At 44.5% G+C, this 70,939-nt stretch overlaps 3 protein-coding genes across 5 annotated transcripts; 2 read left to right on the forward strand and 1 right to left on the reverse strand.

Moving 5' to 3' along the window:
- Positions 1-16,851: 16,851 nt before the first annotated feature.
- SYNC (syncoilin, intermediate filament protein) lies at positions 16,852-34,657 on the forward strand. The gene is made up of 4 exons (XM_070949923.1): positions 16,852-16,946; positions 20,362-21,321; positions 33,714-33,838; positions 34,320-34,657. Exons 2-4 carry the CDS (start codon positions 20,368-20,370, stop codon positions 34,390-34,392), a joined length of 1,152 nt encoding a protein of 383 aa, XP_070806024.1. The 5' UTR covers positions 16,852-16,946; positions 20,362-20,367; the 3' UTR covers positions 34,393-34,657.
- A 1,516-nt stretch (positions 34,658-36,173) lies between these two features.
- On the reverse strand, positions 36,174-47,574 carry RBBP4 (RB binding protein 4, chromatin remodeling factor). Of its 2 annotated transcripts, none has more exons than XM_070950025.1 (12): positions 47,386-47,574; positions 46,146-46,293; positions 44,964-45,109; positions 43,930-44,103; positions 43,473-43,588; positions 43,221-43,381; positions 42,937-43,063; positions 42,656-42,733; positions 42,314-42,390; positions 42,173-42,230; positions 40,598-40,708; positions 36,174-37,080 (listed from the first exon to the last, which is right to left on the reverse strand). In XM_070950025.1, exons 1-12 carry the CDS (start codon positions 47,399-47,401, stop codon positions 37,015-37,017), a joined length of 1,278 nt encoding a protein of 425 aa, XP_070806126.1. In that variant the 5' UTR covers positions 47,402-47,574; the 3' UTR covers positions 36,174-37,014. The 2 variants fall into 2 exon arrangements, with proteins under 2 accessions (XP_070806126.1, XP_070806125.1); XM_070950024.1 differs by lacking the exon at positions 47,386-47,574 and adding an exon at positions 47,100-47,200.
- A 122-nt stretch (positions 47,575-47,696) lies between these two features.
- ZBTB8OS (zinc finger and BTB domain containing 8 opposite strand) lies at positions 47,697-55,876 on the forward strand. 2 transcript variants are annotated; one of them, XM_070950026.1, is made up of 7 exons: positions 47,697-48,108; positions 48,453-48,477; positions 49,354-49,475; positions 51,367-51,449; positions 51,893-51,945; positions 52,458-52,494; positions 55,692-55,876. In XM_070950026.1, the coding sequence occupies exons 1-7, from the start codon at positions 48,021-48,023 to the stop codon at positions 55,776-55,778; spliced, it is 495 nt and encodes a 164-aa protein (XP_070806127.1). In that variant the 5' UTR covers positions 47,697-48,020; the 3' UTR covers positions 55,779-55,876. The 2 variants fall into 2 exon arrangements, with proteins under 2 accessions (XP_070806127.1, XP_070806128.1); XM_070950027.1 differs by lacking the exon at positions 48,453-48,477 and having other exon boundaries at positions 48,040-48,108.
- The last annotated feature ends 15,063 nt before the right edge of the window (positions 55,877-70,939 follow it).

Below are 70,939 nucleotides of genomic sequence, written 5' to 3' on the forward strand. Positions count from 1 at the left end.
CAGAGTTAATTCTTGGGTAGCAAAGCAAAGGCAGCTGCCTAGAGATGTGGTGATCTACTTTACTGATAAAGAAATAAGAAATGATATTGTGCAAAAGTCTTTTAACTCCACTCTTGAAATGCATGGAAGGAAGATTTGGATATTTAAAGAGTTACCGCCCAAGATGTTAAAAGATAGAAAGGATTTTTGATTTTTGATGACTGAGCTAAAAAAACAAAACATCCCATTTAGGTGGGATGTTCCAGTTAGTATAATACTGAGATATCAAGGAGAAAGATATCAACTAAATACTGTTGAAAAAGCGGAAGAATTTTACTATAAGGTTTTTAAAATGGGTTCAACATCTCCATGTATAACACACGAGGGGAATAAAGAAAAGCAAAATCAACAAGAGATTGAAATTCAGGCTAAGCAGATGGTGGTGGAGGTAACGGAAAAACAACAAGCTACAGAGGCCTTTGTGGATGAGCCGCTTCTGGATTCTCCTTCAGAGGTTATAGTTGGATTACCTATAAATACAAGAGAGGCGGCTTTGGATTCTAATGTGATGACTAATCAAGCTACAGACCAGCATGGAAATCAAACAGTTGATATACAACTCATAGAAAGGAAACCAGGATGGAGATCTAAGCCACAAAAAGTTAAGAAAAGAAGAAGCAGGTCCTACAAAAATAAAAATTTTTAGACTAAACAACAGTGTAATGCCAGTTACTTAAGAGACGATTGAATATATGAAAATATAGTTGAGGCAAAGTATTGGTTTATATTATCTTGAGGAGAGTGACAGATCTCTGCAGTGCTGTACTCTTGGGATGTGAGATGGCCTTAAATTGAGTGGATAGGAACTTTCTATTTTGGACTCTTTGACAAATGGATTACGTTTATGCTGAGCTACAAGGCAAGAGAATTATGGGATTGAGGCATGCAGAAGATCTGGTTGTCACCCTAACACGGTGGTTGGAATGAATAATCTAGATGAAAGACATTACAAAAGACACTATATGGAATACAAATATAAAGTCACTCGGGTGGTTTTTTGCTATACGAAAATACTTACTATTGATGGGGGCAGATGGTAATTGAAGATACTGAACATACTGTTGGAACTAGAATTTGATGTTACCCTAACATGGGTGATGAAATTAACAATCCAGTTGAAGGACATCACAGAAGATATTATATGGATTACAAGCTTAAAGTCATTTGAGAATTCTATTTATATATGGAAATATTTTTTAGTGGTATGGGCAGAAGAACAAAGATATCGAAAATATTATGTATGGTAGACCTGTAGGAAAGTGGATGGAGATAGGTTAGCTTACTGATTGTTTAGTTTAGGTAAAGGGATGTTATGTTATATTAATATACGTAAAAGATTTGAATTAAGAGATATATGCATGGGGGAGGAAATGGGTAGATTATAAATTGAGTAAATGTCAAATTAGGATTTATTATATAGTTTTATAGCTGAAGGTTGCTTTGAAATGTATAGTATAGGAGAGATATAATAACAATGTTAGAAAGAAATGGTTAGTATGGGGGAGGAGGAAATGGATAGATTGAGTTGAAATTGCTAAATTAGGATTTATTATATAATTTTACAGCTGAATGTTGCTTTGAAATGTATAGTATAAGGGGGATATAATAATATTGTTAGAAGGGTGGAGATAGGTTAGCTTACTGATTGTTTAGTTTTGGAAAAGGGATGTTATGCTATATTAATATACATAAAAGATCTGAATTAAGAGATATATGCATGGGGGAGGAGGAAATGGATAGATTATGAGCTGAAATTGCCAAATTAGGATTTGTTATATAATTTTATAGCTGAATGTTGCTTTGAAATGTATAGTATAAGGGGGATATGATAATATTGTTAGAAAGAAAGAGTCAGCATATGGAGGGTGGAGCAAAAAGGATGGTAAAGTATTATATAATCTGTTATTAATTTGGGTTTTATTCTGGAGAAGCCACAGGGGGAGGGGAGGGGGGAGGGGGAGGGGGGGTTAGGGAGGAGAGGGGGGAAAAGGGGGAAAAATCTGTATTTGAAAAACTTTTTCAATAAAAAAAATGTTTCTAGGGGAACAACACAGCCAGCGTTGCCCTGGAGGCTATTTAGACACAAGAATTATTGCAACTTTCAGAGGATGTTCAACTTTTGGATTTATTTGAAAAAATGGAAGACCCCAAGGATCAAAGACAAACTCGAGCAGCAACCAGACGTAATGAACAAGAATTAAAGAAGCAACAAAGTCAAATAATAACTCAAGAAATTGCAACTACAAATATGGAAGCTGTGGGAGGAGCTAGATCGAAGAGGAAATTCCAGGAGGACTTCCAGTCAGTGCTCCATAAGCTTTCAGGGGCCAAGGATGGCAAATAAATTTTTGACCTGGAATGTTAATGGCTTAAACTCACCACAAAAGAGGAAGAAAATATTTCACTATTTGAAACAGTTTAAAAATGATGTAATTTGCTTGCAAGAAACACACATTAGAACAAGTGATCAGAAATACCTAATAAATGCTAGACTGGACAAACATTTTGTTGCATCAGCTCCTGAGAAGAAAAATTGTATAGTTATATACCTAAGAACAGATTTAATGACTAAATTAATTGAAGTAGATCCACAAGGAAGATATATAATGATTGAATTATTAATAGAAGGGAAGAAAATACTTTTAGTGGGAGTATATGCACCTAATCAACAAGAGAAATTTTATAAACTTTTGCATAAAAAATTAATACAAATGGATTACAAATCATGTTTAATGATGGGTGATTGGAATGGTGTATTGGACACTAAAAAAGACAAAAAGACCCTTTTGCCAAATATTCAAACACGGGCTAAATTGCCTAAATCTTTTTTTGACATGATGGATGATATGGAGTTGAGAGATATATGGTGTGAACGAAATTTTAAAGAACAGGATTTTACTTTTTTTTCCTGATAGGCACCAATCTTTTTCTAGAATTGATTTTTTTACTAATTACAAATGATTTTCTTTCCAAGGTAAAGAAGACGAAGATATGTCCAAGAATTTTAACAGACCATAATCTGGTGTGGATGGAATTAGAATTTGGGGAGGAGTCTAGGAGATCTTGGAGACTGAATGAAAACTTATTTCGATATGAGGCAAATGTGATAGAATGTAAAAAGTTAATGAAATAATTTTTTGTTTTAAATATGCATAAGGGTACACCTGTGGAAATGGTATGGGATGCAAGTAAAGCATATATGAGAGGAGTTTTAATAAATTTGAATAATTCCTACAGACGTAGATGGGAAAAAACGGAGGGAATTGGAAGAGGAAATAAAAAAGAAGGAACAGGCATTAGTGGATAAACCAGATGACAAGAATATAAAAGAAGCCATTACAATATTGCGAGGACAGTTTAATATGTTGATGTCAGATCAAGTTGCAACAAATCTGCAATATGCTAAACATAATACTTTTTGTAATGCAAATAAACCAGGCAGGTGGTTAGCATATATGTTAAGGAAAAAACAAAAATCTCGTACAATAGAAAAAATAGAGTATAAAGGTAAAGCGGTATAACAACAGAATATGATTAAAAAAGCATTTTTAGATTTTTATATGAGGTTATATGCTGGTGATAATATACAAGGTAATGATATAGGGAGATATTTGCAGAAGGAGAATATTCTTGCAATTACTGATGAACAAAGGGAAAGATTGAATGTATTAATAACCACTGAGGAAATTCTTTTGGCAATTAAACAATTAAAAGTGGAAAGGCTCCTGGCACAGATGGTTTGACAGCAGTGTATTATAAAAATTTTCAATTAGAAATGGTAGAATCTCTTAAGGAGTTATTTGCTAAAATACAATGGGGAGGAGAGGTGCCACCATCCTGGAGAACAGCTTTTATTTCCCTGATTCCGAAAGAAGATCAAGATCATAGTCAACCCAAAAATTACAGACCCATATCATTGCTTAATATAGATTATAAGATCTTTGCAAAAATTTTGGCAAATAGACTAATGTCAGTTATGCAACAAGTGATTCATAAAGATCAAACTGGATTTATATAAGGGAGACAAATGAAAAGTAATGTAAGACGAATTGTTAATATACTGGAGTATTTGGGGAAGAACCACCAAATCCCTGCAGTGCTTATGTTTTTGGATGCAGAGAAAGCGTTTGATCGATTGAATTGGCAGTTTTTAATGAAAGTAGCACAAAAGATGCAGTTGGGAGAGCATTTCATACAATCTATTAAGGCAATATACCAGAAACAAACAGCACAAATAATAGTTAATGGTAGTCTCACAGAAACTTTTAAAATTGAGAAAGGAACAAGACAGGGATGTCCCTTGTCTCCACTATTGTTTATTTTAACTTTGGAAGTATTGCTGAATAAAATACGGGACTCGGATAACATACAGGTATTAAGATCAGGCAACATGATTATAGATTACGAACATTTGCAGATGATTTGGTTGTAACTTTAACCCAACGAGTAAATTCAGTTACAAGTTTGATGGATATAATTAGGCAATATGGTCAAGTGTCAGGGTTTAAAATAAATGTAGGGAAAACAAAGATGATAGCTAAGAATATGAGTACAAATCAAAAAGAAGAATTGGAAAGAGTAACAGGATGTGAGATGGTGAAAAAGGTTAAGTACTTAGGAATCTTTATTACAATGTCAAATGGGAAATTATACAAGTATAATTATGAATTGTTATGGCATAAAATACAGACAGAGATGGATAAATGGAAAAAATTACAACTGTCTTTGTTGGGAAGAATAGCAGCAGTTAAAATGAATGTTCTGCCCAAGTTTCTATTTCTCTTTCAAATGATACCAATACTTAAAAAGGATACAAATTTGGAGGAATGGCAGAAAGGCATTAATAACTTGGTTTGGGTAGGGAAGAGACTGAGAGTTAAATTAAAAATAATGCAGGATATACGTGAAAGAGGAGGTTTGAAATTGCCCAATCTAAAATTGTACTATGAAGCAGCTGTTTTGTCAGCAATTAGTACTGGATTAATTTAACAGATGAAAGAATATTGAATATTGAAGGGTATGATTTGCTATATGGTTGGCATGCCTATTTAGTTTATGAGAAGAAGGTGGATAGGAATTTTAAAAGTCACATATTAAGGAATGCCCTCCTGCGTGTTTGGAAAAAATATCAATATAAATTGAATGGCAAGATACCCATGTGGATAGTACCCAGACATGCGATAGAAAATATAAGTATAGAACAAAGACAGGATGTAATTACTTATAAAGAACTTCTGATTACAGAAAGAAATGTATTACAGTTAAAGTCTCTGAATGTATTAAGAGAGGAAAGGGCAATTCAAATCTGGTTTCAGTATGTACAACTGCAGAATAGATGGAAAAATGTTCAGAAAATTGGTATTACACAAAGTGAAGAAAATTTGATAAAACAAATTAGGGACCAGAGTAAAATGCACATAAAAAGGTTGTATAATATATTGATAGAAATAGACTCGGAGAGAGAGTTAGTTAAAGATTGTATGATAAAATGGGCACAAAATTTTGAGGAACCAATAATGATGGAAACATGGGAAAGGATCTGGGTAAGAAATGTAAAATTTACAGAAGCTCAAAATTTGAGAGAAAATTTTTATAAAATGTTTTATAGATGGCATTTGGATCCTAAAAAGTTAGCTTGTATGTACCCAAACCTACAACCCAAATGTTGGAGATGTGATTGTGTTGATGCTACCTATTTTCATGTTTGGTGGACTTGTAAAAAAGTTAAAGCATTTTGGATAAAAATATGGTGGATTATTCAAAATATTTTTTTAAAAAGGATAAAGTTTACTCCACAGTTGTTTTTGTTAGGTATAATTACAGATTGTATGGCTATAGAGACTAATTTGATTCTGAACTTAATAACTGCAGCAAGACTCTTGGTGGCGCAGTACTGGAAGAAGGAAGATTTACCTACTATTCAAGAATGGACATTAAAAGTAGTAAATTTAGCAGAAATGGCTAAAATTTCAGCATATCTAAAGGACCATTCAAATGAGAAACATATGTTAGAATGGAGAAGATGGATTGATTATATTCAAGGCAAATATCGGACTAAAAAATTTCAAATAGCTTATGAATGATCAAAGAGATTTTATAAAGTACTTAAATTTAGTTTAGTAAAAGGGGAGTTAAAAGTTCAAGAGGGGGACAGGAGGCTATAGATAATTAGCTTATGTTAGCTTATGATTGTCAAATGTTATACCCTGTATTTTGCTCTGGGAAGTGGGGGGAGGAGGGGGGAAGGGGAGGGTTGGAAGGGGAGGAGGGAGGGGGAAGGGGAAATGTCTGTAAAACTTTTTAAAACTTTTTAATAAAAAAAAAAAAAGAAAAACCAGGCGATACAATTGAGGTTTATAAAATTATTCTTGGTAAGTCTACAATATAATGCTGGGAAAGATGGAAGGAAAAAGAAGATGAAGACAATCAGCATCACAGTGGATGGCTGCAATTGCAGTGGTGACGGCTGTGCCCCTGGAGGACTCAAAGGACCATCCTGGAGAAAATCTATTTATTGGTTGCTAAGAGCCTATAATCCAGGGCTGTCAAACTCCCACAGGCCAGATGCATCACACACTGGCCACGCCCACAGTTTATTTTTTATTTTTTTAAAAAGTTTTTTATTGAAAATTATTAAAATTTACAGAGAAAAAAAAAGCATAGCAATATGGATAGAATTGCAGAGAGTAATATAATACATATAGAGTTTTAAAGTATCAATTTTCGCCTAGAGATAGTACAAAGCTCCATTAAACCCACTCATCAGAAGAAAGAAAAGTTTATCCAGAAGAAAAAATTCTCAACTGCCATGCAACGCTCCTATATTTACCCACATTCACAATAAGGTTAATATTTCCATTCTTCTTAAGATTTCTTTTTTTGCAGCCAAGCATACCACCTGTCTCAGCTCCTATATAACCCCGATTCTTGTCTATCTCGCAAAAGTCCAGTGGGCTTGTCTGCTTCTGCACAGTCAAAGATCTTTGCGGTTAACGTAGCCTCCGATGGCGTATTTTTGGATTTCCATTCTTGCGCAAACGAGATCCTGACTGCAATGATGATGTGGAGAGCCAGATACCAATTAGATTTGTTTAAGTTCTCTGGTTTCATGCCTAATAAAAACGTTTCCGGGTTCAATTCTATCCTACATCCTATGATTTCTAAAATTCATTTTTGAATTCTAGCCCAATATTCTTTTGCTCGGGGACAGGTCCACCAACTATGAAAATAAGTTCCCATAGCGGCGTTGCATTTCCAACAAACCGGAGAGGTTCCTGGGAACATCTTCAATAATCTAGCCGGAGGCAGGTGCCATCTATATAGCATTTTGTATATATTTTCCTTATAGGAAACCGACATTGTTAATTTTAAGGTTTTCCCCCACCGGGAGCCAGTGCAGCTCACGCAGGAGCGGTGTTACATGGGAGCGCCATGCTGCTCCCGTCACTACCCGTGCTGCTGCATTCTGGACCAGCTGGAGCCTCCGGGTGCTCCTCAAGGGGAGCCCCACGTAGAGAGCGTTGCAGTAGTCAAGGCGAGAGGTGACGAGGGCTTGGAGCTTAAACTCTTCCTCTCTGATTCTTAGCCCTCTAATTCCTTGGTTCTTTCTGACCTCATTCAATAATAAATCTAGGGTTAAGATAAATAAAAGTGGAGATAATGGGCACCCCTGTCTAGTACCTTTACTTATATAAATCTTTTCAGACTCTTCCCCATTAATAATTTTAATAATAATAATAATAATAATAATAATAATAATAATAATAATAATAATAATAAGTATTTTCACTGTCTGTTTTGTGTATACTGTCCGGATCGCCCTGGTAAATCTTTTCCCGAATTCCATTTCACTCAACTGTGCAAAGAGAAAGTTCCAGCTCACTCTGTCAAAAGCTTGTGCATCCACGGAGACCAGGGCCACCTGTTTATCAGAATTACACTCATAATATTCTAGTATATTCAATATAGTTCTCACATTATCTTTCAATTGTCTGTGAGGTAGGAAGCCATTCTGGTCTCCGTGGATGTACTAATTCAAAAAAAAATTTATAGTCTCTTCGTTAAAATCACGGAGAATAATTTATAATCAGAATTAAGCAGGGAGATCGGCCTGTAATTTTTGATCAGAAGCGGATCAGTGCCTTCCTTTGGAATTAATGTAATATACACTTCAGACCAGGAGGGTGGCATTTGACCAAAGACCAGAACCTCATTAAACACTTCAGTCAAAAATTCCCCCAAAGTCTCAAGGAGGGCCTTATAGATTTCTACTGGAAGACCATCTGTACCTGGAGTCTTTCCCCACTTTTGTTCCCTTAATACTAACTCTACTTCCTTCAAGGTAATCTCTGCATTCAATATTTCTTTCATTGGTAGTGGGACCTTCCGGGAATCCGCTCTAGCCAATTACTCTCTAATCTCCTGGTCTTGTTCATCTCCAGCTGTATACAAGGCAGCAAAATATTCTTGTATTATTTTACCTTTCCCTTCCTTATCCGAGACACATCTTCCCATTTGGTCCTTCAGACATACTATCCTATTTCTCTCCTGTTGCTTCTTCAGTCTATAGGTAAGCCATTTTCCCACTTTATTTGCATGTTCAAAGTGCCTTTGTTTTGCCCATCTAATTTTAGTAGCCAATTCTTCCTGATCTAACAAATTTAACTGGTGTCGGGTTATTTTCTTCTCCTCAACTAGTTTTAAGTCCCCTGGGCCTGCCTGCAACCTCGCTTCCACTTTCTCCAATTCACCCATCAATTTACTCCGTTTCAGTCTCTGGGTCTTCCCCTTTCCAATTATATGGGATGATACTACTCCCCTGATCACCGCCTTTGCCGTATCCCAGATAATCTGGGGACTAGTATCTTCCTTCCTATTGACCCTAAAGAAAAAAGCCATCTCCTCCTTTAGTTTTTGAAGTAGATCTTTGTCTTTTAATACTCCTACATCCATCTTCCATCTCTTTATTCTGCGGGCTCCTCTCCATAATATTTTCAACGGGCTATGGTCTGCCCAGTCATTAACCTCAATTGCCACATCTAACACCTGGTCACATAATCCTACAGTCATCCAGGCCATATCTAATCTGGATCAGGAATGATGTCTGGGGGAGAAATAAGTACCCTGTTTCTTTCCCGGGTTTCTGTCCCTCCATATATCTCTCAGCCCTGTTACCTCTCTAATCTGTTTACAAATTTTTGGCAAAAGCTTCCTCCTCTTTTTCCCGGCTTTACCTCTCTCTGGTATATAATCCAAATTTGGGTCTACTACCGCATTAAAGTCCCTGAGCAGACAAATATTGGCGTAGTTTACCTCTAATAGCTTCTGATATAATTTCCCGTAAAAGTTTACTTGGCATCCATTTGGGGCATAGATTCCAACCAACAAACATTTCTTTTGGTCCATTGTTACCTCTACCATCAGGACTCTACCTTTCCCCCCAACATAAATTAATTTAGATTCTAAATGTCCTTTTACATATATCACTACTCCCTTCTTTTTCTGATCTGCCAGGGAGGCATACAAATTTCCCAGACTTTTATTCTCCAATATCGCTTTCTGGTTTCCTTTTACATGAACCTCCTGCAAGCATATCATATCATAATTAGCTTTTGCCAACCGGTTAAACACTCTCTTTCTCTTACATGGATTATTTAAACCATTAATATTAGCTGAAAATAAGGATACTCCCACCTCTCCCTTTACCATCCTCCTTACTACTTACTTATTACTTGCTCTGTTTTCTTTCTGGTCTGTCGGGTTTTCCTCGGGGAAAGGGGTTCTTTCCTTCCTCCAGCTCCTTCCCTCTCTATCTTTTTCCCCTTCCCATCTGTTCATTCCTTAAGGTTTTCATCCTCCTGTAGGTCTTCTAAGCTTTCATTTTCCGCTTCCCCCTCAGTCTCCAACTCATTCACCTTAAAATTTAGCTCGTAAAAATCTCGTGCATCTCTCAAGTTCTCAATTTTAATCCTCTTGTCTCGCCAAGTTATCAATAAACCTTCCGGTATCAACCATCTATACAGGATTGCATTTTTCCTTAATTGCATCGTCAGAAATTGGTATCTTCGCCGCTGTTCTCTAACTTTCCTAGGGATTTGCTTTAAAATCATAATTTGTTGTCCTTTATATGATATCACCTGGTCCCTTGCTTTCCTATAAACTTCCTCCCGTATGTCCTTCTCACAAAATCGGATATGAATTTCTTGAGGCAAATTATGTCGTTTCGCATATCCCATAAATACCCTATAGGCCTCATCAATGTCTTTCATTATTAACTCCTTCTCTTTTTCCAACTACTTCTCTCACACATTCTTCTTTATCTTGAACCACATTCTGCATTCTTAGGAAAAAGGAGGAGCGTTCCATCTGTAAGAAGATTATTGCTTCTTCCATAGTCCTCGTAGTTGTGGCCTGCTCACGTTCCAATCCTGCCAAGCGTTCTTCATATCTATTGGTACGGACTTCCACTTTGTGAAGTCTTCCCTCTTATTTAACCATTGCCTCTCGCACTTCTGTCAATTGTTCATTTAATATTGTAATGTCTCTCCGCACCGCTCCCATTTCACTTCTCAAATTCATTGTTAAGTCCTCAAAATTCTTCATCATTTCCTCTTGCATCGTCTGCATCATTCCCTGTAGATTCTGTAACAAGGGGGACTTTCCCAATGTATTTGCATCTTCTATAGATTTAGATGACATTTGGAGTGATAATACCGGCGATGACACCGAGGGGGGCAGCAAAGCTTTCTTGCTCCCTTTAGTAACCATTTTAGCCGCTGCAATGGACATCTTTCCTTGGGGTCCTCCTTGATTTTTATTTGGAGACCAAAATTTCTTCCAACCCAGCATACAAACTAAGCTCTCTCCACTTTCCAGCTTACTTAGCCCACACTCAGTTTAGTGAAGGGGAAAAAAAGTCCCGATATGTCACGTGACAATGCAAGTTTAACACCCCTGCTATAATCAATTGATCAACAGCTGAACAGGGAGTTTTCCTGTAATCCTAGAACTAGAGACCATTCAACAAAACTGATCCTAGATTTTGCAGCTACTAAGAAGGAAATCTTTCTCCATGCACTCAATTTGTATATCCCATAATGGTTACTTGGCTGCTCATGTGGATGGCTTCTAAAGGGGAATAACAATAGCAATAGCACTTAGACTTATATACCACTTCACAGTGCTTTTACAGCCCTAAGTGGAGGGCAACCAAGTCAGCATGCTGCCCCCAACAATCTAGGTCCTCATTTTACTCACCTCGGAAGAATGGAAGGCTGAGTCAACCTCGAGCCGGTGAGAATCGAACTGCCAAACTGCTGCCTGCCAGCAGCCAGCAGAAGTAGCCTGCAGTGCTGCGATCTAACCACTGTGCCACTATGGCTCTTAATAGACAAATTTAGCTTTGGTGCCCAAGGGCTGCTTGGGGAACAGGTGCTCTCTGCCTCTACATGTGAGGCACATGGGAGCAGCTACTACGGGAGAGGAATGCTGCCTTTTCATATATTAATAAACAAAATCATATTTATAAACATTTGTTTATGCCTTGATCCATGGGCTTCCTGCAAGCATCCAATAAGTCATTGTATGAGGCAGAAATGGACCAAGGTGTATCTATTCCCATTCAAGACACAAAAATCAAATCAACAAAATTCTCACACATAAGTGTGGGCACAGTCCTGCTGGATCAGGCCAAGGCCCATTAGGTCAGCTCTTTGTTTCTCATAGTGGTCAATCAGATGCCTCCAGAGAGCTTGGGAACTGGAGACGGAAATGTGCCCCTCCCCACATAATGTTCCCTGGCAACAAGGCACATTACACCAACCTGGAATATTCAGGATAATGATCCTCAACAGACCTGTCGTCCAAAAACTTTTCAAGTGTATCCCCCTTTAAAGCCACCCAAGTTAGTGGCCATCACCACATCCACATCCCAAACTCTTGAAGAGCTCAGGAGGAAGTACTGTCTTAAAGGCAAAATACACAACTATCCTAAAATATCTTATGGAGACAGACTTAGTCATGCTGGTAGATGATTTGTGGTTGGAGCCAAGATGAAAGTGGGACATCTGTCCTTGATCTTTCAGAAGTTTGTTATATCCTCAGCCAAGCCATCCTTCTGGGCCAGCTAGACAGGGGGAGGGGTGGTGATAGCACCTGCAGTGATTCTCCTCCTCACCTCAGTTGCTGTTGGCTTGGAGGGAGAGGGCACTCTTAGCCCTCTCCTTTGTGGGCCTGATCTGTGGATCTGTCTTGGCAAGCCCATGTGACACTCCTGCTTCATGATTGCTCTGGTTGCCAGTCTGCTTCTGGGAGGGATTCAGTGTGCTGGTTATCACCCAGAAAGCCCTACATGGCTAATCTGCTCAACCAATATGGCAGGTTGCTCCAGGTCCCTCAATCAACAGTGGCATTGTCTGGGACCCAAGAATCAGGTTCCCTGTCTGGTGTCTGCGATGAAATTGTCACCGAGATCTAGATGATGCCACCCTGGGAAGCCTTAAAGATCTGGCAATGCCCCAGGTCTTGGGTAGGGTGGGTGGATACCCCACTTGTTAGATATGATTGATATTTTTTGTTTTGTGTTGATGTTGTTATCCAGACTGTTATATAACATATATAATAGCATGCTATTTATTATTGCATTTTTAATGAATTGATTTTGTATTCTGTTTTATATTTGAGCCACTTAGATTTGCTGTGGAGTCAAGACAATGCTAAAATAAATAAATAAAAAAGATAAGAGATAAGGATGCAAGATTTCCCCCCCTCCCCCACATACCGGTACTTTTTTCTATAACTGTCAAACTGGGGCAAATCAATTTAGGATTTGTACATGGAGCAGCTGATTGGGGGGACTCCATTGCACTCAGGTTCTGCCCCAGAACAACCCTTATGCAGAGCTACTTAGTAAAGACCTGGTCCACTGTAGTATTTCTCCACCTCATCAACTTTATGATCTATGGACTTCAACTTCCAGAATTTCCTAGCCATGCTCCCATCCCCATGCTGGCTGGGAAATTCTGGGAGTTGAAGTCCACATATCTTAAACTTGCTGAGGGTGAGAACCACCTACCTAGTGTGTGCTAGGGAGGAGACATAGATGTGATGCCCAGAGACCACACTAAAAAAACTCTCCATTTCCTGCTTCAAAGAAGCTTTTGATACTACCTGACCCAAAATACAGAGAAAATTATTTGGATTTGATGAGCAGGTCACAATTTCTTTTTTCTTCAATAAAGCAGGCTTAAAACAAACCTTGCATTAAGAACTACAAAAGTATGCCAATATGAGTGCAAAATTTGAGAGGCCTGATTAAAGGTATCCTAGCAAAATAAGTAAACAAGTGAAGCAGAAAGCAAACCAAAGGGAAAATTAAAATAAAAATCAGGACATTCATAGAGAAAGTTTACCTGGAGATCATCCAGATGGTTACCATAGAATTGATTTCTCTGTTTCTTAGCATAATCTCTGCTGCTACCCCAAAATAGACCATCTTGCTTGACTAAGCAGGACTTTATGTGCTTTGAACACGCCTGTGCGCACACACCAACTCAGAGGCACACACATACAAACCATTCAGGATTTGCTGCAACAGGCAATGTTGTTCTTAGAACCCGTAGCTGCCTTGGGTATTATCAAGTAATCAGCCCCTTCCTCTTGCATGACACACAGCCAACGGTTGCCTGGCTATGTCCACAAACAGAGAAGGTTTTCAGTCCCCCTGGGCATCAGGAGCTATGCATAAAGGCTCTCCCTTCCTGGCTGCCCCCCCCAATCCCCCTTCCCTCTCAGGGCCCCTCTTGGCACAGGTGCGTGGGCAGCTCAAGGTGCCCACCTTTGGACTGTTTTTATGCCCGGCTGACCCTTTGCTGTAACTTTACTGGGCGTTCCTACACTTAGATTTAGTTGGGTATTTATATACACAAGCAACCTCACCCAACTTAGCAGCATTCCTATACTATTGAGTCAAACACCTCTCTGCGATTGGAGGGGGAGAGCGTGTGGGTTGAGCTGCATTCTTGAAAAAGGACAAAAGTACATTTAGGTTTTTAAAAAAGAGCTCTGGGTTTCATTCCTTTTAAAGCCAATTTCTTTTGTCTTTACCCAAGTTTTTGCTGTGCAGCTGCACCCCAAAGTGAGCAAACCAAGGAAATCTTAGGCTTGGCGGCAGAGGAAGGGGCAGTGGGGAGCGGCTTCGTGCCTCTGATTGGTTCAGGGAAGCTTTGGGACTTCAGCCAACAAAGGGAAGGAAGCCAGCAAGGGCTGCAGGCAGCTTCCATGGGCCGACTCCCTTCCCTGGTCAGGCCCCCTTTCCATAGTAAGGCCTCTTGGCCATCAGCTGCCTAGTTAGAGAAACGTTTAAACGCTCAGGTGCCTCAGGTGCATCTGGGAAGAGCTGTTTCTAGGGCTTGTTTCGAACGGTTGGGCTCCCTGGGAGGTTTCATGGAGTTCTGTTAGAAGAAACACTCAGTTCCATTTGTGGAACACCAACCACGAAAGACAACTTCTTGCATGGCCTGCAACCTGGACTCTGCAGGAAGGTTGCTTACTTACAGTAGATTCTTATTTAAAAAGTAAAAGATATTGGGACACCCAGGAGAAACTGTCTCACTTTTTGCCAGGAACAAACCTGCATGTCACTAGTAAGACTGAACTCTTTATTTCAAAGGCCATTTATATCAGTTTGAGTTTAATTGTAGGGGTGACAACTTATTATGAACATGTCCTATTGTTTTCTTTATATTTCTTTGTATGTTTGTATTAGTTTTATATTTTTAATTTGGTCAAATGACTACAGTTTATCAGTAATTATCCCATTTTATCCTTTCTATTCCATTCCGTCTCATCCCATGCCATCCCATTCTCTCATTATTCCAGTATTTGAAACCTTACACTACAGTCCTTCATACCTTAATTTCCCTAATAGAAACTGCACCGTATCCCACAGTGGGACCTGCAGCCGAGTGAACAAGCGCAGGAACATTTTCACCCTAAAGCCTTTACCGTCCTTACATCTCTCCCTCCCACCTTGCACTACAAGAATCACCTCCCTCTGCCTGGCAGTTGTTGGAGTCACCTGGGCTTTCTGCAATGGGCCCCTCAGGTAGAATCTCCTTAAGAAAGCAGCATACAGGCAAGGATGTGAGATATTGTGGCTGTTATTTTAGAAAACAGCACAAATCAACCTTTTGGCTTTGGACATTAAATGCTTTCAGTATTCTTTGATGACTCACAAACAGCTTGGCAGAGGGCATTTAAGGCAAATCAATCTCTTACCCTTCCAAAAAACCACTGTTAAGATTTAGGTTACATTTTGACAACACAGAGAATTCTGCGGGACTTAACTTTTGTTTGTATAATCAAGCGAGTTTCACATTTTGTCCTACTGCGTTCCAAGAATGAGGATTTGGTCTCTGAGCTTTTGAGGCAGAGATAAACCAACCTGTTCTTGTCTTGCTTGCGGGCTGGGTGACCTTCAACCAGTCATTCTCTCCCCACCCAAACCATCTCACAGGGATGTTGTTATTGGAAAATAGGAGGAAGGAGCTGAATATGTTCACAGCCTTGAGTTAGTTGTAAAAATTATAAAGGCAGGATATAAATAAATAATTCTTTTGGTTAGGATGGTAAAATATAAGTTTTTCTTTACCTTTTTTTTAGCCCTAATGTAGCAGCACTACGGTATTATAAATGCCAGGACACTATTCAGGGTCCAAGACACTCCACTTATCTATTTATTCATTACATTTACCAGTATTTAATATGTAGAAAAAATGAAATATAGAAAAATATAAAGGGGGAAATCATCAAATTTGCAGATGACACCAAGCAAGATAGATTCAAGGTTCAGAATGATCTTGACAGACTTGAACCCCAAGCCCTATCCAACAGCAGGCAATTCAATGGTGACAAAAGTGAAGTTTTAAAAAAAACAAATGCACGTGTATGGAAGGAGGTACCTGGCTCAACAGCAGTAACTATGAGAGGGATCTTGGAGTCCCAATGGACAATCAACTATGAGCCAGCAGTGTGCAGCAACTGCCAAAAAAGCTAATGCAGTCCTAGACTGCATCAACAGAGGGATAATACCAAGTTCACATGAAGTATTGATACCACTTGATAATGCCTTGGGAAGACCACACTTAGGATACTGTGTTGAGTTCTGCTCACAATACAAAAAAGATGCGGAGACTCTGGAAAGAGTGCAGAGCAACAAAGATGACAAGTGGCCTAGAGGCTAAAGCACACGATGAATGGCTGAATGTAGTCTAACAAAGTGAGCACTAGGGGTGACATGACAGCAGTCTTCCAGTATTTGAGGGGCTGCCCCAAAGAAGACGGGGTCAACCTATTCTCCAAAGCACCTGAAGGCAGGAGAAGAAGCAACAGGTGGAAACTAATCAAGGAGACAGAACAAACCTAGAACTAAGGAGAGATTTCCTGACAGAACAATAAACTTGTGGAATGGCTTGCCTCCAAAAGTTGTGGGTGCACCATCACTGGGGGCTTTAAAGAAGAGACACTGGACAGCCATTTGTCTGGAACGGTATAGGGTCGCCTCCTTCAGCAGGGGGTTGGACTAGAGGGCCTCCAAGGTCCCTTCCACCTCTCTTATTCTACGTGCCGCCCCCATCTCGCCTCCTTTGAAGCCCTCTTTGCGTTTCATGCCAGAGGCCGCTCACGCGGCTGTCCTCGGGCCTCTCAGCCTCCCCGCCTAGGAGCCCCCAAGAGGGGGAAGCACCGCAGTCGCCCCTCCCCCCGCGTCCCCCGGCCCCTCCTCCCACCCCAGGCTCCTCCCTCCGGGCGGGGGGCGGCGGGCTTCGGGTTTCCGTTCCTGCTTATTAATAACGGCGCCTCTCCTCATCTCGGGGCAGCCGCGGCTCGAGGTGCCCGTGCCGGAGCGGCAGGTGAGCAGCGCCTGGCGCCGAGGGGGCCCCGGGGCGGCGGGGGGGGGCACTCCCTCCGGCTGCAGGGCTGGCCAGGCGTCAACTGCCCGGGGCAGGGGGGGAGGGGCAGCCGAGGCTCATCGGAAAACTTGCAGCAAGAGAAGACGCTGCCCGACTCCCGCCGCCCCTCCCGAGCGAGCGAGCGGGAGCTGCCAGGGCGCTTCTAGGCCAGCTGTGCAGCCGCCGGGGACTTGGGGAGGCAGGTGTGGCTCCCGCGAGGGGCCCCTTCGCCTGCAAGCCCGGGCTGGAGCCCTGAGGGCGGGCTGGCCGAGGAGCCCGCGGAGGGGGAAGCGGCCTTCTTTGGGAAAAGGGGCCGATTCTCCTGCGGCGGAGGCTCGCGGGGCTCGGCTCGGCCGCCCCCTCGCTCTGCCGGGCGCAGTGGAAGGCGAGGCCGCCCTTGTGCGGCCACCTGTTGCCGGAGCCCCGCCGCTCCTGCTCGCTTTTTTCATCCCCGGGCCGTCCGCCTGGAGCAGCCGGAGCTCGGACTCCGTCCCAAGCGCCTGGGGAATGTCCAGCCCGGAGAGACCTTCGCTTCGCCACCGCCGCCGGGCGGAGCAGCCTTGCTGATTCACGCGGGCGCAGCCTCCTCACCCGAGGCCGGGAAAGCAGCTGAGCTTCAGGAGTTAGTGAGATCCCAGCAACAGCGGCGGCGGCGGCGGCTGGTCTGAAGCCGACGAAGCTGCTCAGACTTGTCGGTGCAATATAATCCGTTCTTGAATTTAATCGCCGGTTTCATTGCTAAATGTTTGATTTGCGCCATTCATACCTCCGTACTTGTTCCTCTTTGGAATGGCATCCCATAGCACAGCTCCTGGCTTTCCTGCTCACAGGTTCGTCCTCCCGGCTCACTTTCCAACTCCTTTTCCCTCCTTAGTGCAATTTTCTGGTTTGCCAGTAATACCCGGCCTCTCTCTCTGAACCAGAGACTAAAATGGACGAGGTGGATTTGGAGCTGGCAAAAAAGTGTTTGGCTTCATGATGTCCACTGAGAACTGAGCTAATGAGTTTCTGTTGTGCATGAATTACACTCAAGTTGAGGTGTGACAGAAGATGGAAGAGGAAGAAAATGAAGGCGAAATGGGAAAAAGAAAAACAATACTGTAGTTCTCTCTATTTTGGTTTAATCCTACGGTGGGCTTAGAAGAATATGGAAAGAAATGCAAACAGTTTGGGAGGTGGAAGTTGCATACATTCATCAGAAAAACCCACACATAAATTGGAGGATGCTTAAATATTTGGAATTGCATAACACTGACTCAGCTTTCCCAAATCTGGCGCTGTCCAGATACACTGAGATTAAAATTTGCTGGATTCCTAGCCAGCAATGCTAAATAAATCACATAACTTCTTAAACCCACTAATGGGTTGGATCAATATTTAGTTTTAAAAATGTTGCCAAGGTAAGGAGAACATATACATTTATGTCTCGGGCACCAAAATACTTTCACTTGTGCTAATTTATCTCGCTTCTCTGCTTAAACCACAGTCCTTCTATGCAAGATGGGTTGGGTGACCACACAAACATTTGAAACAACTGGCAATATTTTTCCACACAAAGACTCCAACCTCAAAACAGCTGCCAATGTTTATTGGCAGAAGAGAAACTGCCGACATCTCAAACCAAAGATCTCTCCTGTCATAACAGGGTTAGGAATCCCAGCAGAGTGGATGCCATTCTGAGTGGATGCTGCTAATCAAAACTCAACACTCGCAAAAAGTAAAAGATGCTTATCTGAATAAAAACTTAGGAAAATGGCGACATCATTGCATGAGGCTTAATTTGCCACCTGTGGGCATTGGCAGTCATTGAGCTGAGCAAAGCAACAGACAGGCATGAGCAGAAGCAGAATTAAAACTCTCAAAAACTGTAATGTAAGGTCTGTATATGACCTCCCCACTCACTCACCCAGTTCACTTCTCTAGTTTTGGATCTCCTGGGATTTGGGGGCATGAGGCTGGTCTCCTAGATCTGTTTCTAAAGTCCTTGTTTCCTTGATGACCTTCAACCAAGAATTCCTTAGCCCAAAGAAATCTCTTACTTCCTCTCTTCCCGAAGTCCACTTTTCTGCCTCTAAAGTCCTGGAAGAAGACTTTAGAAGGGTAGAATGTTTACAATCTCTGCTAACCTGCAGATTCATAGACCACATGCTACATTAATACACAACTGCTATATTCTAGGGAAAAAACAATACACAGTTAATCTTGATTTACAAACCCCAGTTGGGACCAGACATTCTGTTGCTAAGCAAGGTGGTTGTTAAGTGAGTCATGTCCGATTTTATGACTTTTTTGCCATTGGTGTTAAGCAAATCACCTCTGTTAAGTGAACCGTGGTCATTAAGCAAATCTGGCTCCCCTCATTGACTTTGCTTGTGGGAAGAGATCACATGACCCCCAGGAGACTGCAACCATCATAAATACATTGCTGGTTGCAGAGCGCTGGAGTTTTGATCATGTGATGGGTGATGCTGCAATGGTTGTACGTGTGAGGATCAGTTATATGTTACTTTTTTCAGCACTGTTGTAACTTCATGTGATTGCTAAATGAATGGTTATAAATTGAAAATTACCTGTGTATATTGTTCTGCCCTTTCCATATTAGTCTCCAGTGAGACTGACTTGTAAGAACCCACCATCACCTGCTGGTGAAGAATGCAACAGAGAGTTTAGAAAAGAAAATTCTTCAGTTTGTTTTCTAATCCCATGTGCTACCTAAAAAAAGGCAAATGAGTGGCATATAAATTGACAAAATATGGGCAAATAAAGGTCACACACTTGTGTTTGTGTGGTAGGTACTCCACACAAGGGTTGGGGTGTTCTTATACTTTCCCCAAACTAACTTGTCAGAAAGTATTTAAGAAATCCTGTGTGCCCCTGTCTCTCCTCTGCATTACACCCTTCCCAGAAACGGAAAAGTTAATCATTTTGCTGAGAACGTTCCCTGTTCCAGGATGACATCATATGAAGGCTGTACAGATGATGGCTTAGAGCAGACGTGGCCAAATAATATAATGGCTGTTTCGAGTTTTGTGGGGAAGGGATCAGGAAGGGGCCCCGGGATTCAAGACCAGCCTCTTGGCAATTACATTCAGAAAAAGGATTTCAGTTTTAAAGCGCTGTAATTCAAAACAGAACTGCTGGGCAAGAAAGCTTTTTAAATATTTTAACAGCAGAAATGCCGTGCCACTGTGATTCCTTTTAAATATTCTCCTTTCTTAAATAATGCCCTCAAAAGTCTTTCTATGACTTCTTGATTTATTGTCTTTAAATCCCCACTTTCCTACTCTATTTACAATATAAAGCTATGGCATCTGTGTGGTACAAGGATATGCCTGTTTCTCGAGATCTGATTCATAGTTTCCTTTCTCTTTTCAAGAGAGAGATGGCAGATTTTGAACTTCCAGTGGAGCAGGATAGTGAAGAAACCTTGGAGCCAAATATTGCCAGTGTAGGAACACTGCCAGAATTTAACCAAGAAAATGTCCCTGAGTTCTTCTACATGGACCCCATTAGTGCTCAGTTCCAACAAAATCCTGAAATTGCTGGGGCCTCACGGGGGTCTCAGGATTCCATGACTTGCCAAGACTTGTCTGCTGCTGAGAGCCAACATGTGGACATGGAAGATCTTGGGGAACGTTTCCAGCAATGCATTGAAGCAGTAGAACAGCTAGAGGAGGAGAGGGACTCTCTCATTAAGGAACTCACACTCTTACGCCAACCAGCTCTCGAGGAACTCCAGCGGGCCCACGAAGAGATTCTGGAAGCCTACAGGCTCCATGCCAAAGTAGAGCTGGAGAAAGATAACCTGCGGGATGAGATTCGACAGGTGAAGCAGAAGCTATTTAGGGTGACGCGGGAGTGCGTGGCATGCCAGTATCAGCTGGAAACCAGGAGGTACGAAGTCGCTCAGCACGTGGACTACCAAAAAGAACTGGAGAACAGAGTCAGCCAGCTCTCACAAGAGCTGTCCCAGTTGAAAGAGACTTGTGAGGAAGAGAAGGAACATTTTAGGCAGAAGCTGAAGGCTCCACGGCATGAGAGGAGCAGCCGTCACCTCCAAGAGAGCCGGCGGCTTTCCATGGAATTTGAGAGTTTTGTACTGGAGAACCGTCAGTGCTTGGAGGAGCATTATGAACCGAAGCTGATGCGCCTCTTGGAAAGGAGAGAAGCCAGCAGCAAAGCCTTGCAAACGACACAGAGTGAAATCCACAGACTGAAGGAGACCCTGAGGCCGTTGCAGGGAGAAGTCAGCAAGTTGCTACTGCAAAACAGGAACCTGGAGGAACAGATTCTGCTGATCAAGCAGAAGCGCGATGAAGAGGTCCTGCAATACAAGGTAAGCCTTATGGCCTCCACCCACCCTTTCCGGTTAGCTGTTAGGCCATTTGATGCAGCACTTGCCCGGCAAGGTAGCTTGGAAGGGCAAAAGGAGTTTCGAGCTAAACTCGATAATTGAGAACAACATTGGGCTGCTGCAGGTGAGTGAATCTACTGGTTAAGAAGGGGGGGGGATCATTTCAAGAATAACTCTATAAAGCTTTCCTCTGGAACATTAGCTTTGTGTCTTGTCAGGTGCAAACAACCAGACCCACACGGGGGTCAAACTAGCTACTTAATTGTTCTCTGCCTATAATACAGGAATCTCCCAGTCTGGCAGCTTTCCTCTGGGAAAGGCCAGATAAACCTCAAAGGCCTTTGGGGCAAGGCCAGACTGGCTTTCATGTGCTCACCTAGTGAGTCTAGACCAGGGGTCGGCAACCTTAAACACTCAAAGAGCCACTTGGGCTCTTTGAGCCCAAGCTCTGGCTCATGCCTCGGCTGGAGACCTAGTGGCCGCCTGGGATAGGGCGGCCGCTGGAGCTCTGGATCGGGTCGTGCCTTTGTGGCCTCTGACCCGGCGTCAATCTCATCTGGCTCCTTGGTTCACTGAGGAGCTAAGGGAGATGAAGCGCCGGAAAAGACGCCTAGAGAGTAGTTGGAGGGCCAGTCTTTCTGAATCTGACCGGACACTGGTAAGATCTCATATTAAGAATTACCTAATGGCGACAAAAGCAGCAAAGTGTAATTATTTTGCTGCTCTTATTGTGTCATCAGAGAACTGCCCGGCTGCCCTGTTTAGGGTGACCCGCTCCTTGCTCCACCAGGGAGTGCGGGAGGACCCCTTGGAGGGTAGAGCCGAGGACTTTGTACAGTATCTGCATGATAAAATCACTCAGATTCGGGAAGGTCTGGACTCCGACTGGGTAGTTTCAGGGGGGATGACTGAGGCAGGTCTTGAGAATGTTATCTGGGATGAGTTTGATCCTGTGACTCCTGACGACGTGGACAGGATTCTGGGTAGACTGAATGCGACCACATGTTTGTTAGACCCGTGTCCCTCCTGGTTAGTGCTGGCTTCTCGGGAGGTGATGCGAGGCTGGCTCCAGGGGATTATAAATGCTTCATTGAGTGAGGGTGACTTCCCCGCCGCCGGCAGTGTTGTCTAACTATCATCCGGTCTGCAACCTTCGCTTTGTGGCGAAGGTTGTTGAGAGTGTGGTTGCGCGACAGCTCCCCCAGCACCTGGATGAAATGGTGTATCTGGATCCGTTCCAGTCAGGCTTCAGGCCTGGGCACAGCATGGAAACGGCATTGGTCACGTTGGTTGATGATCTCTGGAGGGCTCGGGACAAGGGTTGCTCCTCTGTCCTGGTCCTATCAGATCTCTTAGCGGCTTTTGATACCATCGACCATGGTATCATGCTGCACTGGTTGGAAGAGTTAGGGGTGAGGGGCACTGTGTTGCAGTGGTTCTCCTCCTTTCTCTCCGATCAGTTGCAGTCTGTGTTGGCAGGGGGGCAGAGGTTGACCCCGAGGCGCCTTTTATGTGGGGTGCCACAAGGGTCAGTCCTCTCACCCCTTCTGTTCAACATTTATGTAAAGCCGCTGGGTGAGATCATCCGTGGTTTCGGGGTGAAGTACCATCAGTACACTGACGATACTCAGCTGTACATCTCCACCCCGGACCACCCCAATGATGCCCTTGAAGTGATGTCCCGGTGCCTTGAGGCTGTGTGGATCTGGATGGGGAGAAACAGGCTCAGGCTCAGGCTCAACCCATCCAAGACTGAGTGGCGGTGGTTTCCGACGTCCCGATAGTCAGTTAGTGCCATCACTGACTATTGGGGGCGAATTGCGGAGAGGGCTCACAACTTGGGCGTCCTGGATTCACAGCTGTCTTTAGAAGAGCATTTGACGGCCGTGACCGGGAGGATTTTTCATCAGGTTCACCTGATTCGCCAGTTGCGTCCCTTTCTGGATCAGGACTCTTTACGCACAGTCACTCATGCCCTCATCACTTCCCGCCTGGACTACTGCAACGTTCTCTACATGAGGCTCCCCTTGAGGAGCACCCGGAGGCTCCAACTGGTGCAGAGTGCGGCCGCGCAGGTGGTTATGGGAGCGACATGGCGTTCCCATGTAACACCCTTCCTGCGCGAGCTGCACTGGCTCCCAGTGGTCTTCTGTGTGTGCTTCAAGGTCTTGGTTACCACCTTTAGAGTGCTCCATGGCTTAGGACCTGGTTATCTACGGGACCGCCTGCTGCCACCAGTAGCCTCCCACCGGCCGGTACGCTCTCATAGAGAGGGGCTCCTCAGGGTGCCGTCGGCCAAACAATGTCGACTGGCGGCCCCCAGGGGGAGAGCCTTCTCTGTGGGGGCACCTACTATCTGGAATGAGCTCCCCCCGGAGATAAGGAGGATCCCGGATCTACGCACCTTCCGCCGCACTCTCAAAACCTTTTTATTCCATCAGGCTGGCCTGGCCTAATTTTTTCCCTTTTTTCCTTTTTAAAACGCAAATTTTAACTCGTTTTTAATTTATTGGGGTGTTTTAAATCTGTCTTCGGCCAAATTGTTTAATTCGGTTTTATTTTGTTTTTAAATTTTGTACTTATGTGTTTTTATCTTGTGGTTGTTCACCGCCCTGAGTCCTTTGGGAGTAGGGCAGTATATAAATCAAATAAACATAAAACATAAACATAAAACAACAGCGGAGCCACAAAACCTGGGTGGGCGTGGCCAACTCGATGTCACTCACTCCGACCCAGTCACATGACACCCCCCCAGCCACACCTACCCAGCCACAAAACCATTCTGTCTCCCCCTCTCCCTATCTCCCCCTCACCCCCACCCCGTGTCTTCCTCCCTCTATACTGTATCTCTCCCTCTCCCTCCCCTGCCTATGTATCACTCTATGTGTCTCTGTGTCTGTCTCCCCTCTCTCTGTATATATGTGTGTGTGTGTCTCTCTCCCCCTCCCTTCTGGCGACTGTCCTCTTCCGCCCCACTCCTCTTGTGATGCCCTGGCCGGCGTGGCTGAGCCAGAAGCGGGTGCATGCATGAGGAGAACCTTCCCAAGTGAGCACCAAAGTTTAGGAGGGTCTTAACAGGACGTGGCTTTTCTCCTGCACTAATGCTTCAGCCATCGCTTTGCCGTTTCATCCCCCACCCCCGCAGTTCTTCAGCCAAGTGTGGAGGGTGCAAACTCCAGCCCAAAGCGGCAGGAAGCGAAGGCTGCCTTACGTGCAAATGTGACATGAAGGCAGGTACAGGGAAGCTTCACTCCTGCACTCTCCTCCTCTTCCTCCCACTCTTGTGATGCCCTGGCCGGCTGAGCCAGGAGGATGCGCACGTGCGGGGAGACCTTCCTTAAACGAGCCGCTGCCCGCCCCGGGCGCACCTTTCCTGAGCTTCGGCGCTTGCTTGAGAAGGGTCTCCCTGTGTGTGTGCAGCTCACAGCCAGGGTGTCACAAGACTGGGAGGAGATCCAGCAATGGCCAGATCATTAGTGCAGGAGAGAAGCTGCGTCCTGCTAAGACCCTCCTAAGCGAGTGGCCGCCCACCCCACACGCACCTTTGCTGTGTTTTGGCGTTCGCTTGAGAAGGATCTCCCCACATGTGCGCACACTCCCGGCTTGGGGGAGGAGAGTGCAGGAGCGAAGCTGCCCTGTACCTGCCTTCGTGCCAAATTTGCGCATAAGGCAGCCTTCGCTTCCTGCCGCTTCGGGCTGGAGTCAAAAAAAGAAATAAGAGGGGCGAGGGCTGGGGCCACCCAGTGATGGGACAGGGAGCCACGGCAGAGGGCCCAAAGAGCTGCATGCGGCTCTGGAGTTGCGGATTGCCGACCCCTGGTCTAGACCCATGTCCCATTTGAGCCCCCCAACTCGGATGGTTGCTTTGCAACACATTTACAGGTCATTCTTGACTTGCAACCACAATTGGCACCAGCATTTCCATTGTTGAGCAAGGTGATTATTAAATGAGTTGCATCCCATTTAATAAACTTTTTTGCCACAGTTATTAAGAAAATCTGCAATTTTTATAATGAATCACACCATCATTAAGCCAATCTGGCTTCCCCCAACAACTTTTCTTATTAGAAACCGGCAGGGAAGGTTGCAAATTGTGATCGCATGATGCTGGGACACTGCAGCTGTTATAAATACTTGCCAGTTGCCATGCATCCAAATTTTGATCATGTGACTGTAAGTAATTGTGATGGTCATGTGAGGACCAGTCATACAGTGCTGTTGTAACTTCAAACAGCAAATTGAAGGATTATCTGTATTGCTTTGACACCCAAATCCAAACCAAATAGGACAGTCATAATGGTGTAGCAAGTTATATGAAGCAAGCCAGAGAAAAGCTTGTCACTTTCTATGCCACCTTCTTAGATATAACTCTGATTATCTTGACTAACAAGCCTCAAAAGTTTGTTATCTATATATGAATAAGTAAAGAAATTGTCTTGTGTTTCCTCAAAGGCGCTGTAAGCTTACATTCAGTTTACAAAGGAACTATAATTATGTTGGTTCATGAGAAAATAGTCTGCAATTCATGACTGAGCTGCATCTTTATTAGGCTTTATCTGCTGTGGAAGTTATTTTAAACAGGGGCGTAGAAGCGTAACTCCCTGCCGTCCGTCAAGCTCAGCTGGGCTGGGGCTTTTTGCAGTTCAGTAGCAGAGGCAGGGAGCCCGTTTTGTGTTTTCATCTTGATTTAACAAGTCCTTTCAAGAGCTGGGCTTTATTGCCACCGATCCTTTCTCATACGCAGGGTGTTTGGTGGGAGATCACTACGCCATGTAGGGGACAGATGTTGTGGAACGATGGAACTTCTGAATAGATTCGCTTTTGACGTCTTTTTCTGTTTAGAGCAGCTTTTCGAATCTGCAGCACAACTTGCAGATCATAAGGATTGTAACTCCAGCAGAGTCGGAATTCCAACAGTGGTCTCCTTTTCTAAGGAAACTTTATTGCTCTTCGTCAATTATTCAAATTCTCTTTGTTCAAAAACGAAAAACTAGCAGGATTAGGGAAAGCTATTTACTTGTTCAGTGAGATTTTAAAACCGTGATCTGACCCCTCTCTGGAGAGTATATAAATAACGGCCTCTTTTTGTGGCCACAGAAGCACGTTTTGCTTTCTATGAATAGGACTGATCTGTAACATATTCAGCCAGTGAGGACTTTGAAGGAACCCTGGATCTCGGGGGACATCAGAATAATAAGAGTTTTGAAATGCACCGAGAACAGACTCAACGTTTCTTTTCAGGAACAGACTACAACTAACAAGCCACAAATGCCTCTGAAATGGCACCAAGGGCTATCATGCAACACCCTCAATACAGGTAGTCCTTACCATCATTCATTTAACAGCTGAAATTATGACACTGAAAAAAGTGATGACTTTTGCACTAACAACCATTGCAGCCTTACCACAATCATCTGATCAAAATTCAGGCCCTTGGCAACCTGTGTGTATTTATGAAGGTTGTGGTGCATCCTATGCAATCCACCTTTTGCTACTTCCCAGCGAGCAAAGGCTGACAAGCAAAGTCATTGGAAGCTGAGCAGCAACAAAGTTTGTAAAATCAGGTGCAACTCTTAACAACGGAAAGCCTGTCTCCAATTGTTGTCATGTCAAGAATTATTTGTATCAAGAAACATCAGCATAAGATGATTATAGTGTTACATTAGTAACATATCTTTAAGATAGTTTAATATCTTTCATGTGCAAAGATAATTGGAATGAACAAAATCATTTAATCTCATGATTAGCAAATAGTGAATTATATCACTTCTACAGGCCAGCAAACTTGTAACTAAGGTCATACCGCAAAATTATTTCACCAATCAGGTAATTATTCGTACTTTTAAAAACTTTTAAAGTGTTCATGTTATTGTATAAACTTTGATTTGGCCTTTAAAGGGCTTATATAATTTCCCCCCCTCCCAGCTACATTTGTTTTCATGCATTTTCAAAACAAAAAATACAGTATAGAACATATGAAAGCTAGCACTGTAAATGCATTTTGGGGTTAGGGTTTTTACAGTAGTGGCCAAAATTGTGGAAGCTTTTTGGGAAAAGTGTATTTTTGAGGTTTGATTGCTAATAACACCACTTTTTTTTTTTTTTGGAGTTTCAAGATAATCATATTCCAGTGCTGGAATGGCCTGGGAATAGCCCAGACCCAATTGAAAATCTATGGAGCCATTGATATATAATTTTATGGTACTACTCAGTGGCGGGATTCAGTCGGTTCACATCACTTCGGGAAAACCGGTTAACTTTCGGAGCAGTTTGGCAAACTGGTTGTTGGAAGAAATCATTACGGCAGAGAACTGGTTGTTAAATTACTTGAATCCCACCACTGGTACTACAAAAAAAAAAAGTGGTGTTATTAGCTAGTTTTAGAAAATACACTTTTCCCAAAAGGCTTCCACAATTTTGGCCACTACTGTATGTTACATATGAACTAGGCCCAGAATGCTGGTGTACTATGGAGTCTGTTTGGCAGCCATTTTGTTTTCAGGTTACTGTGGTCATTTCATGCAATCAGTTACCCAGACTGATTGATCAATTTAAAACCAAATGTCAATTTAAATGAAACAAACAGGCAATTCTCATTTAGCAAACTGCCTTGTTTAATGAACACATGCAGTTATGACTGTTAAAAAGCTTACCGTTACAACCAGTCCTCATATTTATGCCTTTCAAGGGTCTGTAAAGCAAAGATTGTGAGGAGTCACGGTTACATTTATTGACCATTTTGTTTAATGACCAAGTTGCCAGCCCCAGTTGTGGTCACTCAACAAGGAATACCTTTAATTTATTCAAATTATTATAAGGTTAGAGATTCCATGAAAGATGCAGCATGTGATTTGGCTGAATTAAAAGGTGTTAAGATTTTCAAGTGCAGCACAGAATCTGATAAATCCAATGAAACTCTGAACACGAGGCAACTGATAATCAGTTTTATTGTTTTGATCAAAACGCAAAACTGGGCGACCTTTTTTTTATTATTTATTTATTTGATTTATATGCCGCCCTTCTCCGGAGACTCAGGGCGGCTTACAATGCATTAAGCAATAGCCTTCATACTTTTGTATATTTATACAAAGTCACCTTATTGTCCCCACAAACTGGGTCTTCAATGTACCCACCTTAGAAAGGATGGAAGGCTGAGTCGACCTTGAGCCTGATGAGAATTGAACTCGCAGTAATTGCAGGCAGCTGGATGTTAAATGCTGCCTTAGGAGGCATTAGCCTCCTACGCCACTCAGGCTCCTATCTTAAACAGAGCAGGCAGAGAGAAAAAGAAAAAGCCGAAGCCACCACGTGCAAAAACTTTCTCGAACTTCTTATAGTTTACACAGCTTGCACAGATCGTCAGTGTTAAACACATAATTTCATATCCATTAGTTCATGCAAACCTCATGATTTTCTCAGCGCTCTGCAAACAAGGGACTTTAGAAGGGGAAAAGCCTATAGCCCAGAGCCTTGTTAGGGGGTGCTATCTCACATTAGGTTGCTGTGAATACACATTTTAAGTTACAAGCGAGGTTATTTGGCAATTAGCCTAAAGACTTTATCTTTGCAGTTGGCACATTAGGTTACAATGGAGCTCAGCTCAGCAGGGAATCAAAAGTTGAGTTAGGTACACTTTGTGTATGCTCTAATCCTTTCAATGGCAGATATCATAAATCTCCTCTGTATTTGGGAGAGAGCTTTCGGGGTTTTTTTGTGATAAGTCCAGACCTCTATTGGCACTTTGCTCCCTTCTAAGAAATGCCTCTAGGAGAGAAGAGCCCAGCAGACTGCATAAGCCCCCTTCTCCCATATTGCCCACCATCTCTCGGTGTTGGTGAATTTTTTAGACACATACACGCAGGGCAAAAGTCAACCTTGGGGATCTTCTTGCAGAAGCACTGCTGCCACAGCTACATCGCTGGCGTTGCCTTGAACAATGAACTGTCGCTCGGGCTCGGGGTGCTGGAGGATCGGCTCCTCAGTGAAGAGTCTTTTTAATTTCTCAAATGCTTTTTGGCACTCTAGTGACTAGGCCAGCGGTTGTGCTGGACGCGGCTTTGAAGTGGGGAGGCTGTTTTCAGTAGCTCCATTAGGGGTAGGGCTACTTCTGCAAATGCTGGAATGAATTGCCTATAGAAGTTTGCGAACCTTAGGAAGCTTTGGAGCTGTTTGCAGTTGCATGGGGGTTGCCAGTCCAGCACCACTTTCACTTTCCCTGGATCCATCTCAATCCCCTCACTTGACATTCGGTAGCCCAAGTAGTCTAGGGAAGTCTTATGGAATTCACATTTAGAGAGCTTTGCATAGAGCTTTGCAGCGAGTTTTTTTCCCAGCACTTGCCATATTAATTTAACATGTTCTTCCAGCGTTTCACTAAATATAAGAATGTCATCCAGGTAAACTAGGAACCCCTTGTAGAGATGCTCATGCAGCACCTCATTGATTAGCTGCATGAATATGGCGGGGGCTCCCTGGAGCCCAAACGGCATGACCTTAAATTGGAAGCTGCCCAGTGGGCAGTTGAATGTGGTCTTCCACTCGTCCCCCTCCCTAATCTGTATCCGGTAATAGGCTTCTCTTAGGTCCAGCTTGGTGAGCACCTTGCCCTTCACCAAGCTTAGCATGTCATTAAGGGGAGGGGGTAGGTGTTCTTCACGCACACGGCATTAATTTCACGAAAATCAATGCAAAGCCTCATCGTCCTGTCTTTTTTGTTTTTGAACAGCACAGGAGCCGCCACTTTGGATTTGGCAGGTTGAATGAAGCCCCTTGAAAGAATGAAGTTGGCCTTGATGTATTTTTTCAATTCAGTCATTTCTTTTGGGATCATGGAGTACATTTTTGGCTTTGGCAACTTGGCTTCCGGTATGAACTCAAATCGCGCAGTCTGTAGGGTGGTGGGGAGGAAGTTGCAGTCCTACTCGCTAAAGGTGGCTGTCAAAACTCAATATTCCTTGGGCACCTGAGGACAGCCAGGGAGCCCATCTGTGGCGGCTGCAGCGTTTTCCAGCCAGCTGCAGCTGCTGGGGTTCAGTGCCTGTTTATTCGGCGAAATTGGCAGCAGTGGGCCAATGCCTATTCTTAGCTTTCGGTAGCCATTTTCCCATGTGATGGTCAGGCCCCACTTGTCAAAGCCAAGCAAGACCTAGTATGATTGATTCAGTGATTTGGGGGGCTAATACGAAACATATAAGCTCCTGGTGGCGTCTCATTTCCAGTCTAACAAGCTCCATTACTAAAGTGGCTGGGGCTCCGCCTATTAGTGTCCCATCAACCTGCTCAAAGCGTATGGGGTGTACCAGGGGTTTCATGCTTATTCCTAGCTGTTGGACAATTGGGAGGCTGATCAGACACACCTGGTGCAGCCGGTGTCTATGATGGCCTCTATGTCCCCCTAGCACTACTATCCGGGACTTAATGAAGAAGGGGCTGATGGCTTCACTTACCATCGGATCCTCTTCCCCACTGCTCCCACTGGTGGAGCCTGGAGGGGTCTCTGAAGCTGGAGTTTCCGACAGAGAGGGGAGGAACCTCAGCAGCTTGTTGGGCGATCCTTCCCTTGTCTGGTGACTTCTTTGGGATTTTCCTTCCCCGAGATGCCGATGGAGTTTGGAGTTGAGGGACTGGGGCTGGAGCCAGGCATACAGACACTTGTGGCCTTGCTGGCCACATTGGAAGCACTTCATCATTCCCGGCAGTGCCGGTTGTGGCGCTTCAGCCAGTTTTGCAGGGGCTTGGCGAGTCCCTGCAAAAGGCGTTCAAGCCAGTCTCTCAATTTCTCAGCCAGCCTTCGGAATTCCCAGACGAGTTCTTTTGGGGGTCAGCCCACTTGCTTCAGGGCTTTGATTTGAATTTCAGCTTCCTCTCTGTGGGCTGTTTCCTCAAATTGAGCCCTGAGCAGTTGCATGAATTCGTCAGTGTCTTCTAGCTCTGGGGCCCCTTCATCATGTAATTGGGCTATCCACTCCGCTGCTTCTCCCTCCATCATGATGTCAGCAATTACCAACACTATATCCTGATCAGTTTGGTACTGGTCCCCATAATGGTCAATGTGGGACCAAATCCAGTTCAGGAAATAGACCAGCCTCCCCGGGGTTCCATCAAATGTTTTGAATCCCGAGGGAGGGGTGGCTGGTGGTGCAGGAGGCTGAAGAGCGATCTACTTTGTGCCGAGTGAAATTAAACCCATGCTTCACTCTGGACGGTCATGGCTCTGAAGCCCAGAAAAGTGAATGTGGGTTGAGCCAGGACTCATGGGGGCTGGCTGTTTGGGGTAGGCTGTGCGATGCTGCCCATGCGGAGTTGGTCAAATCACTCCTGAAGCCCCACTAGTGACTGGCTCCGCAACGGTGGCAGGAGACTCCATTTCCTGGAATCACTGGGCTCAGGAAGCCTCGTCGCTCTCCATTCGAAGGCCTAGGCGTGCACCGCTCTGCTCATTGCAATCCGAGGTTCCTGCAGTGTTGCCCCAATTGCCAACTCCTGAAGCAGCTCAGCTCCTGTGGCTTCCCCATGGGGAAGGATCCAGCTGAGCGATCTGCCAGGGCACCGGCTCTTTGGGCCGGGCACCTCGTCAACCCTCAGCCTTCACAGTCTCTGCTGCTGGTACCACACTCTCCGAAGGGGAGTAGGTGGTCTCGAGAACAACCTCCAAGCTAGTTCCTGTAGCTCCTTCTGTAGTTGCCGTCTTCTCCATCTTCCCTGAGTCTTTGCGCCGCCCAGCAAGTGGGTCAGCGCTTTGGGCTCAGGACCCTGGAGTGGGGAGCTGGATTGAGTTTTTAAAGTAGATTCGGGTTAATGTCAGGGTTCCAAGTAACACCCCCAACCAAGTAAGACTCCGAGGCAGGCATTTCCTCAAAGTTCCATTTTATTAGAGATGTCATATTGACACATCTGGCAAAACCCGAATCTGAAGTCTCCCGGGTTTTCCCCACCCAAAGGAAAGTCAAAGTCCCTTTCCTGGCACCCACATGTCCATCACGCGCTCTAATCAGATCACCATCATAACTGGAGTTGCTTCCCAGTCATGCCTCTCCAGGTGTAGGCTGAACGTCCTTGACTCCCAGTGAATGTTATTTATTTATTTATTTATTTGTTTAAATTTCTATACCGCCCTTCTCCAAATAGGACTCAGGGCGGTGCACAGCCTAAGTAAAAACAAAGCATACAAAATTAAAAAAACAGTATTAAAATAATTAAATATTCTGGCCGTAAATTAAAACAACCCAATTTAAAATCAATTTAAAATTTAGCTCAAGCCAGCCCAGCTAGTTGAAATAAATAGGTTTTCAGGGCCCGGCGAAAAATCCAGAGGTCTGTTATTATACGTAACTCTGGGGGAAGGTTATTCCAGAGGGTGGGCGCCGTCACAGAGAAGGCTCTCCCCCTGGGGGTCGCCAGCCGACATTGTCTGGCGGACGGCACCCTGAGGAGGCCCACTCTGTGCGAGCGTACTGGCCGGTGGGAGGCTATTGGTGGCAGTAGGCGGTCTCGTAAGTACCCCGGCCCTAAGCCATGGAGCGCTTTAAAGGTGGTCACCAACACCTTGAAGCGCACCCGGAAGACCACCGGGAGCCAGTGCAGCTCGCGCAGGAGAGGTGTCACATGGGAGCGCCTCGTCGCCCCCATAATCCCCCACGCGGCCGCATTCTGGACCAGCTGGAGCCTCCGGGTGCACCCCAGGGGGAGCCCCATGTAGAGAGCGTTGCAGTAGTCCAGGCGGGAAGTGACTAGTGCCTGAGTGACTGTGCGTAGAGAGTCACTTATGGCTATACATTTCACCCCCCTCCCAGCATGTCCATCCACCAAGTGTGGCAGCCCTGAAGATCCAAAGAAAAAGATGGCCTCCAGGGCTGACACTCTGTTTGCAAGTGTCCATTTTAATTCAGTTGTCCATTGCCCAAGTTCACACTGAAGGGGCTGTTCCTTAATATTGCAAAGCCACGTCCGTCTTGACTGCAACATAAGGCCACCATGAAGAATTTAAAGCTTTCTTTTTTAGAAGATCATTTACATACCAGTAGATAGATCTCAGTTTGCCATTTGTTTAGTGATCCTTCAAAATCAAAGGCACGGAAAAAAGTTCTCACCAGCCCTCACACAACCTATGCAGTATCCCGTCATGTGATCAGAATTTGGGGGCTTGGCAACTGTATTTATGATGGTTGCAGTGTGCAGTGATCAGCACTTATGATTTTCCCAGCTGAATTCTGACAGTTAATGGCGGAAGCTTGATTTGGTTAACAGCATGATTCATTTAATAACTCTGGCAAAATATGTCATAAAATCGGGTATAATTCAATAACTGCCTTGCTTAGCAACACAATCCGAACTCTGGTTGTAAATTGAGGATTACCTGTCTTTTTTGCCCACAGGAGCAAGTGGAGGAGATGGAAAACAGAATAAGGGAACTGAAGACTGGAGTTCAACTTCAGCAACGAAAGAACCAAGAATTGGAAGAACTGAAAGTCAGTTTACATCAAGAACTGTCCATTTACAAGTAGGTTTCATTTCTTTGATCCATATCCATGTAAAAGCAAAATAAGGAAGAAAACACCATTACTAGAGAAGGGTTTGAAAATAATTGAAGAAACACTTTGGGGCCAGGATTTTTACTACCTTTGTAGCTTACTTCCTTAGCCTTTGGACTAGGAGTGTAGCTTAGTAGCCACTCTTACTATACTAACAGTGTAGCATCTCACTCTGTACGGAATATTTAGAAAAACCATGGTGGCATAATTAGCATATAATCTAAATATTTTGTGTAGACAGGATGTTTGTACAATATTCAAATTATAACAAATAGATATCTTGCTTTGATATAAAAATGGTTATATAACTTTTTCTACTGTCAAGTTTTCTCCTAAGTAGGATCTATAAGAGTTGAGAGTTCAAAGCACGAGCGCAAATGTTATTTTGCAATATATTGTCTTTTGTAACAGAACTGATGCAGTTGCGTAACCAATTCTCAATTCTCACAGAGGCTGCTTAGAAATGTACGGGCAACTCTGCGAATCGGAAGTGAAGGAAGATGAAGATAAAGACGAAGACTGAATCCCACGCACAGCCATCTTTCCCTCTGCTTACCAATATGGACTCCATCCGACTAATACTGGTAGCAACCAATAAGCAAGATTTCTAGGATGAGAGTTTGCATTTTTACTGTCAAAAAGGATTATGATTTTTGAGATGTGACCATTATGACAGACCTGATATTAACAGAACACCAGATAAGCATTATCAGCAATTGTTAAAATGTACTCGGATGACATGTCAAAACCTTTGTCAATATTTAATTTTCTGTATAAAACTTGCTTATGAATAGTGAAGCGAGCTTTTTGTAGACTATCAATGTATGTTACTAAGAAACAAAACTTCAATCAAAAACTTTTCATACAAGAACTGCTTTCCTATAGGGGTTTTTCAATCTATGACATTCAATCAGCAACCATTCCAAGTTATGACACCAAAAGAATGGTAGTTATGACCAGTCATTAGACTTCTGACTGTCCTAGCAGCCCCACAATCACATGATTGCAACTTGGCAATCTATTTGCACTTACAACCAACTGCCAAGCACACTGTGATCACCATTTGCAGCCTTGTGTACTTCTCCAGAAAAGTCAACAAGGAAGCTAGCAGGGAAAGTTTATTTATATAAGACAATTTATATGGCCGCCCACTCACTCAGTAATTGTGAGCAGCATACAAAAATAAAAGCCAAAATTGCAAGTTTTAAGTCTCTCCAACTCACATTGTGCCCCTTCCTCCCCATCCCACAGGGCAGTGAGTTACCTGCCTGCAAGCCTAGACTGGCAACTTCCTCCCAGGTCCCCCAGAGATTTTGATTGTGGGAAGCTGCCAGGAAATTGTCTCACCTAACCACCCAGATAACAGCAACCAGGACTGCAGGAATTGATGCTGCTAAGTGGTGTGATACAGAACTATTGCAAAACAGTTGCATAACCACAACCAAACAGAGCTTTCAATATTAGGGCCATCTTGATTAATAACACAATTACTTGATTTTATTCCCAATGGCTAGGAACAATTTACTTCAGCTCATCTACTTATACAAGAAGCCCTTGGTCACTTAGCAACCATTCAGTTACATTATTCCCCCAATAAGCTACTTACCTTTTTCTTTCCCTCAACCCACATCCCGCATCCCAACCACACTCATTTTGGGTGCCTGGCAACCAGGCTCACCTTTATAATTTGTAGCATCCCACAGTCACATGACAATAATTTGTGACATTTTTTATTTCTGGCAGAATATTTATTAGTTCGATTTATATGCCGCCCTTCTCCGGAGACTCAGAGTGGCTTACAATGCATTAAGCAATAGCCTTCATACTTTTGTATATACCTGCTTAATAGAACTTTTTGCCCCCCCCCTTTCTATTTTATACAAAGTCAGCTTATTGCCCCCACAAACCGGGTCCTCATTTTACCTACCTCAGAAGGATGGAAGGCTGAGTCAATCTTGAGCCTGGTGAGAATTGAACTCGCAGTAATTGCAGGCAGCTGGGAGCTAAGTGCTACTTTAACAGCAGTTTAAAATAATAAAATAATCATTGGGGAAAATAGATTCATTTAATGTCCATGGCATTCATTTAAATAACCACCACAAAAATGTCAAAAAAATCCGGTCTGATCACATGATGCCTCAATTTGTGACAATGATGTATGATTGTAGTTCCAGGCTCAATTATGATCGTAACTCAAGGAGTATCTCTAGCTCCTAAGAAACCTAAAAGACAAACTTTTCAATAATATATAATTTGGTAAAAAAATGTATACATGTTCAAGTGAAGAAAAAAAGACAAGCCACATTCTACATAAAAAAATGAATTTATTTCACTTGAAGTTTTTTACAGGGTTCATGAAGTTACACTGGCTGCTGGTGAAACAGTTAAATCTACACAGCAAATATTCGGAGGCAAACTGAACTAGTTTCATCATTCTGTATTAGGTATACCTGCTACCAGTGTTCAATTCTAGGAAGCTGGGCATGAGGTCTGCGATCTATTACTCAGCTGAAACACCTTTTACAACTTGGTCTCCCAAGTTAAAACACAAAAACAATGAACAAGAAATGAAAGATAAAACACATTTCAAGAAAGATACAGAGACAGCCAAGCAATGTGCAGATATATAGGCTATCACCATATTATATTCATATCATAACATCCGAAGATGCCTTATTGGAAAATGATAGAGGGAACAAGATGCTACAGAGAAACCTAGAAAGTAAGTCTCACTGACAGCAGCTAGAGACAAGAATGAGAACTGATGAACCTGCATTGGATTTATCTACGCCAAGAACTTGATTAGAGAACAAAAGTAACTCCAACACTTTTATTGGAGGGTACCAAAAGTATTTATAAGAGAATCCCCTCTGCAACTTGTACTGCAACAGTCTGAGCATACCTTGTATTGTTGTTGTGGTGGCAACAGATATTCACACTAGCATAACTCAAAATTCTTTAGAAGAGAAATGGTCAAAAAAGGCCAATCTGTCAACATTCAACAGCAACCTTTTACATTCTCAGATGAACAGCATTCGTAGATGAGCTGTTGAATGCACAGGGTGATTTCTTTCTTTCAAATATTAGGATAGTTAGAAAAGGCAGGAAGAGGACAGGAAGAGAAATAAGAAAAGGGGCCACATGTCTAGGATCCTTGTCCTTCTGGATCCACACTTCCTTCAGGATCTTCATCATTATATATGTTCTCAGCCTACAATAGGAGATGAAATAGAGAAAGAGAAGTATTGATTTGGTGGGCAAAACATAATTCTGAAGGAAATTGTTAATCCAATTGAAGAGAATATAAGTTCAAAGTTGAACTGCGGTGTCCTTGGTGCTCTGAGCTTGGTGGCTTGTCTGCAGACTTTCATTACAATTCACCCTGATGTTACCTTGTTTACATCAAGGTAACATCAATGTGAATTGTAAGGAAACGTCTGCAAGCAAGCCACCAAACTCAGGTTTAACGTGCAACATTAAACTGAGCGATTTATGACAAAATCGCTCAGATCCAGGGGGATTTGGACTCTGACTGGGTAGATTCGGGCAGGGTGACAAGGAACAGTCCTGAGAATGTTATCTGGGAAGAGTTTGACTCTGTGACTCCTGATGACGTGGACAGGATTTTGGGGAGACTTAGTACGGCCACATGTTTACTGGACCCGTGTCCCTCCTGGTTAGTACTGGCTTCCTGGGAGGTTACACGAGGCTGGCTCCAGGGTGTTATCAACGCTTCACTGAGTGAGGGTTACTTCCCCACTGCCTTGAAAGAGGCGGTGGTGAGGCCTCTCCTAAGGAGCCTTCCCTGGACCCGTCAGTATTAGCCAACTACCGTCCTGTCTCCAACCTTCGCTTTATGGCGAAGGTTGTTGAGAGTGTGGTCGCACGACAGTTTCCGCAATTCCTGGAGGAAACATCTTATCTAGATCCGTTCCAGTCGGGTTTCAGGCCAGGGTACAGCACGGAAACAGCATTGGTCGCATTGGTTGATGATCTCTGGAGGGTTCGGGACAGGGGTTGCTCCTCTGTTCTGGCCCTGTTAAACCTCTCAGCGGCTTTTGATACCATCGACCATGGAATCATGCTGCACCGGCTGGAAGAGTTGGGGGTGGGAGGCACCGTGTTACGGTGGCTCTCCTTTCTCAGACCGGTCGCAGTTCGTGTTGGCAGGGGGGCAGAGGTCGACCTCGAGGCCTCTCATTTGTGGAGTGCCTCAGGGGTCGGTCCTCTCGCCCCTTCTGTTCAACATTTATGTGAAGCCGCTGGGTGAGATCATCCGTGGCTTTGGGGTGAAGTCCCATCAGTACGCTGACGACACCCAGCTGTACATCTCCACCCCGGGCCACCCCAATGATGCCCTTGAAGTGATGTCCCAGTGCCTGGAGGCTGTGCAGATCTGGATGGGGAGGAACAGGCTCAGGCTCAACCCATCCAAGACTGAGTGGCTGTGGCTCCCGGCATCCATCACTGACTATCGGGGGCGAGTCTTTGGCTCCCGCGGAGAGGGCGCACAATCTGGGTGTCCTCCTGGATACTCAGCTGTCTTTAGAGGAATATCTGACGGTGGTAGCCAGGGGGCCCTTCTGTAAGGTTCGCCTGATTCGCCAGTTGCGGCCCTTTCTTGATCGGGATTCCCTGTGCACAGTCACTCATGCCCTCGTCACCTTGCGCCTGGACTACTGCAACGCTCTCTACATGGGGCTCCCCTTGAGGAGCCCTCGGAAGCTCCAACTGGTCCAGAATGCGGTCGCATAGGACCTAGTTATCTTCGAGACCGCCTGCTGCTACCGATGACCTCCCACCGATCTGTGCGCTCCCACAGAGAGGGCCTCTTCGGGGTGCCATCAGCCAAACAATGTAGGCTGGTGACCCCCCAGGGGGAGGGCCTTCTCTGTGGGGGCACCTACCCTCTGGAATCAGCTGCCCCCAGAGATAAGGAGAATCCAAGACCTCGCTGCCTTCTGCCGTGCCCTTAAAACTTTCTTTTTCCAGCAAGCCGGGCTGGCTTAACATAACATTTTTTAAAAACATTTTTAACTGGTTTGTCATTTTAAATTGGGGCTAAATTAATATATATCCTTTTAATTGTTTTTAATGTTTGTATTGTATGTTTTTAGCTGGCTGTACACTGCCCTGAGTCCCTTGGGAGAAAGGTGCGGTATATAAATTCAAAATAAAATAAAAATAAATAAAAATAAAACATTGTTTATGTCTATCATAAAGATTCTATTATTGTTTCCTCAAATACTGGTGATAAATGCCTTTGATTAGCATAAGGCAGGGGTGTCAAACTCATGTCGTCACGGGACATATCGGGACTTTCCCCCCTTTACTATACCAAACGTGGGTGTAGCCAGTGTGTGATGCATCCGGCCCATGGGCCATGAGTTTGATAGCCCTGGCATAAGGCAATTTTCAAGGATAAGGATAAAGATAATTTTATTTCTATACCGCCTCTCTCCCGAAGGACTCGGGGTGGTGTACAGCCAGGTAAAAACACAATATAAATCTCACAATTTAAATTTAAAAAATTATTAAAAGTATTACACTTAAGGCCAAAATTAACTAAAAAACCCAAAAATTTAAGAACTCAGAATTATGAAGCTAGCCCTGCCTGTCAGAAGAGCAGGGTCTTAAAGAGTACAGCGGAGAACTCGGAGGTCAGAGATCTTGCGTATGTCCGGGGGCAGTTCATTCCAAAGGGCAGGGGCTCCCACAGAGAAGGCTCTCCTCCTGGGTGTCGCTAGCCAACATAATTTGGCCGACGGCACCCTGAGGAGTCCCTCTCTGTGGGAGCGGACTGGTCGGTGGGAGGCTATCGGTGGCAGAAGGCGGTCTCGGGCATTCAACAAGCATGCACTAGAACTGTGATGGCGAACCTATGGCACGCGTGCCACAGGTGGCACGCGGAGCCATATTAGTGGACCCGCCAGCTCAGCTCTGGGGCGCATGCGTGTGCCCGCCAGCTGATTTTCCGGCCTTCTGGGCCCACCAGAAGTAGGGAAACAGGCTATTTCCTGCCTCTGGAGGGCCTGGGGGCGGGGTGGGGAAGGCCCGTTTTTCTTTCTTACCTGGCTCCAGATCCTCTCTGTGTATCTGGGAAGGGCGAAAACAGCCTTTCCCACTCCCTTGGAGGCCCTACGGAGGCTGAAACGGCCCATTTCCCGATGGGACAGGAAGTAACATTTTTTCCTGTCCCCAGCCTCCAGAGACTCCTAGAGAGGCTCCTAGAGACTCCTAGAGAGGTTCTGGAGGCTGGGGACAGCAAAAAATGTCACTTCCTGTCCCACCGAGAGTTGGGAAATGGGCCCTTTCAGCCTCCGTAGGGCCTCCAAGGGAGTGGGAAAGGCTGTTTTCGCCCTTCCCAGATACACAGAGAGGATCTGGAACCAGATAAGAAAGAAAAACGGGCCTACCAGGCCATCATGTGCCAGGAGCGGGGTGGGTGGGGTTGCGCACGCATGCGCGTGGGCACGTGCGCGCACGACCCTCCCCCGCCCCCCCTTCCTGGCACACGGTGGCAAAAAGGTTAGCCATCACTGCCCTAGAATGTCACATTCTGTATATAGAGACATTGCCGTAATATTCTCAATATTGCCATAAAATTCTATGGTCACCATTGTTCATGCAAGGAATGATTAAAAGATTGCAAACTAACAAAAGTAATGCAACAGTCATTTAAAATTCGCAATTTGGCTTAGCCTTGAAATAATCAGTCAAATACGTACCATCTGCCACACTTGCATTATATTGTCTTCTGATACAGAACAAATTACCCAGGGTTCATTGGGATTCCAGGAGAAGTCAGATATCTTTGCAGTGTGACCCCCATGAATGAACTAGTATCAGAATCAAGAGAAAGTGACATAAATACACAACAGCAATGGTGCATAGTATCAGAAATAAACTTCATAAAATCCGAGAGACTTGCCCATATAAATGTATTAATACTTACTTCTAAATTAATATAGAAGCTTTTAAAAGCAGATTCTAGATTACAGTAAAATACTAGCAGTAAAGTTGCTGGAGTTTTCTATTTCAAATTATATGGACATAGAAAGTCAACATGTCCAAAATTTATAGCAGGAACTGAACTTTTAGGCTTCAGAATAATTCCATTTCTTCTTCAAATCACTCTATTGGTGTGGCCCAATGATTTTTCAGAACCTATTCCTCAAAACCAAAATAGTTTATGGTATTCAGAGGAAATCAGAGGACAAACTAAGGCGGACCAGACTGATACAACCTGGAAAAATGTTACCCAATGCGATCACACTTTTGCACACTCAAAAGTAACTATAGGTGCATGAACAAGCATCATTCAACCATACACTTTACCTTATTTTACTACCTTTTTTACTGTACTATAGATTTGGAAAGCACATCTCAGGACAAAACAGATCTTAACAGAAGGTAGCAAAAACAAAAAGTTGTTCTGTCAGACCGACTCTGGAATTTTTGGGTAAAAGATGGAGGGGGGAATCATTTCAAACAGGAAGATGTAACAGAGATAGCATTGTAGCAAGATTAAAGTGGAAGGATTCTTGGTGCTCTCTGAGCTTGGTTGTTTTCTTGCAGATGTTTCATTACCCTACTAGGTAACATCATCAATGCTAGTAAGAAGTGGGGTTTGCTTTCAGTTTATATTGTACTGGCTTACCCTTCAAGTGTTGATTGAGGTGATCTTAGAGGGTCTTTGGTTGGGCTATTTACTGTTGGCTTGTTTGGCAGTTCCATGACTGGGCTTATTATAAATCTGATGTTAATCCTGGAGTAAATCTATGCTGATCTGGGTGCTGATTGTTGGTGGGGAGATGTTTTGATCTTTTTGTTCCCTTTTTGGCTTGTTGTCTCTTTTGCACAGTATGTAGATATTGTTTATGTCTATGTGTCGGATTTGGCTTGGTGTAGGTCAGTTTCCCAATTGCAAGTATGGTTAATTGTGAAATTAAAGAGTTTTCACCATGTCTTCTGACTGCTGGTTGGTGTTCATGGATGCATTCTGTCAGCCTTGTTTGTCCTACTAGTGGCTGTTCTAGTCATTACACTGTGTGTTGTAGATGGCTACTTTTTTTTCTTCTCCGGCCGCTGGATCTTTTGGTTTACTTAGGATGTTTTGAAAGGCTTTAGTTGGCTTGTGTGCTACACTGATTCCATCTGGTTGTAGTAGTCTGTTCTCTGTAGAGTTGTAGTTGTAGTAGTCTGAGATGTTCTTGATATATGTTAGCGTTATTCTTTTTAGAGCTTGTGTTGGTTGTGCTGTATTGGGTTGAATGGTTGAGTTGATTAAAGTACCCACTTACCAGCAATTCAGGTGGACCATCTTCTGCATCCTCGGGAGATTGTTCTTCTCCAATTTTACTAGAAAAGAAGAAGCTACATTATATAAAAACCATTCCTGATAAAAATGTATATACATGTCATTAGACTAATTTGATGCTCACCTCAAATCCCAGACATTCAGTCGGCGATCAGTACCACTGGAGGCCAAAATAGTTTCATTATGTGGTGACCACTGAACCTGTAGAATAAGATGATGCAAAACACATTGTTGTAATACAGGCAGTCCTCCCTTAATGACAACTTGGAACAGCTACCAGTAGATATTTGGCCAAAAAAAGCTTAATGGCGACTGAACTATTGTGCACTCCCCTTGAGCAAAAAAAAAAAAAATGCATTAACCAAATGTTTGCTTTAATTGTAGAACTTTTGAAAGATCTTCTTAAAAACAGCCAACTTGTCAAATGATTAAGAGCAAAGCATTCCATACCCATTATGTGAATTACCTGAAATATTTCATCTTTATGTGACTCAAAGGAATGCAGCTTTAGTTTCAAGTTTCTCAGATCCCACAATGCAACAGTCTGTCCAGGAAGATCAAAACACAGTTTGACAAATTAAAACATTTACCCTTTATTTCATATATAGTGCAAATCATACGTCCAATATCTCTTCAATACCAAAAAAACACCCTATTTAATATGCTGATTTAAATAGGAAGACCCCTAAACTGAAACCATGAATTTAAAGGCAAAACACTACACATATGGTAATTCTAATTAGGCACCTTATCGGCTGATCCTGTAGCCAGGATGAATTCGCTATAAGGATTGAAAGACAGGCAGTTAACTTCAGCAGTGTGAGCATCCACAGAATGGCTTGGTTTGGAAGTGTTGTTTGAACGAGTGTCCCAGCTTAAAAAAAAAAAAAGAAAATTCAGCTTGAGAAACTGTTCTCTTAGGCTAGTTAATCACACATCATTATAAGTGTGATTAACAAAACCCTCTTCTCTTTATAAAAAATAAATAAATCCGAAATTCAATTTGAGATAAACGATACTGCTTTGCTTACATCATGAGTTTCTGATCATCAGCAACAGATCCAAAAAGAGATTCATGGAGCAAATGCCAGGAAACATCCTCCACCACAGCTGTATGACCAGTGAAGATAGTTTTAGCATCCACCACTTTCCCTTCCTTTGGAACAGCACTTATGTCCCACAAGCAAATAGTCTTAAACAAGGAGAGAAAGTATGTTTTGTTAGGATAATTTACTTGGCAATTATTACACATAATGGGATGTGCTAAGCACATAACTACTCACATGATCGTCAGACGCACTAAGCAAATGTCCACTAAGATTTGGATTCCAAGACAGACCATAACCTTCTTTTTGATGCCCCCGAAGACGTAGATCTGGATTGCACTCCCCAGAAGGATCTACAAGGAAAGCAGTGGCTGAGCAAAAGCACAAATGTAATAAAATAATAATCATTGCTTCTTATTTTTTAAAAACATTTAACACTAGGGAAATGCAAACAGCAAGCATTTAACTATCGTGAAGTGTTAATTTTGCTTCAAGCTGGAATTAAAGCTAAGAAAGCTTGACTAGTTGAACCACATAATTAAACTGAAAGTCAAAATCCTTCCCTATCATATGCTTTTCCTACTTGCCTAAATGCATAAATGTTATTTTCAAATAGTGATTATTTTGCATATTATAACATTCTTAAGATTATATTTCCAAACAGGAGATGAAAGACATGGAAATCGGCAAAAACCTGGTTTAGATGGATGTTTGGTATAATCAAATACAAGAACATCACTCGATGGAGTTTTTGTGGCAATAATGCAAGGATTCTGAGGCATGTAACGGGCTCTATTCACTTCTCCTTCATGGTTGATCTTTATTTCAATTTCAATTTTTCCACTAACAGATCCAAAGCCACCAAATTCTGGAAATAAAGATAAGGTTTATAAACTCCTCTTTGTTGCTCATCAGAGGATATGAATTGAGAACAGAAATATAAAATATAAAAGCTAATGCAATAATGCAATACAGCAGCCTAAAATACTACTGCTGATTACTAAACTGTGCTCAAGCAAATGTGACATTAAAAGCTTTCCTTTGATTTATCTAAAAATCAAAATGCTGACATTTCATATTTATGGTGTTACAATAGTAGTATTTTCTATCAGCTCATTTATCAATGTTCATTATGCACCTAATCCAGTGATGGCTAACCTTTTTGCCAAAAACGTGTGCCAAAAACGTGGGAAGCGTGGGGGGGATCATGTGTGTGCATGCCCATACCCATAATTCAGTGCTCCCTTCTCCCCCGCACGAGCACACGACCCCCCCCCCGGGCTCCCCCCGCTTTTTCACACAATGGCATGGTGGGACCGGAAGGCCCGTTTTTTGTCCTCCCCAGGCTCCAGAGGCTTTCTAGGAGCCTGGGGAGGGTGAAAAGAGCCTTCCCCACCCACCCACCCCTGGAGGCCCTCCGGAGGCCGGAAACAGCCTGTTTCCTGACTTCCTGTGGGCCCAGAAGAAAATCAGTTGGCTGGCACACACATGCGCGCTGGAGCTGAGCTAGGGCAACGCTTGCGTGCCCGCCGATATGGCTCCGTGTGCCATAGGTTTGCCATCACAGACCTAATGCATACATAACTGAATGATTTTAAACCCATTAGTCAATAAAACCAATACAAGAAATCAGGTACTGCCAAAAAGTACACAAAAGATGCAATTACACAATCCATGTTTTAAACAATAGGTCTAAACCCACAACTAAAAGCTTAATTTTTCTCTTACCTCCCTTTTCACTATCATAATGTGAGGCATCAAACTGGGCATCATCATTGGGGAGCTGAACGCTGGCTATTACAAGGTGATTTTGCTCATCAGATGTATGGGTCCCAAGAACTAGCCGGTGAATACTGAAATCTTTGCCTTCGGGTCTGTAATGCCATTAAAAATGAGATTGGGTTGAACTTAAAGACAAAAAAGGCTAGACTAATTAAATAGGGTCAGTGAACACTACAAAGAAAAAGCATCCTCTAGCGTTTAATGCACCCATAGGTAATAAGAATATTTTGCTAAGAAAAGCAAGAGACAAAAGCCAGATTTCTTCTGCTACAGGTCAATCCGCTATGGTTCCACTGGGTAGAAAAAACAAAAAGGAATCTGCTAGCAAAAAAATCTGTTTGCAAAATTCTTTTGGGCCCAAGTATCATTCCACACAGGAAAGAGCTGTGTAATAGAATACCATCCGACTCAGAGAAGGCCAAGGCATTACAGAAAAGGTATGTGAGAAATAAATTCAAGCAACCTTGATTCACCTTAGCATTAAGGTGAATTAGAGAGAGGCTTTGATAGCTTCCTGTTACAACATTCTAGTTATATAAAAGCCTGTCCCAAGACTCCACATGATTCCTGTTTCTTGGCTATGCCTACCTTGAAGATTTGACCATTATTTCCCCAGGACCGAGTTATTTTTTCTGCAAAAGCTACATTTTAGATTTTGTTTTTGCCAAATGCAACTCATCCATAATGGTTTAGCAAAACTTGTGGAACAAGATTTAGTCTGATTTAAAATAAGTTTTACTTTTTGTGCTCACCTCTATTTGTTATGTTAATAAACAGTTGCAAAAGAAAATTAAAAATATGGCAAGGACTATTGTGTGCATTTAAGTCTTTACCCTTAATGGAACTCAATTCCATTCTATAGAACTTAATGTACTGTGCATGAGTATCTGGTAAGGAGGACTAGAAAACTAAATACATTTATAATTTTATGCTAAGGGAGGGAGCAAGCAAGCAGACTGCAAGAAATGCACGCAGGCAAAGATTATTGGCACTTAGAGTTAATAACAGCAAGGTCTTTAAGTTAAATTTATGCTATATGACACTTATAGCTACTCTTCCAGCATGTTTACTCAGAAGTTTCACTGTGTTCAATATTTATACATGCTTAAACTGTAATTAGAAAATTACCTGGTTACATCAGGAAGCCACTGAGCAGTCAAGCTGGGCCATTCTAAGGCATGTGTCATTACAAGGTCGTAAAGAAAGGGAGTATTCTTTTTCCATATTTTATATTCTTCATTGATCACTCGTTCCTCCACTGCATCATCAAAGGCAGCTAAAATATAACATCAATGCAATACAATTAATTTTATAGTAGCATGAAAACAAATTATTAGTAAAGCAATATTCAGAATACGAGATAGAAGGGAAAAGGTACTTTTTATATATACGTCACAAAAGTATTTATGTACACTCACAACCTTATCAGGAAATGCAAAAAATCTAGTAATTAAACATGCAATACCAATACGCATAGGAGCACTTATTATCCACAATATCAATATTAAAGTTCCAAGTCTTTTTCACAAGACAGAACACAACAGGAGGGGGATCGAAGTGTCGTTTTTCTTTAAGGCTCCAAAGGAAAAGCCGATTCTGGCGTGCAGTACAACAAAGAGCTCCCTCCAGGCTAAGGCCGCCTTCTCCTCGGCTATCAAGCGGCAATGCTTCCCAGTCCGCTTCGTCTCAAGGAAAGCAACCAAACCGTGCGGAAGAGCGAGGCCTGTTCACGGGGCTTCTCGCTGCCAGAGCATCCGAGGGGAGCCGAGCGGGCAGCGCTGGGCCAACAATGGCAAGGACTCCCCCCAGGGGCAACGGGGCTGCGCCGCCCAGAAAGGCCGAGGCGGAGGGAGGCCCAGCGCCCGGCCTCGTCCCTTCCGCCCCACGGTCGGCGCCGAGGCAGCCGCGGCACCAGCGTGGCTGTCCCGGAGAGCGGCGACGCGACTGCTGCGACGGCTCAGGCCGGCCTGGGGTTCAACTGCCGGGGAAATGGGGGGAGGGGGGGAGACGACGACGACAGCGCCAACCACCCTGCCAGGAAACTCCCGCCCCGGGATTCCCCTCGGCCCCGCCGGCCCCTACCTGAGCCATCGGGCAGCCCGGCCCGCCTCATCCCGGCACACTCGCCGCCGCCGCCGCCCCGCCGAGGGATCCAGAAGCGCGGACTTGCCGCCGCGGGGGAAGAGTCGGAGCGGGCGGGCCCAGCGCGCGTGGCGCACCCTATTGGGCGGCGTCGGGGATAGAGGGCGGGGCCAGACTGACGGGCGCCGGGATTGGATGAGGGGCTCTCCGCCAGGGCGGGAAGGGAGTGCAGGAGCGGGGCCTGTTCCGGCGGAGCCTTCCCCTCGGGAGAGCACGGCTCGCCTACCTTCTTTATCCGCCATGATGGCGACTTGTCGAAGCTGCGCGTGTGACGTCGCGGCTCCCGGTTTCCGACGGCTGGCTGGCTGGGCACGCCTCCACCGTTTGGCGAGGCCGCCGCCGGTTCCTTTGCCCCCCCCCGTTCGCCCGTCGCCTCAGAACCGCAGCCGCGCGAGACGCGTTCGCGCCAACGGCAGCCAATCGCAGACCCTCACCGCCGCGGCCTCCTCCGCGAATCACGAGCGCGGGAATGGCGGGAGGGGGCGGGGCGGGGAAGTCCACACGCGCGCGCGAGCTCCCTGCCGCTCCCTCCTCCTCCCCCCTCCCTCCGCGTCAGCCGCCATTTTCGACCGAGGTCGGGTGTGTGGGGGGGGGGGCTTGTCCGGGCTGGGCTGCTCCGGGAAAGGATCCCCCTCCCTTTGGTCGCCAGTCATTCTCTCCTTTGCTGAGAGGAGGGGGGTTCCCCTTTCGGGATAGCCGGTCAGGCAGAAATCCGGCCGGTAAAGCTGCTTTGGCGGAGGGTGAGGGTTTCGGGCGAGGCCGGATCTGCTGGGACCCCCGCGCCCCACCGGCCGCCTAGCCCCCTCGGTGCCTTTCGGCCTCCCGCCTTGCTCTCCCGGGGGCAGCAGAGCAGCCCGGCCCATGGCGGACGACGGGCGGGACTACGGCTTGACCGAAGCGCAGCAAGTGGTCAAAGCCAAATACCCGGCCATCCAGAAGAAATACGAATGTGAGTTTTTCCGGGCGGGAGGAGGGGCGTCCTGGCATCCGCCTTGGGGGACCCAGCGGGGGACGGACTCTTCCTGCGTTTATGGCAAATGAGATCCAGACAGTACAACGATCTTTGCCTCCTTTTAATTCCATTAGTCTTCGCTCAACTCTAGTTTTTAGCGTTGCTAAAACAATAGGTTTCTATCTCCCAATCTGGGGAAATATTGCTGAAATTTTGAATTTGAGATGATTACTTTTTCATTAGCAAATCAAAATCCTTGAGTTTGAGGCCTTATTGTGGTTTCTGTGGATTTCACTTTGACTCTTAATTGATTTTATATATTCTTTTTAAACCACATTTAGATCTGGATCATACGGCGGATGTGCAGTGAGTATTTTCACCTAAGCCTATACTCTAATAAATGGAAGGGGGAAGGCTAAGTTACGCAATGCCCATCCTTTCTCTACTCCTCAGGAAAGAGTTTTTCATGTCATAATTCCACATTAGTAACTCTAACCTTATTGGACTCTGAATATGTTAGACCAGCATTTTAAATCTGTCTACAAAGTATTGTACCATCTTAGGCTACTCATTCATCTTGCTGCATACATTGTCCAAGTTCCCATGTTATATTAAACCATAAAATTTTATCTTGGTATGGTGTGCTTAATTAGATTTAATTAATTTAAGGGACTCTTAATTTGATTCCATTAAATTGATTCTATTATACCTTAGCAAATTTGTGAGTGGGTTGTTAGGAGTTAGGAAATAATGGCTTACAGAAATTATGCCTGGGGAAGGCAACTCAACTGAATAATAGTTCTCTGGAAGCTTCTCCAGTCCCCAATTCTATGTGTAAAGGGGAGGAACCAAATATGGACTTCTTATCTGCAAAACAGGACTTATGTCCCTAAAATACACATCTTCCCCAAAAGCTTCTAGCTTAAATCCAATGTATGGGTTTGTACCTGTTGGAAGATTACATTTGCAGACTGGGAAGAAGAGTGGGTGGGGACAAAGTTTTTTTTTAAAGAGCATGTTATTGTAGATGTCATTGTTGAGCACATTGAATACAAGCCACAGAATTAAAAAGGCTATTGAATTTCTATTGGAGATCTCAAAATATAAAACATGTACTCTTTATCCTGTGAGTCGACTGAATTGTCGTTTCTGATACTCTGGTCTTCAGATTTCTCATCTGTATATTTTATTCTGATGCTAGGACCACCCTACCAAGCAGAATTAATTCTGATCAACTTGTAGGTTGCATGCCTGGGGTGATACCTTGGAAGAGGCGTTTGAACAATGTGCTATGGCCATGTTTGGGTATATGACAGACACGGAGACCGTTGAACCTCTTGACACAGTAGAAGTGGAAGCGGAAGGTAAGAAAGCATTTTTGGAGCCTGGCTGTTCTAACTAGGCATTCCCCAGAAGTTTTTCCCCAGCCATGGGCAGGAACAACTTTTAAGAAGACTGCCTTCAATTATATGAGTGTTTTTAAAGGGTAAAGTATTAGATGAAGATCTGTCAGTCAACCAGCCCAAAAGAGAAAAAAAAGACTCCAGCACCTCTCCACCAGTAATCAGCAACCAGTTCAACATAGATTAAATATTTAAGGAAGTAAAAGCGAGGTTTTGGCTTTCTTAAGAGTATAGCTGTGTATGCACAATTATTGGGCAGCTATTAATGTGCAGAATTATCATGCAATGAAATGAAAATTTGCCCATCTCGTTTATTTGCATCTGTTAAAGTGAGAAAAATAACTCAAAATGTACAAATAAACATTTCTGACATTTCAAAAAAAAATATCAGCCACCCTTCTTTACAATAACAGTCATAAGCCTTCCATTAATGGAGTCTGTCAGTTTCTTGAGCTGTTGACAGTCAACTTTTTGTGCAGCAGGAACCATAGCCTCCCAGACACTGTTCAGAGAGATGTTCTGTTTTCCTTCACCGTAAATCTCCCATAGAAGAAGGGCCCACAAATTCTCAATAGGGTTTAGGTCAGGTGAGAAAGGGGGCCGTGTCATTATTCTTTCATCTTTAAGGCCTTTTACTGGCTAGCCATGCATTGGAGTACTTCTATGCATGCTGTGGAGCATTGTCCTGCATAAAAATGGTTGTCTTGAAAGATGCAGACTTTTTCCTGTACCGCTGCTTGAAGAAAGTGTCTTCTAAAAACTGACAGTAGGTTTGGAGGTTGATTTTGAGTCCATCTTCAACCCAAAAGGATTCAAGTACCCCACCTCCACCTTGCTGGCATCTTGAGTCAAAGTGGAGCTCTGTGTCAGTTACTGATTCAGCCACGGGCCCACCCATCTGGTCCATCAAGAGTCACTCTCATCTCATCAATCCATAAAACCTTTGAAAAATCTGTCTTCAGATATTTCTTGGCCCAGGCTTGCCGTCTTGTTCAGTGGTGGTCAGGTTTCAACCTCCCCTTACCTTGGCCATGTCTCTGGGCACTGAACACCTTGTACATCTGGGCACTCCAGGTAGGTTGCAGTTCTGGAATATGACAGCACTGGAGGATAATGGGTTCCTGGTAGCTTCACGTTTGATTCTTCTCAAATTTTTGGCAATTAAGGTGTGTCTTTTTTTTCTCGACACGTTTCTTGTGACCCCGTTGACTATTTGCAACAAAACATTTGATGGTTCTGTGATCACGCCCCAATATCTTAGCAATTTCAAGAATGCTGCATCCCTCTGAAAGACTTTTTACAATTTTTGACTTTTCAGTCAGTTAAATCTCTTTTTTGGCCCATTTTGTCTGAGGAAAAGAAGCTGCCTAATAATTATGCACACCTTGATATAGGGTGTTGATTTCCTTAGGCCACACCCTCCCTGATTACACAAATACGCATCACCTGATATGCTTATAGCCAATAAACATTCAAGTTTATATAGCTTGGAAGTGGAAAATATATATAAAAATATGGTCAAAATACACACTTGCTAATAATAGTGCACATGGTGTAAAATAGTTCTTCAAAGTTTTTAAAGACTTCTAAGCATAATTGATGATTCCTGCAGGTAGGCAGAAAATTTAACTTTCTTTGCATTCAGTCCAGGACAGTAAGCAGAAGAAAGGATGTTTTAGCATAGTTAAGAACGTGCAAGAAAATAATGAGCCCTCCCAGCATGGTTCACACAAAGATCTCCTTTCATATCCTTTGCCCAACCTGTTTAGGGCGAGAATTAGATATGTTTGGGCAGGAAGGAGGAATTCTGCTTTGAAAATCCACCTGAGGTTTCTAATATATTTTTCCATAGGACATGACATGCTCTCTCTTCTCTTTCATTTCCTTGATGAGTGGCTCTATAAATTTAGTGCTGAGGAGTTTTTCATACCAAGAGTGAGTATTTACTATTTTTCTTCTTAAGAAATAGGGATATTTTATATACTGGCTCTTTGCAATGATCTTGTTGACCTATTGAATTCATCTTTCTTATGACATTGAGGTAGAATCATAAGACTGCAACTAGCCAATGAGAAAATCTAAAGAGGAGCAAGAATGTATTTTGTTAAGGTCCCATTAGTTGCATTCTTCTTGTGAATTGGATTTTTATAACATCTATTTAGATTATATGAGCCATTCAAAATGCTGGAGCAGACTAGAATATCAATTTGTAGGCTCTAAGAAGTTACTGCTTCAGGTGCACCTTGATGTATGTAGAAAGTGGGGAATCATTCTGCTTGGATTAAGAATCCTGGTATTTGGAGATGCTACTGGAACTGTGTGAAGCCTGTGAAGGTGTATAGATTTCGTACTAAGGTTAAATTCCTCCCTGTTTATAGGAAGTGAAAGTGCTTCATATTGACCAAATACATTTCAGGATACGATCTATTGGGTAAGTGAAATTATCCAGTTTAAAATAGAAGAGTTGAAGTTCTAAAATCTAAAGACTTTGTGACTTTCATGGAAGATTCTGCAAAGAGTTCACATGGCTACTAAGCGTCATTTTTCTGCCAGGTTTCTTGTTCACCGTGATTTCTCATGAACTTTTGGGAAAGAAAATGCACACCATTGGGATCAAATTTGTCTGCCTTTTCATCTGCGTTCCCCCACTTTTCTGGGTTGGTGGCTGGGGGGAGGGGGAGAAGAGGGGATGGTTTTGTGTGAGGGGCAGACACACATGCTTGCACAGATTGTCGCACAAGTGGGATTGCGATTGTGTGTGCCGGCCCGCCACTCACATGGACCGGTTGCAAATAGGCCTCAGCCCAGTAGTGGGTTGCGGCCCACAGGTTGGGGATCCCTGCTTTAAATGATCCAGGAGGCTTCCCCCTCCTTTGGTGATGGCTTTTTAAAGAATGCTTTACTTTGGTAATCTTCTACTGATTGCTTTCTTTTATTTTCAAGGTGGGGAGAAGAGTTCTCTTTGCAGAAGCATCCGCAGGTATGCTCTAACAAGCTTTAACATAGTTATTGTGGACTAGTGAATCAGAGTCACATCTGGCTTGGTTGAGCATCCTTCTGCATTGCAGGAAAACAATCCTTGCATTCCTTGGCCAAAGGCTCATAACTTATATCCTCCTGAAAGCTAACCTTTCAGCTAAAAGGAAATTGACTCAAATAATTGCAAATAGATTCCACTGAAAACAGCAACTTGGGAAAAAAGCAAGCTCTGAGTGGTTGGGTTCACACATTACCCTAAGTCAGGGGTCTGCAACATTAAACACTCAAAAGAGCCATTTGGACCCGTTTCCCCACAGAAAAAAAACCACTGGGAGCCACAAAACCTGGGTGGGCATGGCCAACTCCACTTCACTCACTCCTACCCAGTCTCATGACCCCCCCCTAGCCACAATTACCCAGCCAGTCATTAGGGCAGATAATCCACCGGGAACCACAAAACCCTTCTTCCTTTCCTCCCCCCCCCGCCCCCAATTTTCCCCTGTATCTTCCGCTCTCTCTCCCCCCTCTCTGTATATCTCTCTCTATCTCTGTGTATCTTTCTATGTCTCTCCCTCTTATCTCTCCCCCAGGGGTGAAATGTAAAATTTGTTACTACCAGTTCTGTGGTTCTGTGGCTTGCCAACCAGGCAACTCAGCTGGGATCATCAGAGAGGCATTTTAAAAAATACCCCTCTGCCGATCAGGCAACTCAGCTGGGAGTTGTCAGATACTTTTCAAACCATTTTTTTAACCACCTCTTCGGCCAAGAGGTTGCAGAAAAAAATGCTTTGAAAAGCCTCTGATGATCCCAGCTGAGCCGCGCTTTTTTTTTTTTTTTTAACTTCTAAAAGCATTTTTTCTTCGGAAGAGTTGTAGAAAAAATGCTTTTAAAAGTAAAAAAAAAAAAAGCCTCTGATGATTGTGCGGCTCAGCTGGGCATGGTGGAGGGGAGGCGCAGGGATTTTTGCTACCGGTTCTCTGAACCACCCGCCGCCATCGCTACTGGATCGGGCGATCCAGTCTGAACCGGGAGCATTTCACTCCTGCTCTCCCCTCTCTGTATCTCTCTCCCCCTCCCCCTCTCTATCTTCCCCTCTCTCTCTCTCTGTGTCTCTATGTCTCTCTCTCCCCTTCTCTCCCCTCTCCCCCTCTCTGTATCTCTCTCCCTCTATCTTCCCCTCTCTCTTCCCCTCTCTCTATCTCTGTGTGTCTCTATGTTCCTCTCTCCCCCCTCTCTCTGTATCTCTCTGTGTCACTTCTCACAGTCTCGGAAAGCCCAGTGAGCTCTCCTTGGGGTTCTTCATTACTCCTTTTCTTTCTTCTTGGCAACTTTTTGGAAATCCGGGCTGGCTGAGGAACGAGTGCAAGCTGCAACAGAGGCTTCCCTTTGGGCAACCCTCCCCCTTCTCCTTTTCTTGCAACCCCCTGGCCAGCTGTGGTGAGGCTGGGAGGGTGCACACGAGCAGGGAGCCCTCAAGCGAGCGGCCATCCGTCCCATGTGCGCCTTTGCTGCGCTTTGGACAAACCCAGCCGCTCGCTTGAGGAGGGTCTCCCTGCTCATGCACACCCTCCTGGCCCCACCATAGTGGGCCAGGGGGTCGTAAGAGGAGAAGAAGGGGTGGGGGGAGAGAGATACACACAGACATAATGAGAGTGTATGTCTCATACACAGAGAGATACAGAGAGGGGGGGAGGCCAGCTGATGGGTGAGCGTCTTTGGTGAGGTCACTCCGGTTTTTTCTGAGCCTGACATCAGGTGGGCGTGCAAGGTTCGGCAGGGCCACCCTCCTTTTATTTTATTTTATTTTATTTATTTATGTAATTTATATGCTGCCCTTCTCCCGTAAGACTCAGGGCGGCTTACAAAAACGACAGAGAATTACATAAACAGTTAAAATCAATTTAAAATTAGTTAAAATCAAATTAAAATTATGAAATATTTAGACTCCCCCTACGGATTCAGCCCATATGGCGAAAAAGCCACATCTTCAATTCGCAGCGGAAGGAGAGGAGGTCCGGGGCTATCCTGAGGCCGGTGGGCAGCTCATTCCAGAGGGTCGGCGCTCCAACAAAGAAAGCCCTCCCCCTGGGGGCTGCCAGCCGACACTGTCTGGCTGACGGCACCCTGAGGAGGCCCACTCTGTGCGAGCGCACCGGACGGTGGGAGGAAGGCAGGAGATGATCCTGCAGATATCCCGGGCCTAAGCCAGGTAGGGCTTTATAGGTTAGCACCAGCACCTTGAAACGAACCCAGAGAGCCACAGGCAGCCAGTGCAGCTCACGCAGGAGAGGTGTCACACAGGAGTATTGAGAAGCCCCCATAACAACCCGCGCGGCCGCATTCTTTACTAACTAGTCTCAGGGTGCATCTCAAGGGCAGCCCCATGTATAGGACTTTGTAGTAGTCTAGCAGAGATGTGACAAGGGCATGAGTGACCGTTTACCACTGCCCTGAGCTTAAAGCCACAACTAGGCGCTACAGGCCTGTCCCCCTTTCCGTCATCCCCTCCCGGATCCCAATCCCACCCTGCCAGCCCTCGTGTTAGCGAGGCTGGCGTTAGTTATGGCTGGGTTGGGCCAGTGTCTCAGAGCAGAGAGCAGGTTGCATGTCTCTCCAAGCAACCGAGGCACGGCCAGCACCAACAAGGGCTGGAAGAAGCTCCAGCAATAGTGAGGTGCTGGAGAATCAGCCCCGGCCGCTCGCCTTTACCTTCTCAGGCCAGGTGAGGAGTGACTGGGAGGGGAGGAGCCAGCCAGTGATGGGACAGGCAGCCATAGCAGAGGGCCCAAAGCCACATGCAGCTCTGTAGTTGCGGGTTGCTAACACCCACCCTAAGTCATAGCTCATTTAACCATGATTTACTGAATAAGCCACACTTGTTTAGGTCCATATAACCCCAGTTAAATGACCCATGTCTTACAAGCCACAACAATTAACAGTATGACTTGGCATGATTTATACACTCAGAAACTGCATTTATTTTCATCTTGACTAGAAGGAGCCAAGTGAATGTACACTCACTGCCTCCAGTTTGGCTAAGCAATGCAAAGGGATGCTGTTGCTCAAATATTCACATCTGATTTCTGAACTCTGCTCTTGACAAGGAAGTTTGAATTCTGCCCAAATAAACCATGGTTAAACATGGTTTGTTGAATTAACAAGTTATTTACTGTTTTCCCCTTGCTTGTTTATCTCAGGGAACAGAAGTCAAAGCAATCACGTATTCAGCCATGCAGGTCCTAGAAGAAGGAAAACCAGAAGTTTTTGTCATAATCGATATTTAAAGAAAGGTCCTTCTGCTGGATGGCTCGTCTGCATCCAGCCTTTGGAGCAACAGGAATTGTTTTCAGGAGAAGCACAGAAGCCAGTCAGTCCAGAAACCCAAAAGCCAGGAGGAAGAAGCTCTAGGTGCAGCAGCCATTGAGAAGATAATTGGCAGTGAAAGCCAGAGATGAAATTGTTAGCTGTTTCATGACAAGCTCCTTGATGGAAATGAACTAGGATTAATTACTTTCTTGTTTTAATTTTGCTATTTCCTCCACTTCCCCCATGGGGAATATGTTGTTGAATATCCATTTGCTTTTGGCACTGATTGCAGCAATTCAATTACACTGAGTTTCTCCACCTCCATGTAGCCATAAGAAACATTGGAAGATGTGGTCCTCATGCAGCCATCCTCCAGTCATGCTCTCCGTGATCAGGTGGCTGTGAAAGGACAGCTTTCATCTTCTGCTCTCCTTGATAAATTCTTTCCTAGCCTCCATGACTGCTTCCAGCTGTGTGGTGAGAGAGCATCCGCACTGGTGCAATTATGGTTTGCATGGATGAGAAGTTATAAAGAGGATCTGCTATTCACACTGTTGCAGATCTTATGGCATGGTTAAAACAAGTAGTCCACAGATATTGAAGAGAACACACAAGTTGCGTCATACAGATAGTTCTTGATTTATGACAGTTCATTTAACGACAGTTCAAAGTTATGGGCTCAGAAAAAGTGTCTTTGCAGTTACGACCATTAATCCATGGTCATGTGATTGCATGATTTAGATTTCTCATCTTCCCAGCCAGTTTCTGGCAAGCAGTGTCAGTTTTGGAAGCTGGATCTCTTATCAACTGCAGTGGTCGTTAAGTTGGGTCCAATTACTTGATGACTTGCTTTACAACCACATTAACCTATGACAGAAATTCCAACCCCAGTTGGGATTGTCAATCAAGGTCTACCACTCAAATGTCTAAACCAAAATCAGAGCTATGGTAGTCTTACTGCAGCTAAGAAATGTCTTACAAAATAATATGTAAAGCATATATATATTGCAGACACCCTCTGATGGAGAACTAGGTTGTCGAGCATGAGCTGCATGTTTGAGGTCTCCCCAAAGTGGCTCAGTAGTGCTGAGGTCATGAGACGGACAGCCACTCCAGAACTTGCCCTTTTTGGGGAGATCGTTGTCATGTTGGGAGGTCCAGGTGGTGCCCATGTGCAGTTTTGGAGCTGATGAATGCAAATTGTCCTCCCATATTTTCTAATGAGATGCTATGTTCTTCTTGCCATCGATTGGGACTGCTGCCGAATCTCCCCACCCCAAAGCAGTGGAGACCCACCTCCAGGCTTCCTGGGAGGGATGTGTTGTGACACAGGCCCACGTAGTTAATATTAAATGTAAAACAGTTCCAAAAAACAAACAGATTGTCAGCCTTCGCTTTTTCATTGCTTGCTTGCTTGGCTGCCATTGTAACGGGGGGAGGGGGGAGCTATTGGAATGTCTGGGAGGGGGAAGTGAGCTGGTGGAGAAGAGAAAGTTTTCTTCAGTGTTTTCTTTGAAGCTGATAACTACTCAAGGTCAACCGTCGTGGCATAGCAGGAGGATGGCACCATCGGACACTGCACTCCACGTGACCCCTGGAGGGAATGTTGATTGGATAATCCTGACTGGACAGTTGGGGGAAGGGTTTTAGGGATGTTTTCTATATGTGATTTTTGCGCCTATTTCCTCAGACCTTGCTTTTCTTTGGTTGCATTCAGTTCATACTCAGTAAAAGTACCTTTCTCTATAAAAATGGAGTAGGGATTTTTCTTTCTTGAGTATTGAAAGGAGGCATGCCTGACACAGATTTTATTAAAACAACAGAACTCGTTCTCAGCGTATTCCAAATTAAATGAAAGCAAAGTCCTCAAAACACCATTCTTCAGTTTATCTCTGACCTTGGGATAATTAGGCAAATTGCCAAAGTTTTTTATTGGCAACAGTTCAGGAACAGAAGATGCTGATGAAATACATCCAAACACGAAGCAAATCTCTCAACGGTTGATTTCCGGCAAAGAGGCCAAGAGCCGTTGCTGGTCTTTTAAGCCTTATGGAAGGGGCCAATCATCTCTCGGTGCTACTCCCGAGTTGTCCTCTCTGCTTTAGCTGCTCCTGCCTTCTGGCAGCTCTTCTCATACGTGCACTAGGAACAGGCTCCTCCTGTTCTGCCTCTACTGTCAGCCTGTGGAGGCTCCGGAGTCCACGTATCACTCCCCGATGGCCCTGTCCCCATCTCTACCTCCGACGCAGAGCCTTCATCCGGGCCTTCCCCTGCCTCCAGGACTGGCCCATGTTCTTCCTCAGCCTCATTGCTGTCCGACTCCGCTGCCAGCTCTGCAGGCTGCAACAGGATGGTTCTGCATCTCTCCACAGCCCTGTGGATTCCTCTGCAAGCATTTGTGTCCATTTGTGGCTATGATGATTTGGTTCCAGAGGTTTGAAGGCTCCTCCAGGTGCCGTCTGGCATATTGTAAGTGAGCTGCTTTGGGCGTTGGTGCAGCGATGGCAACTCTGCCCACTTCCCATTTTTGTTCCAGGAGCTCCTTGAGCCTGCTGAAGCAGCCACACCTCCGAGAAGCCTGTTTCCCCATGGGGAGCACTTCAGGGTTTTTCCTTCCAGCAGTTTTGTCTGACCTACTGGGCTCAGTATTAGCAGAGCCCCTCATTTCCCATTTCTGGATCAGAGTTTGAGCGGCACTGGCTGGCATTTTCAAATCTTTGTATCTCTTTTTAAATCCTTTTCCTGACTATGAAGTGGAGTTGCCTCTCTTCACAACTCCTTTTTCCTGGCTTCTCTAAGCTGCAAAGCTGGTACAGTCCTGGATTTTTTTTAAAAAAAAATGCACAAGTGTTTCTTGGAACCAAAGAAACTCATTGACTATGGTGTTAAAAGAGAAAGTTCTGGGTTCAAGTGAGACTTGGGTCATGAATGAGCACATTGAACAACTGTTTGAAGTGGAGGATGGTTTATTCGGCTGCTTTTGAAGTTGGCACAGGCAAAAGGGCAGTAAGGTTTCTAGTAAAGTTGTCCCAGGGTTTGAGAGATGGGAAGTCTGGTAAAGGAAATGCCATCTTTCCATCCCCAATCTATTCTTTATCTAGGTGTTTGGTTGTCTGGTGTTGAGGGGAAACCGTCTTGTGTATCCTGGGAGATTTTCAATGTCTTGAGGGGATTTTCTTTCCTATGATTAAGAAACCAGCATTTATCAACTTTGTAAAGGGAAAACAGCACTTTGAAGTTCAGCCTCCACCTCAACCTAGTCTGAAGGACTTGTGGGGGGGAATGTTCCTCTGCAACCTTCAGCTTCTTTCTAACAGTCGTTAGCTGGAAGGTCAGGAGAGATGATCTGCCTATGGAACGCACATGAGGGGTGGCATGGATGACGTTTCCCCCTTTGATATTTCCACAGTACTCAGACACTAATTACACTGAAACTAGGCGTGGATACTTGCCCCTGACTACTATGCCAACCAGTGCCCAGATAATCAAGGGTATGCAAGCTTGAACAGCTGTTTTATTGTATCCCTTATTGCTATGGTTTGTTTAATGATTGTGCTATGATGGCTTAAGTTTTAATTAGAATCACATTACAAATAAATATATTTTATCTGCTTGCTCATGTTTACTTACAAAACGGTCACATGAGTGAAGGTGAAAATGGCCCACATCTTACAAATTTTGCAATGCATACGTAAGCTTACGAGCACAATTTATAAGACTTGGAAAAAATAACTGGTTTGCTACAGCAACCAAACAGGACAGGTACAGACAGATAATTAGAACTGCAGAAAAAACAATTGCAACCAGCCTGCCTTCCATTTAGGATCTGTATATTGTGTGGGTCAGAAGGAGGGCTGAGAAAACCCCCCCTCACATCCTGGACATAAACTGGCTCAACTCTCCTTGGAATGCCACTATAGAGCATTGCAAGCCAAAACAACCAGACCCAGAGACTGTTTTTTCCTCATGCCATTGCTCTGCTGAACAACTAACAGCTCAGAACATCCTCCTCCACCAATAGGAGGGGGAAAGAGTCTCATTTTTGCCCTTGAAGTTGCCATCCCTTATGGAGAAACAAGGACCCTCTTGTCCCTGGTCCGCACCAGAAGGAAATGCAATAAGCACTTTCCCTTCCTATGCATTTTTAGTCTCTGGAAATCTGCAGGACAGCCAGAGGCAGCTCCAAGTGGCCACTTTCACAAAATGAAACTCCAGGAGCCAAAATCCCACCAAGGCCACCAGGCTGATACTCTCCAGTTGCATGAAAAAACTTCTGAAGGATGGAGCGGAGTGAGCCACAAATTGCCCATTTTTGCAACCAATCGTTTTTCCCCAGTAACAGATCATTTTCCTTCTGGAAAAAAAGTAAATTCTGAACTGATATTGATAAAGGAGAATATTTGTAGTTCAGGGTTGAACTGTGGGGTCCTTGGTACCCTCTAAGCTTGGGGGTTTCCTATAGACATTTCATTACTCAACTAGGTAACATCATCGGTGCTAGTAAGTAATAGTTGTAAATCGAGAGCAAGCCCCCTCCCTTCTACCACTGATGTTACCGCTGTGGGTAATGAAATGTCTGCCAGAAAACCACCAGGCTCAGAGAGCATCAAGCCCCCCCCCCTTTTCCTGAATAGAGCATACAGGAAGAGCATAGTTCATGCCTGCTGGGACCCAAGAAACTGGAGGCCAAGGAGGTCAGAGCCGCTCACAAGAACTATGGAGCCACCAAGCAAACGGTGGTTTTGCTGGGCTCCCAACAGGCAGGAGCAAAGATGGGAAGGAGGCCTATGCTGGAAGAGGAACAATATGTGCCCCCCATCCCCTCTGAAACTGACCCCAGATCGGTAGAAGTGCCTCAGGCCAAGCTGAGTGTCAGCCGGATCTCCAGCATGGGGTTCGACTTTGCTGCATGCTTGCTGTCGGGTGCCATAGTAATGGGGAGGGAGGGAGCATGGCATTTGGGTTGGGGAAGTGAGCTGGTGAGGTGAAGTCCCATGTGAACTGGAAGGGAGGTTTACTCTCAAGAATGACTGTGCTGCTGAGTGGATTTATTTACACCCAGTCAAGGCCAACCATCCTAGGACTCCAGATGGGTGAAATACTTGAAGATGAGTGTCACGCATCATACTGGATGTTGATTGGACCCTCAGCACTGGACTCTGGGGGGGGGAGGAATTTGGGGAAACTTTCAATCTGTAACTTTCACATGTTTTGAATCAGATCTTGCCTTGCTTTCGCTGCTATCATTTCAAACTCAGTAAAAGTACCTCCTCTCTATCTCAATGGAGTTGGGGGTTTCCTTTCTTGGGTTTTGAACAGAGGCAGGCCTGACATTGAGCCAGCAACATTTTTTTTCTGGGCCAGCAACTGGGCTTCTGACCTTCCCAGCTGGCTTCTGACAAGCAAAGTCAAGATGGATTCACTTAACTATGTCTTTCACTTAAACACTGTGACAAAAAAGCTTGTAAAAATTAGATTCGACTGGGAGCGTCACAGTCGGGGAATTAGTGGGCTCTGATGAGCTCCGTGAAAACCCAGACTGACGCACCGCTGCCGAGGTGTCTTCAGACCAGAACCATCCTGTAGGGATGGGGAAGAGGCACCTCGGAAGACCAAGGGGAACAGGCAAGTTCCTCAAAGGTCAGAGGAATCTCTCTCCGATTCGATGGCGGGGGTGGCAGCTAATGCAGCTGTCAAGAAGCTGGGGCAACCAGACTAAGTATTGAGCAGGAGCGGTGAATGCAATGGAGTTTTTGAGGCCGGGTGAGTGACAGCCAACTCACAGGCGAAGTAACAACAACAAAAAATTATTTTTAAATCTGAAACCCCCAGCGTAAGAACAGTGGCTAACGGGCATGGGGGGAGAAAAAGAGGATGCAAGTGGAATTTAAAGGGACAAAAACCCGAAAAGAAAATTGACTTTTGGATAAAATTATCTGGAAAATTTTAAGAATTAGAAGAAATAATCCCAATTTTGATTAAAGGATTGGAAAGAAAATGAATAGATCCTTTCTTTTTGAAGGCTAAGAAAAATAAAAGACAATTGGATATTAAGCCCTGCAGCAGAAGTGCTGTATACCTAAAGATAAAATAAAGGAGGGGGGAAAAAATAGAGAGTGAAAAGTATTTGTTTAATTTGGACTGGACTATAAAATTGATTTGTTATTTTCAAAGTTAAAAAGAAGATAAAAGAAACTAGATTGCGAATGAGGACTGATACAAAATGGACACTGTTAAATAATTAAGAGAATTGTGGATTGTAGAGAGAGCTTCAGGAGAAAAAAGAGCATTGCAATTTTGAATCTTTGTTTTGGAAAATTTTGAACTGCATCAGTGATAATAGTCATGAGAACTTTTGGGGAGGATTGCTTTGTCTGCAAACAGCTTGACTTTAGAAAAAAAAAAGGAAACAACGGAATTTTTAAAACGAACAATATTAACACAAAGAATAAAATGGTGCAGGAAATTAGAGAAATGATGGGAATGATGTACTTGTCGTGGAAAACAGAAATAAGAGGAATAATTACAATGTTACATGGAGAATCGAAACTTGAGGATCCAAAAATTGAAATAGAGCATGCTCATGCTAACAAGGAAACAAAGACACAGAAGCAAGACACAGAGACTGAATATAAAGAAGAAGATAAAGACGATGAGATTAACTTCCGGCTGGCTCTTGGCGGGGAGAGGAGCGCCCTATGGCCTTGATGAGGGGCACTAATGTGGCCAAGGACCATCTTTTCGAGCCAGGATAGACGAGGACTGGGTGTGTTATTGAGGGGGGGTCTCCGCTGGGGTGTTTTAGAGTGCCCTCGGGGACTGGGGGGGGGGTTAAAGTGTAATCCCCCCCTCTTTCCATCTCTCCCCCCCCCTGGAACATGCCCTTCTCGGACTTGCGCCCTCTTTTGGCTTCACCTCGCTGACATAAATAGCTCGCTTATTCCACCTGAGCCCTTCCCCTACTTGTGTGGAGGACTAATATCATCTGAACAGGAGCTGGTATATGACTCCATCCCACCAGCTGAGAGGATCAGGCAAGAGCCTAACCACCGTGAGAGGGTGGTTTGGGCTCTGGGCCCCACGGGCTGAGCTGGGATGGCATTAGCTATTTTGCATTCTGCACTTTGTACCTGCTGGCAGGGGAATGACCATCGGACAAACTGCTGTGAGAGGGCGGATTGGGGATTTATATCCTGGGTGCTGCACTGTCTCTGTTGTACCATCATTCGGCACCTGCACTTTATACTCTGCTGGCAGAGGGACGGATCATCGAATCCGCCGTGAGAGGGCGGATTTTGGACCTATATTATGGGTGCCAAGTGCGCAAGTTGAACCATTACTTCCATCTCACCAGTAAAGGGGGCAGACCATTGAGCCAAGCCGCTGTGAGAGGGCGGTATGACTTATCCCTCCTCCCCCTTGGACTGTGTCGACCTGGAGACGGACTTGGCCTCTGTTGTGAGAGAATAGCGGACTGGGTCTTGAATCCTTTTGTGGCTCCTGTCTTTTTATGTTCTCCCTCGGACTTTTCTATATGGACCCTTTAGGGGACGGTCACCCCATCCCTGCGGCAAGATGTACACAACAGCGGAGCTTCTTGGTCTGCGAGATTCCCCCCTCTCGCAGGCTTGCCCCTCCACGTTATCGAGGGCCTACCTCAATGACGGATTTTGGAATCCCGAGAGGTGGCATGCCGCAAAGAGGGGGCTGAGGGGTTTTTAAAAATTGTCTTTATGTAAATTTTAAGGGGTTTGGGGAGGGGGTGGGGAGGGAGGCCAGTCCAGCTGTTAATGGTGCCATAGGGGGTACGGACTCTGGGGGAAAGGGGACTGTTAGAATGCCCTCTACTGAGGGCTTCTCCATCAATAGGCTGAGTGGGAGGGGCAGGTATGGCGGGAGCAGGGGGCTGTATCATGTGGTGGGGGCACGCGCTTGCTATCTCCGAGTGATTGCGTGCCCCGGTCCCCTTAGCTCTTCCCGTTCCTCAGGCTGCTTAGAGTCTCCGGCTGATGTTGTGTAATGCCAGGTCCGTAGTAAATAAAGCCCCCCTCATTTGTGATCTTATTCAGGAGGGGGGAGCGGACCTGGCAGGTATTACGGAGACCTGGTTGGGCCATGAGGGGGGGGGTTCCCCTCGTGGAGATGTGCCCATCAGGCTTCTGTGCATTTCATCAGCTGAGAGCTCAGGGCAGGGGTGGGGGGTGGCGGTCATTATAAGAGAGGGTCTTGATCCGAGGGAGACCACTGTGCCTCAGATAGCCGGATGTGAGTCCCTTTTCGTGAAGTGGGGTCGTGGGGTGCAGATGGGTCTGTTGATCACGTACCTGGCTCCCTGCCACGTGGCGACGACCCTGCCCGAACTCCTCAATGTTATAGCTGAGGTGGCGGCTGATAACCCCAGACTTGTGTTCATGGGGGATTTCAACCTGCCATCCATTGGTGAAACTTCTGAGGTAGCTCGGGAGTTCATGGCTTCCATGACGGCCATGGACCTGACCCAAGTAATTCACGGCCCTACTCACATGGGGGGACACACTCTGGACTTAGTTTTTGTCTCTGGTCAGTGGTTGAGTGGCCTTGATATAGGGGATGTAGATATTGAACCCTTGTCATGGTCTGACCACTCGCTCCTTCGACTTGACTTTCTGACCGCCGCACCCCGTCGCAGGGAGGTGGAGCCAACCAGGTGGTTCCGCCCCAGGTGCCTGATGGATCCTGATAGGTTCCAGATGGAGCTTGGGCCATTTCCTGAAACTCTAGCTCACGACTCGGCTGATGACCTGGTGGCCGCCTGGGATAGTGTGGCTGCCGGGGCTTTGGACCGGGTCGTGCCTTTGCGGCCTCTGACCCGGCACCGAACTCACTTAGCTCCTTGGTTCTCCGAGGAGCTGAGAGAGATGAAGCGCCGGAAAAGACGCCTAGAGAGCGGTTGGAGGGCCAGCCGTTCCGAATCCGACTTGACACTGGTAAGGTCTCATATTAAGACCTACCTAGTGGCAATAAAAGCGTCGAAATCTAACAGCCGCCCTGTTCAGGGTGACCCGCTCCCTTCTCCATCTGGGAGCGTGGGAGGACCCCTTGCAGGGCCGAGCTGAGGATTTTGTACAGTATCTGGATGATAAAATAACTCCGATTCGGGAAGACTTGGCCGCTGACTGGGTTAGTTCAGACGAGATGACTGAGGCAAGCCTTGAGAGTGTTATCTGGGAGGAGTTCGATCCTGTGGCTCCCAAGGACGTGGACAGGATCTTGGGACGGCTGAACGCCACCACATGTTTATTGGACCCGTGTCCCTCCTGGTTGGTGCTGGCTTCCCGGGAGGTTACACGAGGCTGGCTCCAGGGAATTATCAACGCTTCTTTGAGTGAGGGTGTCCTGCCGGCCGCCTTGAAAGAGGCGGTGGTGAGGCCGCTCCTCAAGAAGCCATCCCTGGATCCGGCTGTTTTGGCTAACTATCGTCCAGTCTCCAACCTTCGTTTTATTGCGAAGGTTGTTGAGAGTGTGGTGGCGCGACAGCTTCCACAGTACCTGGATGAAGCTGTCTATTTGGATCCGCTCCAGTCCGGCTTCAGACCTGGGTACAGCACGGAAACGGCATTGGTCGCGTTGGTGGATGATCTCTGGAGGGCTCGGGATAGGGGTTATCCCTCTATCCTGGTCCTGTTAGACCTCTCAGCGGCTTTTGATACCATCGACCATGGTATCATGTTGCGCCGGCTGGAGGGACTGGGAGTGGGGGGCACCGTTTTGCGGTGGTTCTCCTATCTCTCCGACCGGTCGCAATCCGTGTTGACGGGGGCAGCGGTCGACCCAGAGGCGCCTTGTTTGTGGGGTGCCACAAGGGTCGGTCCTCTCGCCCCTCCTGTTCAACATTTATGTGAAGCCGCTGGGTGAGATCATCCGTGGTTTTGGGGTAGAGTTCCATCAGTACACTGATGATACTCAGCTGTACATCTCCACCCCAGACCATCCCAACGATGCCTTGGAAGTGATGTCCCAGTGCCTGGAGGCCGTGCGGGTCTGGATGGGGAGAAACAGTCTTCGACTCAACCCTTCCAAGACCGAGTGGCTGTGGCTGCTGGCGTCCCGGTATAGCCAGCTGACGCCATCGCTGGTTATTGGGGGCGAATCATTGGCCCCCACGGAAAGGGCCCGCAACTTGGGCGTCCTCCTGGACGCACGGCTGTCTTTAGAAGGGCATATGACGGCCGTGGCCAGGGGGGCTTTTTATCAGGTTCGCCTGATATGCCAGTTGCGCCCCTTTCTGGATTGGGACTCCCTACGCACAGTCACTCAAGCACTCGTCACCTCTCGTCTGGACTATTATAACAGTGTCTACATGGGGCTCCCCTTGGGGTACACCCGGAGGCTCCAACTGGTGCAGAATGCGGCCGCGCGGGGGATTATGGGAGCGACTGGGCGCTCCCATGTGACTCCTCTCCTGCGCGAGCTGCATTGGCTTCCGGTGGACTTCCGGGTGCGCTTCAAGGTGTTGGTGATCACCTTTAAAGCGCTCCATGGCTTAGGGCCAGGGTACTTACGGGACTGCCTTCTGCCACCAATAGCCTCCCACCGGCCAGTTCGCTCCCACAGAGAGGGCCTCCTCAGGGTGCCGTCGGCTAGACAATGCCGGCTGGCGACCCCCAAGAGGAGAGCCTTCTCTGTGGTGGCACCTACCCTATGGAACAATCTACCCCCAGAGATACGAGTGATCTCCGACCTCCGGACTTTTCGTCGGGCCCTAAAAACTCATCTCTTTCAGTTAGCCGGTCTCTCTTGATTTTATGATTTTATGGTTGGTTTTAAATTTTGATATGGATTTTAAATTGATAAATTTTAAACTATGGGCCAAATTTAATTATTTTAAATCTATTTTTAATCGTACTTTATGTATAAATGTTTTTATTTTGGCTGTTCACCGCCCTGAGTCCGAAAGGAGAAGGGCGGTATAGAAATTCGAATAATAAATAAATAAATAAATAAATAAATAAATAAATAAATAAATAATTTGGGGAAAAAATTGAATATGTAAATAGTAATAATAAAAAGGTGGTTTTTAGAGATTACATTGGGATTAACAATGGAAAAAACAGAAAGGGCAGAAAGAGACAAAGAAGGAATGAAGGGTGGCATAGAAAGAATATAAAAAACTTAAATGATTACACAGGGATTAACAGTGAAAAGAAAAAAAAAGAGAGGAAAAAGATGGAAAACAACAGGAAATGCAGGGCAAAATAGGAAAGTCCAGATGTGTGAAATACAGAATGATTACACTGGAATAAACAGTGGGATAAATAGTGGGGAGATAAGAAAAGGAGAAAAGAGATGGGAAACAAGGGGAAATTTAGGGCAAAAGTGGAGAATTCAAGATTTTAAAATACAAAAGAAAAAAAGGAGAAAGAAAAAGGCAAAAATAAAAATGGGAAGGGAGAAAAAGAAATGAAAGAGAATGTTATATATATCTAGAATTGAAATATGAATAGTAATAAGAAACTAATGGGAAACTATATGAATGTGAAAATGAAACAATTAATATTGGAATATTTGTTTTTTGTATCTGAAATCTAGATAATGACAAGTTTTTCTTTTTTTGAATTTCTGTAGAAATAAATGAATTGTGATTTGGAGGATTATATGGGCAAAATTGGTTTATTGGGAGAGTTTAATGACTTATTGGGAGAGTTTAATGAGTAACATAAGGGGGGAAAACTATTTGGTTTATTACTATTGGTAAATATAACTAATTGACTTGTAAGAAATTGGATTGCATGGAAATAATTGGAAGATTTATGTTCATACTGGTTAATATACAAAAAATAGTTATATAATTAACTGATTTATACTAAAATGTTGGATTTATATTAAACAATTGTAACATTACATAACCAACCAATGTGAGGATAGATATAAAAATAGATGACAATGGGAAGGGGTAAAATATAGATAGAAGGGAAAAATTGAATTTGATTAGGATTAACATTAGAGATGAGAATGAAGGGTAATATTCGTTTGTTAAAAAAAAATAGATAAGGAATACCTATGGCAAAAAGGAAATATAGAAATTGTAAACTTAATTGAAATGACTAAATATTGTTTAAATTTGTGAACCGGCCAAATACTCTGTTCAAAGAAAATACATTGTATGTTTGTATGTGTGTTTGTCTAAAAAAAAAAAAAAAGGCTTGTAAAATCAGGTGCAACTCACTTAACAACTGCCTTGCTTAGCAACAGAAATTGTGGTTGTGAGTCAAGGCTGACCTGGGGGAGGCCAGCAGAAGAAATGTGGCGCACTCAGCAGCCGACCCTGCCGGTCACTGAATTACATACGCCCATTTCCATTCCAGCCATCGGAAGGGGTTGGGGATCTGGTGCCCAGCTGCTCCCAGGCCTGGATTCCTTCTGAGCCCATGAATAGGAGACATGAATGATGGGCTGTCTGCTAAGAAGGCGGCCAGGCTTCCTGTTAGGAAGCCTTTAATTGTGGAGCCTGCCGGGCAAGAACAAAGAATGCTTAAGCAGAGAGAATATGCCCATGAAAAACTTGTTATCAACTCTGAGTGGTTAAAGAACTGGTAACAATAACAAAAGCTAGATCCTTACTAAAATGTTTATTAGATGATACTTCTTATATATCTCGTCTTATCCCCCTTGCACTTTAGTGAAATTCTATAAAGCTTTCTTTATTCTATTGTTCAGGGTTCCTTGGCATTTTTGGCCAAGACCCCTTTTCTTGGAGCACTTCAGTAAAAGGAAACAAACCTGCACCTTGTGTCTGGTGTTCTTCATCGGCTTCAGCACCAGGCTCAGACCCGAATTGGGGACATGCCTGGATTTGATTGGAAGATACCGACAACCACCAGAGGAGGGCTCCCAGATGGGTAAGTAGTGACTAAAAGGTGTGTGAATGGTCTGAAGTAAGACTCTTGGTTGGTGACCAGGATTGTGTATTTCTGCATGTGTCAGCCATAGCCCATCAGTTTTTGGCAATGACTGGGTACTGGCAAGAGACGTTGCAGGAATCCACTTGTCCCACCAATGCATAGAGTATATTGATTGAATGTAATAAGCCACTGTCTAGTGGTTGAGACACCTGGCTAGAAACCAGGAGAAGGTGAGTTCTAGTCCTGTCTTAGGCATGAAAGTTGGCTGGGTGACTTTGGGCTAGTCCTCTCCCTCAGCCCAATGCACCTCACAGGGTTGTTATTGTTGTGGGGAAAATAGGAGGAAGGAGTATTAGGTATGTTTGCTGCCTTCAGTTACTTATAAAAATAAAAGCAGGATAAAAATAAATAAATAATGAATAAATAATAAACAATATTTTAGCTGTCTACTACAGTATCGGCTTAGCAGAAAGCTACATTGTAAGAACGTAATGATGAGAGGTGGATTCATTTAAGCTCCAGTTAGATCAAGCTATCGTTAAAATGACCTTGATACATCAAGATGTGGTATAGGTAGTCCTTGACTTACAGCAGTTCATTTAGTGACCGTTCAAAGTTACATCACTGAAAAAAGTGACATGATAAATTTTCACACTTATGACCATTGCAGCGTCCCCATTGTCATGTGATCTAAATTCAGACACTTGGTAACTGACATACTTGTCAGGACACCTTTGCAGTGTCCTGGGATCATTGATCCCCTTTTACAACCTTCTGACAAAGTCAATGGGGAAGCCAGATTCACTTAACAACCATGCTACTAACTGAACAACTGGAGAGATTCACTTAAAAACTGTGGCAAGAAAGGTTGTAAAATGGGGCAAAACTCACTTAAATACCTCACTTAGCAACATACATTTTGAGTTCAATTGTGATCATAAATTGAGGACTACCTGTACTTCAGCTGCCAGAGGATGCCACTGTGAATTCTGGAAGTTGACAACCATTGTCTACAAACTGCGACAATTGGGAAATGCTAATTAGTATTTTTCAAACTTGGTAACTTTAAGATATGTGGACTTCCAGAATTCCTATGCTGACTGAGGAATTCTGGGAACTCACGTCCATGCATCTTAAAAGTTTCTGGGATTGAGAAATGTTGGTTTATAGGAAGGATCTAAGGTGGGGAATGGTGGCCTTGATTGGTCACAATCTGGCACTAGGATGGGATGTAAATATTTTAAATATATTCAAAATATGTTCACTTTGCATAACTGAACAGTATTGCAAAATATTTGACTGCCGTAGAAGCCAAGAGAACCAAAGATGTTGTTCCTCTAGTCTTCCATTGCAGTTGCCCACTTGACAAATGTCTCTGGCCTGGGGGACTTGTGGGGTTTTGCCCAGTGATGAAATCCAAATTTTTTTATTACTGCTTCTGTGGGCGTGGCTTGGTGGGCATGGCAGGGGAAGGATATTGCAAAATCCCTATTCCCTCCCCCACTCAGGGACCAGCCAGAGGTGGTATTTGCCGGTTCTCCGAACTACTCAAGATTTCCGCTACCGGTTCTCCAGAACCTGTCAGAACCTGCTGGTTTTGCTATCTTGTAGAAGTGAAAGGTGTTTTGCCAGTCGTGTGTGTTTTACAATAAATAGCAACTAGATCAGGATCTCAGGATTTTCTTCCCCAGTGAAATTACTATTTCAGGGATCACTGAATCAGAAGGATTCAGGTTCATTTGTTTAGATCCCCCAAAATAGGTCCATTCCTGGCAGCTGGCTGTGACCTGGGGTGGATGATCCTGGCAGAGACGGAGGTTGGAAAGAGCAACTTGTGAGAAAGGAACCTCCCTGATCCCCAATAACAAACAGTGGGGGATGTTAGATACTCTGCCTAAGGTGCCAAAATAAACAATGAGGTTTAAAAATTTGTGAACCAGTGGTGGTATTCAGTCGGTTCTATCCGGTTTGGGTGAACCGGTAGCGGTGGCTGCAGGAGGCTCGGCCCACCTGCCTGGACATCATCATGTCCCATTTTTGATGTTCTGCACATACACGGAAGGCTCTGCGCATGTGCATAGGAGTACGCACTCACATTTATGAACCGATAGGGAAGGTAAGTGAACACAAGCCCTGTTGTGAACTATTTTGAATGTTCAATATTTCTTCAGACAAGTAATCCTTGACTTACAATTGGAGGCCTGACTTATAGTCATAAGTCATCGTGGTCATTAAATGGATCATTGGGTGACCATGCC

This window comes from Pituophis catenifer, unplaced genomic scaffold (assembly GCF_029215685.1).
Source record: "Pituophis catenifer annectens isolate HBS135680 unplaced genomic scaffold, rPitCat1.0.hap2 SCAF_9, whole genome shotgun sequence".
NCBI classification, from domain to species: Eukaryota; Metazoa; Chordata; class Lepidosauria; order Squamata; family Colubridae; genus Pituophis; species Pituophis catenifer.

Coding starts and splice junctions, on each gene's coding strand:
- RBBP4 (XM_070950024.1), bottom strand. CDS start 47,130: ATGAGGCGGGCCGGGCTGCCCGATGGCTCAG. Junction 45,110..46,145: donor TGGCTTCCTGATGTAACCAG/GTAATTTTCTAA, acceptor ATGGCATTACAG/ACCCGAAGGCAAAGATTTCA. Junction 42,734..42,936: donor CTACAGGATCAGCCGATAAG/GTGCCTAATTAG, acceptor CTTCCTGGACAG/ACTGTTGCATTGTGGGATCT.
- SYNC (XM_070949923.1), top strand. CDS start 20,368: ATGGCAGATTTTGAACTTCCAGTGGAGCAGGATAGTGAAGAAACCTTG. Junction 21,322..33,713: donor AAGAGGTCCTGCAATACAAG/GTAAGCCTTATG, acceptor TTTTGCCCACAG/GAGCAAGTGGAGGAGATGGA. Junction 33,839..34,319: donor CAAGAACTGTCCATTTACAA/GTAGGTTTCATT, acceptor CAATTCTCACAG/AGGCTGCTTAGAAATGTACG.
- ZBTB8OS (XM_070950026.1), top strand. CDS start 48,021: ATGGCGGACGACGGGCGGGACTACGGCTTGACCGAAGCGCAGCAAGTG. Junction 48,478..49,353: donor GATCATACGGCGGATGTGCA/GTGAGTATTTTC, acceptor ATCAACTTGTAG/GTTGCATGCCTGGGGTGATA. Junction 51,946..52,457: donor TTCAGGATACGATCTATTGG/GTAAGTGAAATT, acceptor TTTATTTTCAAG/GTGGGGAGAAGAGTTCTCTT.